The sequence below is a fragment of the Haemorhous mexicanus genome, chromosome W (assembly GCF_027477595.1).
Source record: "Haemorhous mexicanus isolate bHaeMex1 chromosome W, bHaeMex1.pri, whole genome shotgun sequence".
Lineage (NCBI taxonomy): Eukaryota > Metazoa > Chordata > Aves > Passeriformes > Fringillidae > Haemorhous > Haemorhous mexicanus.
In genome coordinates this window covers 2,123,138-2,195,226 of record NC_082380.1, presented here as the reverse complement: position 1 = coordinate 2,195,226, position 72,089 = coordinate 2,123,138, and the positions used below count along the sequence as shown (strand labels likewise).

Genomic DNA, 72,089 nt, shown 5'->3' with positions numbered 1-72,089 from the left:
AAATACCAGTATAGCTGGATGGGACGTGTCTGGGCTTGACTGGCCTCTGCTGCTTGACCAAAAGGCGGCAACTGCGGTGTTTTCACCTCAGAGACACCTTTGGCTAAGCTGGATGCTGCAGCTGGGAGCTAGAGACAAGTGCAGACATGCAGGAGCTCCGGTTTACCTCTGTTAGAGAAGCTTTAAGGCGAGGTGAAGGAAAAGGAGTCTGGTTCATCTAGAGGGTTTCGATCCAGAGCTTTATTCTGGCCCACATGACTCTGAATCCCGTAACAGCTCTAACAGAACCTCCCCAACCGCGTGGTTGCTGGCTCTTTTAACCCCAGGGAGAGAGGGAGGAAAGGGGTAGGGATCCCACCAACCAGGTGCAGGGAGGGCAGGTGCCAAGTGAAAGGGACACCTGGATGGGCCAATGGCCCACAGGGATGCAGAGCATCTTTTGAACTCTGCCAATCACTCGACGCCCTTTTGGAATGCCAGGATTGACAGCACTCAGCAGGGGTCAGGGTGGGGGGAAAGGAGAGGTGATTGGCACCTGGGAAAGGACCAGGATACCTGATACAAACCACAACATCACACCGCAACACCCCTGTCACACCAGCAATAGAAACAGATTCTGCCCCACATGTCTTGATGGGATTAATGTGCACTGTGCACCAGTGTTGACTAAAGCTTCATAATCTTGTGGTTCAGATGTGCCAGGCCAATGAATCCACACAGTCCAGAAAACACAGTTTTCCCTAGCCTCTACCTGGCTTGAGGCAGGGCCCCTCTAAGCCTGGTTATACTTTTTTCCTTGGGAATATGTCTTGGAGGTTTCTTCAAGGGGATTGAAAATATCATCATTGTCATCATATATGGCAGTTCGGTTACGGGCCACTGGAGCTGCTTCCCTTTTGGTGGAACTTCCTCTCTGAGTCTTGCCTTCCTTCAATTCATGCACCCATTGTGCCAGAGCAGCAGTTGATTTTCCATCCCATCTCTGTGTCATTTTAGATGTAGTTATCGCTGGCAGTTCATTGCCTGAACTATCACTAGGCAAAGAAGGACACAATGTTAAAGACTGCATTTGTTTAGCCAGTTCAGAAGGGAGAGGGGGGGCAGACAGTCAATGGGGGTGGAGCGGAGGCAGAAGACTTGAAGTGGGGCAAAGGAGGTGCAGACCGGCAGACGGCTCAAGGGTAGGTGGAGAGGACGCAGACGACTAAATGGCTCCAGGGAAAGCGGGGGGGGGGGGGGGGGACACGGACGACACCGGGGGACGATGGGGATGACAATGGAACCATGGGAGGGTGGGGGAGGAGCAGCCAACTCACAGGAGAGCAGAGGGGGGGGCCAACGGGCCAGGGGCAGATAGAAGGGCCAAGGACCCAGCCTGTTCTTCACTTCGCTTCTTCTGTAACTTCATTTTGGCTAATTGCTGTGCAGGCGTAAAGTACTTTGATTTAGTACTTAGTTCAAGTAAATGCTGAGCAGGCAAATATACACAGGTTTAATATAGTCTTTTGGAGATAAATACCGAGGAACAGTCTCAGCCTGCTGTTTGATTCTCACGATAGCAAACCCTGGGGAAGCCTCCACAGCAACTGCAACAGACTCCTCAGGGGGAGATACACTGACAGGCTCAGCCCCATCTTCCTCCTTTTCCTCTACTTCAGTTTCTTGCTCTAATTCCTCTTCCTCCAATTCCTTCCCTCTATCTTGTTCTGCTTTCCATCCCTTCAATGCCTCATACAACAGTCTCCAGGTAGTAGCCAAATCGACAACCTTCTTATCCCCCTTAGATATCACATCCCATAGACTCTTCCCAACATTTTTCCATGCCCCAACACTAAAGGCAGTGTCAGCATCAGCTTCAAAGTCCTGTGATTTACACCATATCAGTAAACTGCAAAGAGCATAATCAGAAACTCAAACATTTTTCCTTTTCAATAAGGCTTTCCACATGGACAAAACAGTCTTTTCCTCATGTGATAAATTATTTCCCATTATTTTACCCCAGTCACGCACCTCGAATCAGACATCTGAATTAGGTCTGGACATCTGCAGCCTCCTTGCTGCCTTCACTCATTAGGGTGCCTGCTTGTAACCTTCAACTTTTTTCTCTCTCTTTTTTTTTTTTCCCCTTTTTACAGCCTGTCCTAGGGTGATGTTATGATGCTTGTATCCCCATTCGTGTGTTCTGTTTATGCTGGATATTATGTTCTGTGCCTTCAAGACTGGCTCTGAAGAGTGAAAGTTTTGTTTTGGTTTCTTATCAGCCTGCTCCCCCACAGCTGGCAGGACACAGAGACGGGGCAGTACATAGTGCTGCTTTTGCTTTTTGCCCTGCTTTTCGCTTTGCTCTTGCTCTTGCTTCTGCTTTGCTCCTGCTTTACTCTTGCTTTTTGCTTCTGCTCATTAGTTAGTTTAGCTAAGCAGTCTGAATTTTTCCCTGGACTGTTTTTCCTTTCCCTTTTTTGGACATACTCGAACCTGCTCCCGACTGGGACCTGGGAAACACTGAGAGTTTGCACCTTGTGGCCTGCAACAGATGCCCCCAGCACCAGAGGGACTGATAACAGAGTGACCACCCCCAAGAGAGACTTTCTGAATTTGTCATCTTTTTCAGAGCGGTGAAAGAGTGTTGTCATCTGGTATTGTTCATTTTGTGTTCTGGGGCGTGTTTTGCCTGTTAAATAAACAGGTTCTTTCCACTTCTCTCTGAGGAATCTTTCCCGAACCAGTTGGGGGTAGGGGCCATATGGGTTTGCTTTCGGGAGGGGCCCTCTTTGGAGGTTTTCTCCAAAATTTGCCCTAAACCAGGACGAAATTTGGTGCCCAATGTGTGGGGCTTGAGAGAGAGTGGGGAAAACCCTGGTCTGAGTACATTTTGGTTTCCATTACTCTGTGTTATTATAAAGCAGTTATTAGCCATGCTTTTTGAATTCATAATGTCTATTGGGGTGAAGGCTTGCATACATTTCTGGTCCCTAGGTTTTTTTGAGGTCTTAATACCTCTATGGTCCCTAGGCTTATTTTCTTATCCAGAAATAGCTCTGGTATTGTCCCTAATATGTAGTTTTTACAGCAGAGGGGCAGTGACCAGAATAGCTATCCTGCTGGGCTTGGTGGTAATGATGTGTAAGAAGTTTATAAACATGCTGGGGTCTGTTCCAGGTATGAATGGTTCATGGCTATGGTTATGCACCCAGTTGGTTAGAGGAGGAGCAGGGGATGAGGCTTTTCAGCCTTTGCTTTCCTTCTTCTCCTCTGAATCTGCTACCTCCCTATTGGAGAATGTTCAGTTTCCCCTGAATGTTAAAGACACCATCTTTCCAGTATTCAATCTGGTAAGCTTCCTCTACACAGTCTGCACCTTCTCTAGAATGAGGGCTGAGATTTCTAGAGGGGCTGATGAGACCCCTGACCCAGGAGTAGACCCAGGCATGGAAAATCCTGAGTGGTGTGGGAAATGGGAGGATATGGGCCAAATCCTGAAGGAATTCTCTGACCCTATAGCCTGGGACATTCCACGTGAACAAATTCAGAACCCAGCTGAGGTGGGGAAATACCTGAAAGAGAAGTACCATGATGACCCTAAGGAGAAAAAGATCATTGCAGTAAGCTGGGCCCTGGCATATGCTTATCACACACTGCTAGATAATGTAGGGCAGCAGACAGAGGCAGGGGGGCAGGGGGATAAATAAACAGCTATCCCAGTCACCCAGGCTGCAGCAAACACCCCAGGCTCGAAGCCAGGAGCTAAAACAGATAGTGAGCCTAAGCCAGCAGCTAAACCGGACAATATGACTCAACCAATGGCTGTTGCTACCAGCACTAGAAGTGGAAAGTGCACGCACAAGACCGATAGACCAGTGGATGATGATGATGGTCATGATGCACGAGAAGGACCCTCAACACTTCGTGACAGAAAATCAGGAGTCAAAGCAGCAGGCACAAGATCAGAAGCCAATACTCAGTCCTTTTCCCTGAAGGACCTTCGTGGCCTTTGGAAGGATTACACTTGACGATCTGAGGAATCCATAATTAGTTGGTTAGTCCGTCTTTGGGATGCTGCAGGCGAGGCTTCAGTTCTGGGTGGCACTGAAGTGAGGCATTTGGGATCCCTGTCACATGGTCCTGTCATTGACCAAGGAATGATGAGGGGGGCTAACCCTCACAGCCTCTGGGCACAGATGCTAGAAAGTGTAGCACAAAGATACCTGTGTGCAGATGATCTTTATATGCAGCAAACCCAGTGGAAGACCATAGAGCAAGGGATCCAATGCCTGAGAGAAATGGCAGCGGCAGAGATTATCTTCTCAGATGACATAACAACTAGGAATCCAGACTTGGTACCATGCACACCTGTGATGTCGTGAGAACTTTGATGACTTGGGCCACACGAATATGCTTCTGCTTTAGCCATAATGAAGGGGGATGACAGGGATGAGATCGTGCTTGATATGGCAAAGAAGCTCCGAGCATATGCAGACGCTGTGCATGGCCCAACACATGCCATAATCGCAGCAGTGCAAACACGTCTGCAGAAATTAGAGGAAGATGGAGGAGAATCACAAGAAGCTCAGATAGGCGATTAAAGAAGACCTTCGTTAAATCTCAGCAGTACAGATCAAAAGTTCTAGTATCTACCACAGAAGCTCCTCAGATGGAGAGAGAAGGTACACCCCACTAGCTGAGCTGTGGTTCTGCCTGCGTGATTGTGAAGAAAACATGAGGAGACGGGATGGAAAATCTACTGCTGCTCTGGCACAGTGGGTGCGTGAATTGAAGTAAGACAGGGCTCAGAGAGGGAGTTCCACCAAAAGGAAAGCAGCTCCAGTTGCCCATAGCCGAACTGCCAGGTGTGATGATGATGATATTTTCAATCCCCTTGAAGGAACCTCCAAGACATACGTCCAAGGAAAGAAGGATAACCAGGCTTAGAGAGGCCCTGCCTCAAGCCAGGTATAGGCAAGGGAAAACTGTGTTTTCTGGACTGCGTGGATTTGTTTGCCTGGCATATCTGAACCACAAGATTATGAAGCTTAAGTCAACACTGGCGCACAGTGCACATTAATCCCATCAAGACATATGGGGACAGAATCAATTTCTATCGCTGATGTGACAGGGGGATCACAGGAGTTTAATTTGGTGGAAGCTGACTTGAGCCTGACTGGAAATGAGTGGAAAAAACACCCTATTGTGACTGGCCCAGAGGCCCCATGCATTTTGGGCATAGGTTACCTCTGAAGTGGGTATTTCAAAGACCCAAAAGGACTCAGGTGGGCATTTGGGATAGCGGCTGTAGTGACAGAGGGTGTCCAACAATTGAACACCTTGCCTCGACTGTCCAAGAATCCATCTAAAGCAGGACTTCTGAAGGGACAAGAGCAACAGGTACCAATTGCCACTTCCACAGTGCATCAACGACAGTATAGAACAACTTGAGAAGCTGTGATCCCCATCCATAAGATGATCCGAGCTGGAGAGCCAAGGGGTGGTCAGCAAAACCCACTCACCCTCCAACAGCCCCATTTGGTCTGTGTATAAATCTGAAGGAGAATGGAGATTGACGGTGGTCTACCGTGCATTGAATGTAGTGACTCCACCAGTGAGCACTGCCGTGCCAGACATATTAGAGCTCCAGTATGAGCTTGAGTCAGAGGCAGCAAAGTGGTATGCCACTATTGACATTGCCAATGCATTTTTCTCCATTCCTCTGGCAGCAGAATGCAGGCCTCAGTTTGCTTTCACCTGGAGGGGAGTGCAGTATACCTGGAACCAACTGCCCCAGGGGTGGAAGCACAGTCCTACCATCTGCCATGGACTGATCCAGACTGCACTAGAAAAGGGTGAGGCTCCAGAACATCTACGGTATATTGATGACAACATTGTGTGGGGGATCACAGCCACAGAAGTGTTTAAGAAAGGAGAGAAAATCCTCCAAATCCTCCTGGGAGCTGCTTTCGCCATCAAAAAGAGCAAAGTAAAGGAACCAGCTCGTGACATCCAGTTCCTAGGAGTAAAGTGGCAAGATGAACTCCGTCACATTCCTACAGTTGTCATCATCAAGATCACAGCAATGTCTCCACCAACCAATAAGAAGGAGACGCAAGCTTTCCTAGGTGCCATAGGCTTTTGGAAAATGCATATTCCTGAGTACTGTCAGGTTGTGAGCCCTCTTTATCTGGTCACTCGCAAGAAGAACGATTTCCACTGGGGCCCTAGGCAGCAACAAGCTTTTGCCCAGATTAAGTAGGATATCGCTCATGCGGTAGCCCTTGGCCGAGTCAGGACAGGGCCAGATGTGAAGAACATGCTCTACTCTGATTTGCGGAAGGAAACAAACTCCACAACTTTTGTGAAAGTTTTAAAGCCGGTATGTTTATTACAGCGCTGGATGCATGTAGTGATCCTTCCCCTTAAAAGGACATGCATACCTCTGGGAAATCCAGATCTCTTTTTATCTCCCTTACTAATCCATATGCATGCAAATTCACAATAGATTTATACATATTCATTCTTCTGATTTCGGTTATATTTGCCTCTAGTTTTTTATCAGAAAGAACTCCTGGGTCATCCTGCCTTGTCTCCTGCAAACTCTGTGTCTGTTTCAGAGTTCAAGGGGCCCCTTCTTATCTCTGTCCTTTGCCCAAAGCAGTTTGCTATAGCATACGTTTTCTCGAGAACAGGGAGTTAGACCAAACAGCTATGTTTGCAAGCCACAGACTTAATTCAAAGATATACATTTCACCTAAATCAAAATGGATTTCTGCTCTGGAAAATTTCTACTCTGTCTCAACTCTGCAGCCGGGAGCCATGGTTTGTCCTGGAGCCTTTGACAGAAGGTGGCTGGTGAGACTCGAGGCCGACCACCAGGATTTTGGAGTTGCAGCTACAAAGGGTCTGAAGCTAACTACACCCCAACAGAGAAAGAAATCTTGGCTGCCTATGAAGGAGTCCAAGCTGCCTCAGAGGTGATTGGTACAGAAGCACAACTCCTCCTGGCACCCTGACTACCGGTGCAGGGGTAGATGTTCAAAGGCAAGGTTCTTTCCACCCACCATGCCACCAGCGCTACATGGAGCAAGCAGATTGCTCTTATCACACAGCACGCCCATATAGGTAAACTGAATCGCCCTGGGATTTTGGAGGTAATTACAAATTGGCCCAAAGGGGAAAATTGTGGTGTCACAGATGAAGAACAAGAACCAGTGACACGGGCTGAAGAAGCTCCACCATACAACCAAACTCCAGCAGAGGAAACACGCTACACTCTTTACACTAATGGTTCCTGTTGCATCGTAGGGATGAACCAGAAGTGGAAAGCAGCCATATGGAACCCCCATGACAGGTTGCAGAGCCCACTGAAAGAGAAGGTGGATCAAGCCAACTTGCAAAACTCAGTGCCGTTCAACTGGCCCTGGACATTGCAGAAAGAGAGAAGTGGCCAAAGCTCTACCTTTACACTGATTCATGGATGGTGGCCAATGCTCTGTGGGGATAGCTGGAGAGGTGGAAAGAGGCTAACTGGCAGCATAGGGGAAAACCAATTTGGGCTGCTAAAGAGTAGAAAGACATTGCTACCAGGGTAGGGAGGCTACCTGTGAGAGTTCGTCACATAGATGCCCATGTCCCCAAGAGCAGAGCTAATGAGGAGCACCAAAACAATAAGCAAGTAGACCAGGCTGCAAAGATAGGGGTGTCAAAGATAGACCTAGATTAGGAACACAAGGGACAGTGGTTCCTAGCTCAATGGGCCCATGATGCCTCAGGCCATCAGGGTAGAGATGCCACCTTTTTGTGGGCACAAGACCGAGGGGTGGATTTAACCATGGACAGTATTTCTCAGGCTATCCATGACTGTGAGACGTGTGCTGCCATCAAACGGGCCAAGCGAGTAAAGCCCCTTTGGTATGGTGGACAGTGGTCCAAGTACAAGTAGGGGGAGACTTGGCAGATTGACTACATCACACTGCCCCAGACATGCCAAGGCAAGCACTACGTGCTCACAATGGTAGAAGCCACCACGGGATGGATGGAAACCTACCCTGTGTCTCATGCTACTGCCCATAACACTATCCTGGGCCTTGAAAAGCTGGTCCTTTGGAGGCATGGCACCCCTGAGAGGATTGAGTCAGACAATGGGACTCATTTCAAGAACAGCCTTATCAACACCTGGGCTAGGGAACATGGCATTGAGTGGGTGTACCATATCCCCTACCATGCACCAGCTGCAGGCAAAGTGGAGAGGTATAATGGACTACTAAAAACCCAGTTGAAAGCCTTGGGTGGGGGATCTTTCAAAAACTGGGAGCAGCATTCAGCAAAGGCCACCTGGTTAGTTAACAGCCGAGGTTCCACCAACCAAGCAGGTCCTGCCCACTCTGAGTCCCTGAATATAATAGATGGAGATAATGTCCCAGTGGTACATGTCAGAGGTTTGTTAAGGAAGACCGTGTGGATCAATTCTGCCTTGCATACAGACAAACCCATTTGTGGGGTTGTCTTTGCTCAGGGACCAGGTTGCACATGGTGGATAATGCAGAGAGATGGAATAACACGATGTGTACCTCAGGGAGATCTGATTGTGGCGTGAGAATGATATGGAAATATCACTGTTTGTTGGATGTTACTGCCATTGTCTTTACATTAAACCATAAAGACATGAAATAGAAGGAAATGTGTGTCTGTCTTGGTTTAAGGCAAATTTGGGAGAAAACCTCCAAAGGGGGCCCCTCCAGAAAGCAAACCCAGATGACCCCTCCCCGCCAACCGCTTCGGGAAGGATTCCTCGGAGAGAAGTGGGAAGAACCTGTTTGTTTAACAGGATGACAACATTCTTTCACCACTCTGAAAAAGATGACAAATCAGAAAGTCTGTCCTGGGAGTGGTAGCTCTGGTATCGGTCCCTCCGGAGCTGGGAATAACTGTTTCAGGCCACAGGGTGCAAAATCTTGGTGTTTCTCAGGTCCCAGTCCGGAGCAGGTTCGAGTGGTTCCAAGAAAGCAAAAGAAAAGCAATCCAGGGAAAACTCGGACTGCCTTGCTAAACTAGCAAGCAGAAGCAAAAGCAAGAGCAAAGCAGGAGCAAAGCAGAAGCAATAGCTAAGCGAAAGCACAAGCAAGAAGTAAAAGCTGCACTATGTCTCTGTGTCCCGGCGACCATTGGGGAAGGGAGCAGACTGCTAACAAAGCAAAACAAAACAAAGCTTCACTCTTCAGAGCCAGTCTTGAAGATACAGAACATAATATCCAGGATAAACAGAACAATGACTGGGGATACAAGCATCGTAACATCACCCTAGGACATTGTTGAAGATCTGAGCAAGTGAAAGATAGGGTTTTGAGTGAGTAGAATGAAAGTGGGTAATCCTGCAGCTCTGAAGTCTGGGGCCTGGATTCAGTGATTCATTGTGGGGATGTGACGGGGGCATTATGGGTATTACTTGTTATTTTTGGGGGGGAACAGATGGAAGTTTTTACATGAATAAAATGCATGAGGTTTGGTAGTAAGTTGGCGATTTGGGGATAAGGAGTGGATTGTCCTAGGGTGATGTTATGATGCATGTATCCCCAGTCGTGTGCTGTTTATGCTGGATATTATATGCTGTGCCTTCAAGACTGGCTGAGAGCGAAGGCGGGGAGAAGAAGAAGCACAGAATTTGTTATCAGGGAATGGAATCACTCCTCCACAGTCTGCTGGAACACTCTTGTTGTCTGGGCACAGACGGGGCAGAACACTGCACTCCTTTTGCTTTTTAGTTAGTTTAGCTAGGTGAGGCAGTCCGAGTTTTCCCTGGACTGTTTTTCTTTCCCTTTTCTTGGAACCATTCAAACCTGCTCCAGACCAGGACCCGGGGAAACACCGAGAGCTTGCACTTTGTAGCCTGCTGGGGGCCTACTCTGGGCAACATCCTTTCCCATTGCCAGTGGGACTGATAACAGAGCAACCACCCACCAGAGAGACCTGGATTTGTAACCGCTTCAGAGTGGTGCATGAGTTTTGTCATCTGGTATTGTTCATTTTGTGTGCTGGGGAGTGCTTGCCCTGTTAAATAAACAGGTTTTTTCCACTTCTCTCCAAGGAAAATTTTCCCGAACTGGGTGGGGGGAGGGACCGCATGGGTTGGTTTTCTAGAGGGGCCCCTTTTGGAGGTTTTCTCCCAAATTTGCCCTAAACCAGGACACCAAATCAGGCCTGACGATTGAATCCACAGAAGAGAAAAAATAGATCCTACCAATTTGGCCAAAACTCAGCCAAACCAAACCGAAGAAGGTCCCTCAATATGAGGTTTCTAGTTTGAGCACCAGTTATCTTAGTCTTCGCTTGCTGTGACCCGTAGTTCGGCTTGGCCAGGGGGAACTGGCAAAATAAGGAATGGGAACCATTGTCTTCCCTGAAAAATAAAGACTTTAATAACAAAATAACAAATGTGGAAAATCACGGAGTTTGGGGGTGTCCTGGTTTAGGGCAAATTTGGGAGAAAACCTCCAAAAAGGGCCCCTCCAGAAAGCCAACCCACATGTCCCCTCATCCCACCTGGTTTGGAAAAATTTCCTCATCAAGAAGTGGAAAGAACCTGTTTATTTAACAGGGCAAGCACTCCCCAGCACACAAAATGAACAATATCACATGACAAAACTCATTCGCTGCTCTGAAAGAGGACAAATCCAGAAAGTGTCTCCGGTGGGTGGTCGCTCTGTTATCAGTCCCTCTAGCGCTGAGAAAGGCTGCAGAGTAGGCCTCGGCAGGCTACAAAGTGCGTGCTCTTGGTATTTCCCTGGGTCCTGGTCTGGAGCAGGTTCAAACGGTTCCAAGAAAATGGAAAGAAAAACAGTCCAGGGAAAGCTCGGACTGCCTCAGCTAGCTAACTAAAAAGCAAAAGGAGTGCAGTGTTCTGCCCCATCCATGCCCAGACAACAACAGCGTTCCAGTAGACTGTGGAGGAGTGAGTCTAATTCTTGATAACAAACTCTGTGCTTCTTCTTCTCCCTGCCTTCGCTCTCAGCCAGTCTTGAAGGCACAGCATATAATATCCAGCATTAACAGAACAGACGATTGGGGATACAAGCATCATAACATCACCTTAGGACAGGGGTCAAGATCCAAAGATGGGGGGACATGGCAAACGCCACAAGGTATAGGGGTCTTCTGTGGGTAAGGGTTCAATCACGAATGCAAACTCAGAACATGACCTTATAAGTAACAGGTTCCCAACCAACTGAGAACAAGAAACAGAAACCTGACCAAATATAGGATAGTTCTATTAACATATTGACTCCCATGACCCCACTCTTCCTGCCATGACCTGGCTAAGTGTCCCTTTTTCAGTATCCTGTTCCCCACGGTCTCAGGTTAACACCTTCTGTATATGCTACTGAGGTTAAACCACCATTTATCCCAGCTAGCCAAGTTTCCACAAGCCTGAACATGATTGTGTCCTGGGTTGTAAGATAAGTGTGTATTCTATTTGCCATCTGTTAGAGGTGGGGTAGTTATTTTCTGTTAATTGGGCAGTTTTCTTTATCTCTTCCACAAACCAATCCTCTCTCTGGGAAATATCTTCTGTTAATGGGCCACTGAGTCTCACTGCATGACTGATAAAATTACATCATCCCATTGTGAGATGCTCTGCCCAGGAGGAGGAGCCAAGCATTCCTTCTTGGATATAATCTGGTATTTTGGAACATAAGAGGCAGCCTTTTCCCACTGGATTCCCAGAGGAGCAGCTGTCTTCTCCACTGGATTCCCAGAGGAAGACCAGGCCCATCTACACCACCACCATACCTTCAGAGGAAAACTACATCCTTCTACAGGATCACTGCTTAAACAGAACTATATTTGTTACTCCAGGAGGACTGCAGCAGCCACCATTTAATCAGACTACTACCACCACCCTGACCCACAGGGTGTCAGGTTGTATTCTGACTCTGTCAGTGTTGGTTTTGGTTTGTTGTTTTTTTTTTTTTTGGTACTATTGCATTTGTATTTTTAGTTTTTCTAGTAAAGAACTGTTATTCCTATTCCCATATCCTTGCCTGAGAGCCTTTTAATTTCAAAATTTTAATAATTCAGAGGGAGGGGGTTTACATCGTCCATTTCAGGGGAGGCTCTTACCTTCCTTTTAGCAGACACCTATCTTTTCAAACCAAGACAGATTGTTTTCAGACAATTGAAGAAGTCTATTCCAGCCGACCAGACCTGAAAGGCATGCCCCTGGGAAATCCAGATTGGAAGCTTTTTACAAATGGAAGCAGCTTTATGAAAAATGGCAAAAGGATTATAGGCTATACAGTGACCACACAGGATAAGATGATCGAGGCAAAGGCCCTGCCAGCAGATGTCTCATCATAGAAAGGTGAACTGATTGCACTGATGAGAGCCCTAGACCTGAGCGAAGGAAAAAAGGTAAATATGTGGACTGACTCTAAATATGCATTTAAGTGTTGTCCACGCCCATGGAACCATCTGGAAGGAGAGAGGACTTCTGAACGCTCAAGGTAATCAAATCAAACATGCTGAACAAATACTTGCTCTCTTAGAGAGCATTCAAAAACCTGCAGAATTAGCTATCATGCATTGTAGAGGTCACCAAAAAGGGAAAACCACTCCAGAATTGGGAAATTGCTTTGCTGATAAAGCAGTAAGAGGGATTGCAGAAAAAGTTATTCTTGCAGTAATTCCACAAAAAGAGATTGATTTGTCAGGGTAGACCCCAAAATATGACCAAGCAGACCACAAACTAATTGAGTTTATTAAAGCTGAGATCACAGAGAATGGATGGGCTGATACACCAGAAAACCAGGTGGTAGTCCCACCCCTGATCCTTTGGGAGCAAGCTCAGAGAGACCATGAAAACACGCATTTTGGGGTTGAAAATCTTCTGAAATATCTAAAGAAGGTAGTAATAGGAAAGGGAATGACTGATATTATACAATCAATAGTGAGCAAATGTGAAATAAGTTGTAAAACCAACCCTAACACAAGAAGTTCTGTTAAGAGCAACAAAAGCAGGGGATTTTCCTGGAAATTACGGCCAAATAGATTTTGAGGAGTTACCATGCAAAGAGGGATACTGGTACATACCGGTATTAGTTGACACCTTCCGTGAATGGCCAGAAGCTTACCCCTGTCGCACTAACACAGCCAAAAAAGAGGTGAAAGTTTTGCTCAATCATATAATTCCAAGGTTCGGGGTTCCCTTGGTGTCCTGGTTCAGGGCAAATTTGGGAGAGAACCCCCAAAGGGCCCCTCTAGGAAATCGGATTCTACCACCCCTCCCCCAACCGGTCCGGGAGAAAATACCTCCTTGGAGAAAAGTGGAAAAAAACTGTTTATTAAACAAGAAAACCTAAACAAAATCAAACAAAAAAACCCCTTGCTACTCCAAAAGAGATGACAAACCCAGAAAGTCCCCTCCCCAGATTCCAGTTCAGCTCACTCAGTCCCTTATCAGTCCCTCCGGTGCTGGAAATGCCGTGGCCCAAGCCCCGGCCCGGTGGCCACCGATGTGAGCTGCTGGTGCTCTTATAGTTGTTCAGTCCAGAGCAGGTGTTAACAGGTCCAAAGAAAGAGGAAAAAAGGAAAAAAAAAAAAAAAGCACAGTCCAGGGAACTTCTTTGCCTCAGCTAGCTAAACTAACTAAAAGCAAAAAAAATGAGAGCCCTATCCCGCCGTCTGTTCATCCGCAGACAATGCAGTCCAGGAGCAGGAATGTGTAGGAGTGAGTTCAGTGTCTGAAAACAAACTGCGCGCCTCCTCTCGCCCCCTCAATCCTTGGAGCAAGTCTTAAAGGTGCAAAACTTACTATTCAGCATAAACGGAACAAGATGATTGGGGATAAAAGCATCATATAGTCAACCTAGGACATTCCACCCCTTATCCCCATATCGTCAGCTTACCACTAAAACTAACCTATATTCTAACTCTATAAACACATACATCATACATTCAATATACAGCTATACACAGACAATGGTAGTAACTGTTAGCAAACAGTGATATTTACACGTAGGTCTCACCCAACAATGAGATCTCCCTGAGGTACACATCGTGTTCTTCCATCTCTCTGCATTATCCACCATGTGGAACCTGGTCCCTGAGCAAAGACAACCCCACAAATGGGTTTGTCTGTACTCAAGGCAGAATTGATCCCAACTGTCTTCCCTAACAAACCTCTGACATGTACCAAGGCTCAGATGGGGCAGGGCCCACTCAGTTAGTAGAGCCTCGGGTGTTAACTAGCCAGGTGGCTTTTGCCAGATGCTGCTCCCAGTTATTGAAAGATCCCCCACCCAAGGCTTTCAAAGTGGTTTTCAACAGTCCATTGTACCTCTCCATTTTGCCTGCAGCTGGTGCATGGTAGGGGATATGGTACACCCACTCAATGCCATGTTCCCTAGCCCAGGCGTTGATAAGGTTGTTCTTGAAATGAGTCCCATTGTCTGACTCAATCCTCTCAGGGGTACCATGCCTCCAAAGGACCAGCTTTTCAAGGCCCAGGATAGTGTTATGGGCAGTAGCATGAGACACAGGGTAGGTTTCCATCCATCCCGTGGTGGCTTCTACCATTGTGAGCACGTAGTGCTTGCCTTGGCATGTCTGGGGCAGTGTGATGTAGTCAATCTGCCAAGTCTCCCCCTACTTGTACTTGGACCACTGTCCACCATACCAAAGGGGCTTTACTCGCTTGGCCAGTTTGATGGCAGCACACGTCTCACAGTCATGGATAACCTGAGAAATACTGTCCATGGTTAGATCCACCCCTCGGTCTTGTGCCCACAAAAAGGTGGCATCTCTACCCTGATGGCCTGAGGCATCATGGGCACACTGAGCTAGGAATAACTCTCCCTTGTGTTCCCAATCTAGGTCTATCTTTGACACCTCTATCTTTGCAGCCCGGTCTACCTGCTCATTGTTTTGGTGCTCCTCATTAGCTCTGCTCTTGGGGACATGGGAATCTACATGGCGGACCTTCACAGGTAGCTTCCCTACCCTGGTAGCGATGTCTTTCCACTCATCGGCAGCCCAAATTGGTTTTCCCCTATGCTGCCAGTTAGCCTCTTTCCACCTCTCCAGGCATCCCCACAGAGCATTGGCCACCATCCATGAATCAGTGTAAAGGTAGAGCTTTGGCCACTTCTCTCTCTCAGCAATGTCCAGGGCCAGTTGAACGGCCTTGAGCTCTGCAAGTTGGCTTGATCCACCTTCTCCTTTGGTAGCTTGAGCGACCTGTCGTGTGGGGCTCCATACGGCTGCTTTCCACTTTCGTTTCATTCCCACAATGCGACAAGAACCGTCAGTGAAAAGAGAGTAGCGCGTTTCTTCCACTGCCAGTTCACTGTATGGTGGAGCTTCTTCAGCACGTGTCACTTCTTCTTCCTCTTCATCAGCAAGACCAAAGTTTTCACCTTCCGGCCAGTTTGTAATTATTTCCAGAATCCCAGGGTGATTCAGTTTTCCAATATGGGCGTGCTGTGTGTTCAGAGCGATCCATTTGCTCCATGTGACACTGGTGGCATGGTGCGTAGAGGGAACCTTTGCTTTGAACATCCACCCTAGTACTGGTAGTCGGGGTGCCAGGAGGAGTTATGCTTCAGTGCCTATTACCTCTGAGGCAGCTTGGACTCCTTCATAGGCTGCTAAAATTTCCTTCCCTGTTGGGGTATAGTTGGCTTCAGACCCTCTGTAGCTAGGACTCCAAAATCCAAGTGGTCGGCCTTGAGTCTCCCCAGGCACCTTCTGCCAAAGGCTCTAGGACAAGCCATGGTTCCCAGCTGCAGAGTAGAGCACATTCCTCACCTCTGGTCCTGTCCTGACTGGGCCAAGGGCAACTGCATGAGCGATCTCCTGCTTGATCTGGATGAAGGCTTGTTGCTGCTCAGGGCCCCAGTGGAAATCGTTCTTCTTATGGGTGACCAGGTAGAGAGGGCTCACAATCTGACTGTACTCAGGAATATGCATTCTCCAAAAGCCTATGGCACCCAGGAAAGCTTGCTTTTCCTTCTTGCTGGATGGTGGAGACATTGCTGTGATCTTGTTGATGACATCAGTGGGAATCTGATGCCGTCCATCTTGCCGCTTCACTCCCAGAAACTGGATCTCTTGAGCAGGTTCCTTTACTTTTCTCTTTTTGATGGTGAAGCTGGCTTTCAGGAGAATCTGGATAATTTCCTTTCCTTTCTCAAACACTTCTGCTGCCGTCTTCCCCCATACAATGATGTCATCAATGCATTGCAGATGTTCTGGAGCCTCACCCTTTTCTAGTATACTCTCGATCAGTCCATGGCAGATAGTGGGGCTGTGCTTCCACCCCTGGGGCAATCGGTTCCAGGTATACTGCACTCCCCTCCAGGTGAAAGCAAACTGAGGCCTGCAGTCTGCTGCCAGAAGAATGGAGAAAAATGCATTGGCAATGTCAATAGTGGTGTACCACTTTGCTGCCTTGGACTCCAGCTCATACTGAGCTCCAACATGCCTGGCACAGCAGCGCTCAGTGGTGGAGTCACTTCATTCAATGCACGGTAGTCCACAGTCAATCTCCATTCTCCTTCAGATTTATACACAGACCAAATGGGGCTGTTGGAGGGTGAGTGGGTCTTGCTGACCACCCCTAGGCTCTCCAGCTCTAGGATCATTTTGTGAATGGGGATCACGGCATCTCGCTTCATCCGATACTGCCGGTGGTGCACCATCGAGGTGGCAATTGGCACCTGTTGCTCTTCCACCTTCAGAAGTCCTACTGCAGATGGGTCTTCTGACAGTCCAGGCAAGGTGTTCAATTGCTTGACGCCCTCTGTCTCTACAGCAGCTATTCCAAATGCCCATCTGAATCCCTTTGGGTCCTTGAAATATCCACTTCGGAGGAAGTCTATGCCTAAAATGCATGGGGCCTCTGGGCCAGTAACAATAGGGTGTTTCTTCCACTCATTTCCTGTCAGGCTCACCTCAGCTTCCACCAAACTGAAATCTTGGGATCCCCCTGTCACACCGGCAATAGAAACAGACTCTGCCCCCACGTCTCGATGGGATTAATATACATTGCGCACCAGTGTTGACCAAAGCTTCGTATTCTTGTGGTTCAGATGTGCCAGGCCAACGAATCCACACAGTCCAAAAAACACGGTTTTCCCTAGCCTCTACCCAGCTAGTTGCAGGGCCCCTCTAAGCCTGGTTCTCCTTCTTTCCCTGGACATATGCCTTGGAGGTTCCTTCAAGGGCATCAAAAATATTGTCATTATCATCATATATGACAGTTCGGTTACTGGCTACTGGAGCTTCTTCCCTTTTGGAACTTCCTCTCTTAGTCTTCAGTTCACGCACCCGTTGTACCAGAGCAGCAGTAGGTTTTCCATCCCATCTCCTCATGTTTTCTCCACAATCACGCAGGAAGAACCACAGCTCAGCTCGTGGGGTGTACCTTCTCTCTCCATCTGGGGAGCGTCTGCGTTGGGCACCAGAACCTCTGATCTGTACTGCTGAGATTTGAAGAAGGTCTTCCTTAATCTCCTCTCTGACCTTCTTGTGATTCTCCTCTATCATATCCTCTAACTTCTGCTGACGTGTTTCCACTGCTGCGATTCTGGCATGTGTCGGGCCATGCACAGCGTCTGCATATGCTCGGAGTTTCTTTGCCATATCCAGCACGGTCTCCTTACCGTCATCTCGCTTCATTATTGCTAGAGCAGAAGCATATTCATGTGGCCCAAGTCATAAAAGTTCTCATGACATCACAGGTGTGCATGGTACCAAGTCTGGATTTACAGTGTTTACATCATCTGAGAAGACAATCTCTGCCACTGCCATTTCCCTCAAGCGTTGGATCCCTTGCTCTATGGTCTTCCACTGTGTTTGCTGCATATAGAAATCATCTGCACACAGGTATCTTTGTGCAACACTTTGCAGGAACCTGTGCCCAGAGGCTGTGAGGGTTAGCCCCCCTCATCATTCCTTGGTCAATGACAGGACCATGTGACAGGGATCCCAAATGCCTGGCTTCACTACCATCCAAAACTGTAGCCTCACCTGCAGCATCCCAGAGACGGACTAACCAACTGATTATGGATTCATCAGGCCGCCGGGTATAATCCTTCCTTAGGCCACGAAGGTCCTTCAGGGAAGAGGACTCAATATTGGCTTCTGAGGCTGTGTCAGTTTCATTAACTTTGGGCTTTTTATCAGTAATCGGTGATGAGGGTCCTTCCCCTGGATCATCATCGTCAGTCACTGACTGATTGGTTTTGCTTGTGTGCTTCTTTCATGCAGCAACTGCCAGTGGCTTAGGCTTACTGTCTGGTTCAGCTCCAGCCTGAGTAGCTGGAGTGTTGGCTGCAGCCTGAGTGACTGGGGTAGCTGTTGCTTTATCTCCCTGCCTGCCTGCCTCTGTCTGCTGCCCTACAGTATCTAGCAGGGTGCGATAAGCATAGGCCAGGGCCCAGCTTATTGCAATGAGACTTTTTTGCTTAGAGTCGCCATGGCACTTCTCTTTCAGGTATTTTCCCACCTCAGCTGGGTTCTGAATTTGTTCACATGGAAAATCCCAGTCTACAGGATCAGAAAATTCCTTCAGGGTTTGGCCCATATTTTCCCATTCTCCACACCACTCATCATTTTTCATGCCTGAGTCTACTTCTGGGTCAGGGGTCTTGTCAGCTCCTCTGGACATCTCAGCCCTCATTCTAGAGAAGCTGCAGACCATATAGAGGAAGCTTACCACATTTAATGCCAGAAACATGGTCTCCTTACCATTCAAGGGAAACTGAACATTCTCAAAAAGTGACATAACAGATTCAGAGGAGAAGAAGGAAAGGAAAGGCTGGAAAGTCTCATTCCCTGCTCCTCCTCTAACAAACTGGGTGCAATTACTAATAAATTTCCAAAACATACTACTGGAACTAGGACGCCGGGTAGGACGAAGAAACCATAAACCATACATATTGTAAGCAGACTCCAGTAACCTTGTAAATGCCCTATAAATCATTATCACCAAGGCCAGCAAAATAGCTATTCCAATCCGTGCCCCTGTACTGTGAAAATTACGTCTTAGGGACAATAATCCTAGTGACCAGAAAGGTATTGAAACTTCAAAAACGCTTATAGACTAGAACCACATGAAGGCCTCCACCCCAAGAGACATTACGAAATCGAGAAACATGGCTACTGACTGCTTTAACTCAGTACAGAGCAAGCACAACCAACATGCAATCAATAATGCTTTTTTCCACTTTCTCGAGCCACGCGTTGGGCACCAATTGATGTATTTGTCCTGGTTCAGGGCAAATTTGGGAGAGAACCCCCAAAGGGCCCCTCTAGGAAATCGGATTCTACCACCCCTCCCCCAACCGGTCCGGGAGAAAATACCTCCTTGGAGAAAAGTGGAAAAAAACTGTTTATTAAACAAGAAAACCTAAACAATATTAAACAATAAAATCCCTTGCTACTCAAAAAGAGATGACAAACCCAGAAAGTCCCCTCCCCAGATTCCCGTTCAGCTCACTCAGTCCCTTATCAGTCCCTCAGGCACTGGAAATGCCGTGGCCCAAGCCCCGGTCCGGTGGCCACCGATGTGAGCTGCTGGTGCTCTTATGGTTGTTCAGTCCAGAGCAGGTGTGAACAGGTCCAAAGAAAGGGGAAAAAAGGGAAAAAAAAAAGCACAGTCCAGGGAACTTCTTTGCCTCAGCTAGCTAAACTAGTTAAAAGCAAAAAAAAAGAGACCCCTGTCCCACCGTCTGTTCATCCGCAGACAACGCAGTCCAGGAGCAGGAATGTGTAGGAGTGAGTTCAGTGTCTGAAAACAAACTGCGTGCCTCCTCTCGCCCCTTCAATCCTTGGAGGAAGTCTTAAAGGTGCAAAACTTACTATTCAGCATAAACAGAACAAGACAATTGGGGATAAAAGCATCATATAGTCAACCTAGGACACTTGGGGATGTCATCAGATAGGGGACCACACTTTGTTGCAACAGTGGTTAAAGAAATTAGTTGGGTTTTAGGAATTACTTGGGATCTGCATACATCTTATAGACCCCAAGCAAATGGTAAAGTTGAACATATGAACGGGACTCTCAAAACACAAATTAGCAAAATTTGTCGGGAAACATCCATGATATGAGTTCAGGCCTTGCCTATAGTTTAACTGAGAATCCGCATACAACTAAGGCAAGAGGGATAACATCAGTCCGTATGAAATACTGTAAGGCAGGCCATATCAGATTCCGCATGTTCCAGGTGAAATTCACATGAAGGGAAAACTTGATTTGCAGAAATATCTAATGGCTTTAGGTTCCACTTTGCAAAAGCTCCAGAATTACATCGTGCTATCCAGACCCATAGGACTTAACGCACCTGCACACCTATTTAAACCTGGAGACTGGGTCTATGTTAGGTGGTGGGACAGTGATCCTCTACAAGCCAATTGGAGAGGACCATTCCAGGTTCTGCTGACCATCCTCACTGCAGTCAAAGTCACTGGCAAAGGACCCTGGATTCACGACTCCAGAGTTAAGAAGGCTTCTGTTCCTGAAACAACTGTAAAAAACAGAGACTGATGCAGATAAAAACATGTTTTAAATGATTCCTCTTATGTGTCTAAAGAACTGTTCACAAGAGTCATTATTCTTCTTTGCATGATACCCGACTGTGCAAAGCATTACTGTTGTTAGATGTTTATTTCAGTTTATTACTGGTTATTATTATTAATATTGTTAGGTATTTATCTATTATTAGATATTTACTGTTAGATATTTACTCTTATTAGATATATAGCTACTATTGGGTATTTATTTACTATTAGATATTTATCTGTTGCTAGATGTTTATATTGATAGTTGTTTACTATTTGTTAGATACTTATCTGTTATTAAATGCCTTTTATTAGTAGATATTTAGAATAGAGACTCGACAAGGTAAAGGCCTTGATGAGCCTCTAAAGGGGAGAAATGATGCCTTAGGTTTTAGCTTTTATATTTTTCAGATTCTGTACTGCTTTAATGTGTAGTTCTGAGCTTCATATTAAGGGATAGTAAGCTCTCTTCACAGAGTAGCTAGACAAAACAATTCCTTCTCTAGCTGGGGACCAAGGGCAACCGATCCAAATTTCAGGCCCAAGAGCATAAACAACATGGACTGAAGAGAGAAAACAAGAAGGATGGGACTTTATAAACTAAAGCTATGTTCTGGATTGCAAGGCAGGATGTATTCTATTACCATCTGTATGGCAGTTGTCTAGGTGTTAAGTGGGCAATTTCCCCTTATCTCTCTCCCTGAGAGATCACAATCACTCCTCCCTCAGCAGGGGGCATCCCGTGATAAGAGGCTATTGAATGTCACTGCATGGCTGATAAGAACTGTAACATCCCATTGTGAGATGCTCCGCCCAGAGGGAGGAGCCGAGCATTGCTATCCAGATATAATCAGGAGATTCTGACACACCAACACAGCTTCTCCACTGGATTCACCAGAGGAACAGCAGCTGCTTCTACTTCCACGGATCTGTGGAGGAAGAATCACCCTTTTTCTACAGGACCCCCTGCTCCAACAGAACCACACCTGACACCTCAGGAGGACTGCAGCCACTTTTCCAACTGGACTGCTGCCAGCACCCTGACCAACAGGGTGTCAGGTTGAGTTCTGACTCTGTCATTTTAGTGTACTGCATTGTTTTTATTTTATCATTTTATGTTTTTTCCCCCCTTCCCTATTAAAGAACTGTTATTTCCTGCTCCCGTATTTCTTTTGCCTGAGAGCCCCTTAATTTAAAATTCATAGCAATTTGGAGGGGTGGGGAGGGTTTGCATTCTCCATTTCAGGGGAAGCTCCTGCCTTCTTTAGCAGGCACCTGTCTTATCCAAACCAAGACAAGCTATAATTGGACAATTAACTCCAATATGCTAATGGACCACAACCTATAAAAGCGAGAGACCTTGTGACCGGTCATCCATTATGTGACCATTTTGGGTTCATCTTGGGTGTAGCCCTGGCTGGGCTCTTGTACTGCCCAAGGTGTATCCATTGAGGCCTTTTATTAAATACCTACTTTATTCTTTAATTCCATCTAGCCTCTGTTTTAGGTCAGCCTCAGTTCTATTTTGGGCCTATTCTGTGGAGACTGCATTTTCCAATAAAAATGAGGATATGAGAGGTGCTTGCCATGGGTAAATCCTGAGCAAGCTTTATTCTACTATCTCTTTGGATTCTGGCTTCACATTTGCCAGTATAGCCCTATTATATCTATATATTTATTTTTGTCCTTTTCGCCTCGATGCAGCAAACTATGGAACAGCACATTATTTCTGAGTCTGACATACCATTGTTCTTGTTATGGAGACCAGATTTAGAGGTCACAGACTGTAACTCACTGTGTGTCCTCGACTGCTAATACGAAGGAACAGAGGGCTTTCAAACCTGATTTGAACTAAATAAAAAGGAATGCATCTTGTGGTATTTGTATCAAATGTGCAATACTATTCACTGCAAGGAAAAATTCAACTTGCTAATTTTTTTTTTCACACAAAAGCTCTGACAAATTAAACCTGGATAGGGAGTGAGGAAGATGGAGTGATCAACTAAGAGCTTCTAAGCATTACATCTTTGGAGTCCTGTATTCAAACCGAACTAAATATACTGGATCGAGACCACAAGAAGCATTCAGCAAAACTTTTGTAAATGTGTGTATCAATAGCTGCCTGCTAACACTTTCTGTTTCAGCTTCATTAGCTGCCTGGGGGGAGGGGGGGGGGGGAGATCGTTTGAAGTGGCAGGTCCACTTAGCTTTTGAGTCAGTGATGTCATGAAAACATCACACGCTTGTCTTTTTATGAGAACAAGGGTATGCAAAGAAAAAATCAATTTCACTTAGAGAAAACAGAACCTTGAAAAAGTTAACAAATGGAAGAAAAATCCTTTGGTACATCACTGCAGAAAATCCCCTTGTAAAATCTCAAAAAGATTTCCATAAATTACTTCCAATTACTTAATTACTTGTGAGAGTGTGGAAAAATGAAATACACATCTGGCATGAAGGATTCATATTCATAGGTCCAAACCTTTGATCGAACGTAACGGTTCTTGTCTGCAGGTTCAGGGTAATGGAAAGCCATGTTGTTTGCATACAAAAATTCCATAACCTGAAAAGTTAAATCACCATGCAGTTTGCGCCTTTTAATACAGTCGCATAATACCTATGCTTCCATTGCAATATATTTAGGACTGACAAACTGGAGAAAGACAAACACTAAAGTACTTTTACAATTCCTGGATGCCTTATCAGGGATCTGAAAACCTAATTTCAGAAATCAAAGGAGGATAATTTTGGCCCATCATCACTGTCAAACTGAAGCATCCAACAAACTCAAAATTTTTATGATTGTCTCCTATTAAAGGCACAAAGAGCTGTGTTTTTTGTGCCCGAGCACCTAGTGTTCAAGGGTCATATTGTATAATTCATCAGGTTAATGTACACATAAACCACTTTTAGTACAATCCACTTTTATGCTTCATACTCACCTTGACAGCGATATAAATAGAAACTTCCCTAATATTAGACAGTGGAGGATAAAGTCTTCTGTGTGCAAGTTCTTCATCAGTCAACTTTTCTGTCAATGCCTGAGTAAGAAAAACAAAGAAGTTTTATTTAATGCATCCCTAATGGGATCAATAACATGCTAAAACACCCTAGAGAAATAAATTGCAATGTTTTTAATACTAGAGTGCTCTCAGAGAAGTAGTATAAGGTAGTCAAAATCTCAAATTTCTGAATGATCAACTTTTCAACCTGTGCTCATATCAGTGAATTCTGCTTGCAATCATTTAGTAAAAAAAGGTCCTTTTTTTGGAGGCTGAACTCCCCATAACCGTGGGAGTTTATAAGAGTGCAGCAATGCCTGCAGGGCTGCTGAATTGCATCTGGCTGAACTGGAGTTCATTTCCCATAGCAGCCCTCACATTGCTGTGCTTTGCACTGGTAGCTAGAAAGGTGTTGATAACACACCAGTGTTTTGGCTACTGCTGAGCAGCGCTGGCACAGCATCAGTGCTATCTTTCAACATACCCTCCATTAGGGTCTGGGAGTGGGCAAGATCGTGGCAGGGGATACAACTAGGCCAGCCGATCCAAACTGATGAAAGGGATATTCCATACCATATGACATCAGCTCAGATATCAAAGCTAAGGGAAGGAGGACGAACAGAGGGCATTCACCATTTACAATGTTTGCCTTCTGGAGTGTCCTGGGTAACCCAAAATATTATTGTATTCCATATCTATCTGTGCTCAAAATTGTTATTGTCTCTTTAAGACCCTCTGGTCAGAAACAAAACCACGGGGCCTGCAGGTGCATGTCTTTTTAAAGTTGGGGTCACTCAGGTTGAGCTCTCTTGCCCTTTCCCTTTCATTCATGCAGGGAGAGAGCTGAGGCAGTGCCAGCAATGCCTCCCTTTTGATTTCCTTTTGTTTGCTTTTTTCCTTGAGGGGATTGCTTCAGGTGGGTTTTCCAAGAGTCTATGTTTTGCAGTCCTGCACTAGCCTCAAGGCAAATTCCATGGCATTGTGCTGTTATAAATGGGTACTATGATGATTGGCTCTCGCAATTAAGAGATGTTATGTTAGAAAGGTATGCTGTATTAATTTTCTTAAGTAGTGTGTGAAATATAATTTTAGGTTATAACATAATGTTAAAATAGAAACTATACTATGTAAGATACTTTTTTTAACAAGCTCAAGAAAGGGATGAGATAATCAAGAAATTCTTCATACAGAGATAACAGCAACAAGACACTAAAATCCCAAAGAGAAGAACTATTGCCTCCTTATCGTGAAGAACTAGTCTCCTTGCAGACTTCATGGAGTCTGACCATGATTTACAAGATGAAGGGGGGAAGTTGACAATAACCAGAAAACACCCTTTGTTTGAAAAGAATTTTTGAATCATGTATGAGATGTATGAATATGCCACAGGTTATTGCTTTTAAGGGTTAATCCTTTGTTAGTGAGCTATGCTTTCAAAAAGAAAGCGTCCAAACATTCATAATTCTTTGCTTTTATTGTCCTTTGTTCTAACTCTGATTGTCCAAATTCTTATTGCTCTAATTTGTATTACTATTTTTATAACCATTTCATTACTATTAAACCTTTAAAATTTTAAAACAAGTGATTGACGTTTTTCACATTATTAACACCCAATCTGAGTGGAAAGGACCCTCACCATCTACTAGGGTGCTTCAGGGGAAAAACCTGGGACCCAGACCCCCTCCCCCTTCCCAGAGGGGCATCTCCCTGTCTGCATGCGGCAGCTGCTACACAGAAGTCCGGCTGCCATCTGCCTTGGGCTTTTTCGCTACACTCTAACTGTTATAGATATGTATTATAATATTGGCTTTTTGCAAATAATAAAGTGGATGCTATATGTATAATGTTAAAGTAGCTTTGGTGTAAAGATACAGTTTTTATTTTTGTCAGACGTAGTAGTAAAATAGCTGATGTAAGCATGCTTGTGTTAAAATGCCTGCTTGGTTGGGATAACATTCAATGAACATATGATGAGGACCCCTACTACTGATATGCCAGCTATCAACACTTACCATAGGTAGAAAGTATGGACCAAAGCCCAAAAACTGGAGGTGATCATAAGAATGGACTAAAACCACAGCCAAGAAATGCACATGCTCTTAAAAGGTGGACATGAAGAGGAGACATGCTAAGCAATTCTTGGAACATGTAAACTAGTTTGGGGAAAAGTCTTAATATGCATAATTGTTTATGAATATATAACAGGCTGATGCAATAGAAATGGTATATAAAGGGTGTTCCTGAAATAGCAGGTGTGCTCTTGGTGGAATGCCAAGAGTCACCTGGTCGTAAATCTTTGCTTTACTGTCTTTGTCTCCTATTGTCCTGTATTAAACTTTTAAATTTTACCAGGAGAGTGAACCTTGTTTTTCAGATAGCCCAGCACCCTGTGTCTGCCTAATCCCCACGGCTCCTGCTAAGGCTGCAGAGTTTTCTGTTACACTTTGCCATCTGGGGTGTGCCTGCCTCTGCCATTGCAGCCACTGCTCAGTGGTTCCAGCTACAGCCCATTCTGCCATCCAGAGGGGCACTGAGACTGGCTGCTCCTGTGAGTTTGTAAAGGAAGCTCCTTTCTCATCTCTTCTGCCATCACGCCTGCCATTACCCACTTACAGAGAGGCGGCCGAGCTCGCACCACAGTGCCCCCTTCAGCCACGGGGGAATCATTGCACCTGCCCTGCCTGGCCAGGAGCCAACAGTGCCCTTGCCAGCTGTGACCATAACTACGCCAAAAGGGAAAGGGCTTGACAGCTGAGAGAAGGCTGTTATGGGTTTCTGGTTTTGTTTGTTGTTGTCGTGGTTGTTTGTTTGCCTTGTTATACATATATACTATAAAGAACTATATATACTAGTAAAGAACTGTTATTCCTTTTCCCATATCTTTGTCTGAAAGTCCCATAATTTCAGAGTTATAATAATTTGGAGGGAAGGGGGGGGGGGGGTCATATTTTCCATTCCAAGGGAGCTTCCCGCCTTCCTTGGCAGACACTTGTCTTTCAAACCAGGACAGGGAGGTAATTCATTTTGGAGTGTTCAGCCTTTAACTTGTCTTTAACCAAGACACAGAGCAACTGCTACACTTGCTGAAGCCCTGCTTCCTGGAAAGTGGCCAGACATCACTCATTGATGAAAAGTAGAGAACAAACGTATTTTTTTTTCTTTCTTTATGTGCACACAAACTTTTGCTTTTTCCTTTAGTAAACTGCTTTATCTCAACTTACAAGTTGTTTTCCATCTTATTTTCTCTCCCCTGTCCAGCTGGGGAGTGATAGAGGACTTGGTGTGCACCTGACATCCAGCCAAGGTCAACCCATGACAAATGCCCAAGCATTTGGCCAGTTGATTCATTGGCTACTCTGATGTGGTAGGTGCTCCTGCTCTAGAGTGGAAAGGCAGGAGAGGACAGAAGCCTGGGGCTCACCTGCATCCCTGACTGCACTGCCAGCTGCAGAACCCAGAGCAGGGCAGGAGGAGGAGGCAGGCCTGCTGTCAGAGCTACAAGGCTGGGAGGCAATTTACAGCTGGACAGATTTTATATTTTTGTGTTTGGTTTCCGCATAAAAACATTAAAATTGCAATGGAAGCTGATACTTGTCACAATTTTCTTTGATCAAAATTAACTTTTTCTGTAGGGGAGGGATAAAATCAACAAAAATCAAACAGGAAACCACAGAGTTTCAGCAAGATTTGAGAAGTTGCCCACTATGTCATCCACCTGTGAAAAACAAGGTTCACTCTCCTGGAAAAATTTAAAAGTTTAATAAAGGACAATAGGAGACAAAGACAATAAAGCAGAGATATAGGGGTCAGGTGCTTGGCATTCTGCCAAAAGCACACCTGCTATTTCAGAGATGCTCTTTAAATACCCTTTCTATTGCATCAGTCTACTGCATATTCATTAACAATTATACGTATTAAAATTTTTCCCCAAACTAGTTTACGTGTTCCAAGAATTGTTTAGCATGTCTCCTCCTCGGGTCCACCTTTTTAGAGCATGCACATTTTTTGGCTGTGGTTTTAGTCCATTCTTGTTATCATCTCCAGTTTGGGATTTGGCCCAGACGGTAAGTACTGATAGTTTGGCAAAGGTCTTCATCCTATGTTCATTGAATGCTATCCCAACCATCAGGCAGTTTAACACAAGCATACTATATCAGCATACACTACTATGTCTAAGTTTATTTAACGACAGAAATAAAAAAAATATAGCAAAGTTACTTTAACATTATACATATAGAATCCATTTTAATATTTGTGAAAAGCCAATATCAAAATATGTATTTATAATACACCATTATGTCAGGAGTCATAGCCTACTCTGCTTCCACACTTACCTTAGCAGCCTCTAGGAAAACCTTATCACTAATATGTCGAACACTGCTGAGGACCACAGCAAGAGGCACACCTACAATAAAATGATTTCTAATTAGGGCCACATAATTTTTAAATACACAGCCTGCAGCTGAGAAGCTGTGCATCATCTAGAATGTTATTTTAAAAATCGTCCCATAGCTTTTTACATGTTTGGAAAACTATTACCATGTGTGCTAGTCATTTACCTTAATAGGTGGCTTTTGACAAGGGGTTGTGATGCCAAGATATTTTTTTGCCTTTTCTTTTATATACCTTTTATATACCTTTTATGTATCCTCTGTACTCTTAGCATGCATACTTGTAATTCCTAAAGTCTGATAATTTAGCATAGTCCTAGTATTCTGTTAGGCCAGGAGACCAAACATTCTAGATGCCTTGCAGTTGGAGGCCAGAAAGCTCTACACTATCTTGAGAAACAAAGGTTCTCTATAGAAGACATCCTGTAAACTAAAGATTTCGCCCATCCAGGGGGGAATTCCTCAGGATGGGAGGATATCACGCTATTCATTCAAGCCTCTCATTGGGGCATCTTTGTTAGATATGCTGATTTCTAAAGTCTATAAAACTGTATATGCCATCTATTGTGTGTATGTGCATTTCAGTGCATTCCACCTCAGCGAAATGGTGCACCATAAGGATCCTTATTAAATACCAAGGTAAAAACCTTTTATCCCTTAACCATCTCTGGCTCTTAATTTTTAGGACCAGGGAAAAGGCATCAGTTGGAGCTTAGCAGCTCAGGGAGGAAAGGGAGAGAAAAGGGATGGCAGAGAAATATCTCTAGTGCTTTTTTTCTACCCTCGCTTGTGCGGACATAACATCAAGAAGTGCACATTAACACTTATTATCTCCTTCCTTGCAAAAATAAGCAGAGGAACCCATAATGCAGCAGCTCTCAAAGCCTTTAATAACATTCTTTTGTTTTCTTAGAAATATCCAGCTGAGTGAGCTCACTGTGCACGTCACATATGTAGCACATGCCTAACATCCATCCTTAACCGATTTTGCTTTCATTCATGCTTCTGATTTGAGTTCTTGTGGTAGATTGTTTTTCTGTTGTAATCTTAAGGTGTTGCTTATTGTGAGTTTATAATGGTTTGTTCCATGTACCCTGTTCGGTTTCCCTAATGGTTTTGCCCTGAAGTTGTTTACTACTATTTTCCCGCCTAATCTTATGTCAGTCCCCATGTCAATCTCCCTTGCACCTCCCTGATTTCCAGACCCTTCCCTGCCAATCCTGGAAGTACTGCCCTCTTCCCTTGTTCATCAAATGTAACCCCACCCCTTTCTGTAGAACCTTCTTTGTCTATCACCCTTCCCTCAAAGTTCCATTGGTGTGCCAAGCCTGATCCCCTCCCATGTTATCCCCTATTGGTTACCTAGAATCTGATCCCCACCGTACGTTCCTCCCCTGCTGTTCTACTATTGGGTATTCTCCCCTAGTACCCTCCCCTTTTCTTAAGTTGCTGTTACCCTGTTGGAGCTCTGTGACTAGTTCCTGGACCCTCTTGGAGATTAAACCTTCTTGAGAACTTATACAAGTGGCCCCTCTCATCTCCTTGGTTCTGGCTTCCTCAACTCGGGATTCCTATCAGCAGCCACACAGAGCAGCTTTGCTTCCTCGGGGAATTAGGCAGCCCTGCTCTACTGCCACCCAGACCGGCTCAAGGGGCGGATAGGGGGCAGCCACTCTTGGCACAGGCCAGGAGGTGAGGGCTAGCCGGAGGATCACCAAGCGACCGCCTGTATCAAGTTCTCAGCTTTAAATGCTGGAATACCTCTTTATGCTGCTTCACTAACTGTGCCTCTGTGTAGCAAGGGAACATGAGAAGATGTGCTAATAGCTTAGCCTTAAAGCTTAAAAGAAGACAATTTTATTTTTTATTTGGAAAAATATAAGCATTGTTTCCTTGGCCTGGTTTCAAGGTTTTTTCATCTTTCAGAGTCACCAGCTCAAAGGGACTGCTACTGGCAAACAAGCAACAGCCCTGTTAAACAGGAGTAATCAGTCAGTCAGTTTCTAAAGAGCCAACAGTATGGAGCGATACAGTCATCATGAAATATAGGGACACCAGAGTCCTACAGCTCCCAGTCAGCTCTAGGACTGCATCAAAAGGCACTCGAGCACACAGCCAAATGTAAGAAGGCAAATGGCTCTACCAAATGCAACTGCATTCAAGCACATACTTAAATCCCTTGCTGACTCAATTTCTATAATCCTAGAAAAACAACAACCAAACCCACTCTTTCCAGTAGGACCTGGAAGAGATCATAGAATCAGTAAGGATCTGCATGAATCTGCAACTGCAGAACATGGAATATTTTTGCAGCAAGCATCTGGAAAGCAAAAGGGGCAAGCATACATGTTGAATTGTGCAGCTTTCTAATTCATGGAAGTAATCTATTTATCATTGTTCTTTAAGATAGCAATGACTTAGAGGAACTACTCACACACAAAATAAAGTACTTGTGTGTAGACCATTATTATAACCATAACAATGTATCAGGAACCATGGCCACAAGCCAGGACCCACCATCACAGGGACTATTCAACAATGTCTGAGTGATGGCTACTACCAAAAGGTGACTGAAATAAAAGTCCAGTAAAAAAAGGTCACTTGGTCACTGATGGATGAAAAGAGGGACTACTGAATTTCAGGAAAAAAAACAAGCTCCACAACTTTTGTGAAAGTTGTAAGGCTGGTATGTTTATTACAGCGCTGCACGCATGTGGGCATCGCTCCCCTCAAAAAGACATGCATGCGTCTGGGAACTCCAGATCTCTTTTTATATTCCTTACTAATCCATATGCATGGAATTTCACAACAGGTTCATAAATATTCATTTTACTGATTTTGCATTACACTTGCAGCTAGTTTTTTCAGTCAGAAAGTACAGAAAGAACTCCTGGGTCATCCTGCCCTGTCTCCTGCAGCCTCTCCATTTGTTTTAGAGTTCAAGGGGTCCTTCCTAATCTCCGTCTTTTGGCTGAAGCAGTTTCTTAGAGCATAGGTTTCTTGCGAGAACAGGCAGTCAGACCAAACAGCTATGTTTGCAAGCTACAGACTTAATTCAAAGATGTACATTTCACCTACATCAAGATGGATTTCTACTCTGGAAAATTCCCCACTCTGTCTCACTACTGTATCATATTTTTATTGCTGATTGCTCTAAGTGAATAATACAGTTTGATTATCCTTCCTTTGGAAAGGATTTTAATTGACACAAACTATTACAACTAATCCAGAATCTGGAGTGTGAACAATACTCTCCAGATAAATGACCCTTTCCTCAAGCAGTAAAACCCCTGTAAGCAAAAAATCTTGACTTTCTTCTGAGTAACAGGTTTAATAACATTATTTTAAAATATTTAGGGCTCCTCAGGACTATTCCATTTGAGAACAAATTTCCAAAGAAGCTAAAGACTCAGGCACTATGTCTGAATGTTAGGGCATATCCATGACAAAAGTCTTTTTGTGTAGGGAGCAAAACATATGGATGCATTTGAGGACAGGACCCAAAGATGATGCAAATTAAAACACAACAAAAGCCCACAGACTACATATTGGCAGAGGGCACTAAAGCATCGTCAGGCTTTTACAAGTACCATGTAGTGGAAAAAGAAATAAAAGGTTAGCAATATCTTAGTTTCCTCACTGACTGCCTAGTTTAGCCTAAAATTTCACACCAGCAAGGGTTAGGCTGTTCCCAAACCCAGGAGACACATCGGGTTGATGGCTCTGATCCCTAACTGCCTGACAAACTTTGTTAGCTAAATGACAAATAAAGTTGAGATTATTTTCTAGGTAATTACTGTATCTTGAAAGGAAAAATAAGGAAAAACATATTTTGAATGGCATACCTTGGGTAAACTGAGTACATTTCAGAGAACTAAAGAGCATTATGAAAACAAACACTGTAATTGAAGAACAATAGGATCCTAGAATAGTTTGTGTAGGAAGGGACCTTAGATCATCTAGTTCTAACTCTTTGAACTTTTCCAGGGTTGGGGCATCAGTAAATGTATATAAAATACAACCAAGGACAGGTTGGATAAGGCTCTGAGCAACCTGGTCTAGTGGAAGGTGTCCCTGCCCCTGGCAGTGGGGTTTGGAACAAGATGATTTTTAAGATCCCTTCTAACCCAAGCCATTCTAGGATTCTATGATACTGAAACACTGTTCAACTCACTACTCTAGCAAATGCAAGATATCTGAGAGATACTAAACCATCTTAATTTAAAAGTGCGTCCAAATAAGGGCAGTAAAGCTGGTGAAGGTGTTCTAGAGCACAAGTCATATGAGGAGCAGCTGAGGGTGCTGGGGATGTTTAACCTGGAGAAAAGGAGGCTCAAGGGAGACCTTCTCCCTCTCTGCAACTACCTGAAAGGAGGTTGTAGACAGGTGAGGGTCAGTCTCTTTTCCCAAGTAACAAGTGACAGGACAAGAGGAAACAGCCTTGAGCTGTGTCATGGAAGGTTTAGATTGGATATTAGGAAAAATTTCTTCACAGAAAGGGTCATCAAGCCCTGGAACAGGCTGTCCCAGGCAGTGGTGAAGTCATCATCCCTGGAGGGATTTAAAAGGGTGGGATGTGTAGATGTGGCACTTGGGGAATGTTTGAGTGGTGGGCTTGGCAGTGCTGGGTTAATGGTTGGGCTTGATGATCTTAGAGGACTTTTCCAACCTAAATATTCTATGATTCTACTGTTAAAAATACAATCTAGATTTTGTCCAAAGGCTTTTATTCCTGCCTAGGGCTCGCTCTGGATCTGCAAATATCTGTAGCAAGAGTTCCCTCTGAGCTGATAGGCCCAGTAACATGAAAGAGATTCTGGGTGCCAACTGTACATGATGGAATTATATCCTTCCCAGTGTGAGGCTAACATTGCTGAGATTGTAATGCTGGAAACTGAACCATGCTAAAAGTGGAAGGAAAGAGTTTATAAGTTCTGCATCAAGAAACAAGGAAAGATCTCCACCCACCCATTTTCACATGAGTCACTTGATTTGGGGTTGTGTTAAAAAAAAAAAAAATTTAAAAAAAGAAGTCCTGTGGACAGGGGAGAGATCAGAGCCAGCTGGAGTCTATAATGTAAAGGAAGGCACTACCAGCAATTTCAAAGTGTTAAAGCTAATGCTCTATCTGCCTGATGTTTCCTTGCCCCCATCTCCTTCCCTTCAGGCTCTCTTCAAAGATGATTAGTTTTATATAGAAAAGTTGTGCAAAAGGATAAAATACTTGCTTCATTAAAGGCAAAACCAAGGTCTGGGTGCCCTGGTAATAGTGTTATTAATAAAAGACCAAACAAAAACAATCCCAGAACCCCAATCTCTGCTAAGAGCCCCACAGAGTAATGGTCTTGAGGTAACAGTGCAGAAGGAAGTGTGTTTAGTCTTGGTTCACACATTTCAATGCTTGGTGTTGCTAGCATATAAGACACAGACACTGCAAGAGGGGAACATAAGGACAGAGGAGCACCACCTGCGCTGCAAGCACAAGTCTTCACGGGTCACTGTTAATGATATGGGTTCCGACCTGCATGACCTGAGTACAAAGTAGAATTCCTGGACTGATGCAAAGACATTACCTACTTTAAGGAATTAACCATTACATTTTAAAGGTGGCGCCTAGTCTCTATTATGATGCTAACATAAGATGTTTCCTTAAAACTCAAATTTATTTAAAACATGTTTAAAAACTGTTTAAAACAGTTAATTGATCAAGGCTATGATACAGTATCTAGTGGTTATTCTTTTAAAAAGTAATAAAAATATTTAAGGCATTTTAAGCTTTGCAAAATGTCATTATTTAAAAATCAAGACTTCTTTTCAAATCACCTCCATTTAGTTTTGCCAGAAAACAAGAAAGATCTGTATTATTATGTCAGTAAGCCCACATAATAGTGAGTTCTTGACTTCTCACACTCAGTAAATAGAGTTCTATCACCCAATGGGTCAATATTTCTAAAGATTACTTACCTCTGTTAACATATATGCTTCCTCTGCTGTGCATTCAGCTTTTATTGTAGGATTACTTAGTGCAAATATTATGGATCGCTCATTGATAGAGGCCATTGCTTTGAGCACATTCTGAGAGAAGAGCTGCCCAGCTCCTGCAACTCCCGAAGTAAATGGAAACACATAAAAATAGAATCAATACTTGACTGCCTCAGGGCAGATGACAGCAACTGTACATTAAGTTCATGTAACCCCTAAAGCCTTCCACTCAGAGCAAAACATCATAGGCTTTTCTAGCAGCAGGAGATGGAAACCAGGCACTACTCCTGGCTACATAAAATTCTTATTTTCACAGGAATATCTAATTAATGTGTTCCAAAAGGCTTTTTTACATCATTTTTTTTGTATTGGTCTGTGCAAAAAATGCTGCCCTGGATAAGCAAGTGGGAACTCAAGGTTCTTCACAGATTATTCATCCTAGCTGGATGTTAGATGTGCAATGCACATTCCATTGAGACCACACCCAAATACAGAGGTGCAAATACATAAAAGTAGTGTACATTTGTACACGGACTACAAACTTCAGGATAGTTACTCTGCCAAAAAAACTTTTTTTTTCAAATAAATCATGTGCAAAGGAAATTTCAGAGGTGTACCAGGAAATACCTATAATCCTATCTGACCTCTGCAGACAGCCACAGTTATAAATAAATACCTATATGCATGAGTGACCTAACAGGTATTGGTGATCTGCAGCATGGAATAGCTCCTTCAAACCATGCTGTTGTCAGATTTTGACCAGAGAAGCTGACTGGGGAAAGGAAGGTCAGAAAAACCCCAAACCCTCAAGTTAGGAAACTCCTGTAAAGCAAAAAATGCAGTATTCATGACTACTCTCTCCCTTGCTGCTGGTATAGGGAATGTGTCTGGGATAAAGGTTATATTTTTGTCTTCCTGAATTTTAGTGCCCTTCATTAGAGTTTCAGTTTATTGTAGCCATGCAGTACCTGAGAACATGCTCAAACTTTTCCAAGAAAGGTTCATCATCAGCTGGACAAGGACTAGAGGAAGCAGTTAACAAGGACACAAGATATGGAAGGAGCATGACAGCTGCAATAAAGGAAGCACTGGGAGCTAACCTACAGCTCAGTATATTTTCAAGAAGAAAATTGACCTCACATTTTCATATTATTTACACCAGCAGAAATGTAGACCACTGTCACCAACCTCATTGGAGACATGTTAGCAAAGTACACACAGCAATTACCAAACTATGGAAACACAGAAACAAAAATAACCTTATTTACCAATGATAGCTGAAGGTCGAAGTACATTCACTGCCTCTACAAAAGTCTTTGGTATCTGCTCTGAAGCCTGATGTGTAAATGGTTCTTGATTGGAATCTACCTTTTGCTCTCGGCCCTATAGATAAAACATTGATTCTTTTTGTGAGAAGTACACAGAAAGGACCAGCCATCTATACTGTGGTATTTTAAGGCATGGTGCACCCCTATCTGAACCAGTAAACCACATTTGTCAAACATCCATATTCTCCTATAGGCTTCTAACGCAGCAACACCACTTTCCATCAGAGCCATAACAATGAGGTTGGCAATTCCCAGGGCAGCCTTGTGGATAAAAGGACTAGCCACAAAAGAAGTCTGTCATCACAAACAACATGCTGTTCAACAGCCCCACAAAAAACATTTAATAACTCAGCTCTGAAACACAAGCAATGTGTGCCTAGATGAGGGCAGACTCCTGGGATCAACAGTGTCATGCCTTCAAGCAAAAGAGAGAGGCAGCTCTTCTGGGTACTATGCCCCCATGCCTGTAGCAGCTCAGCAGCTACAATAAATCAGAGCAACCAGACAGTAAGAAAAAGTTAGTACTGCAACCCTTCTGTCAAGAAAGCACAGCATAGTACTCTGTGCTCAACTGCTTTCCAAATCTCTCTCTGCTCCTGTTCCCTGTGATTTATTTGCCCTTGTAGACAGAGGGCAGAAAGTAGATACTGGTAGTGATTCCCTCCATGTCCCTTCTCTTGGCTCATTGCATATGCTGTGAAGGCTGGCAGAAGAAATAAGGTAGAGGGAGATGCAGAGCAGGGCTCAGTGCTCAGGCAACAACATAACACTGGCCAATGACTGCAATCAGGACCTTCCCCAGATGTAGAATTTTTAGTCAATTAAGTTGTCAGCAGCACCACAGAAACAATTTTGCTGATATACCAAGAAGCACAGTGCTGGTCATGACACTGCTGGCCCAGTAACTAACTAGTATCTGCTGCAAACAGCCACTGATTTAAATTAATAAGAAAACCACTGTGTACTTCTCTCCAATGCTATAAAAATTAACAAGATGTTCTTGCCCTCTTTTTACTAAATCATAATTTTATGGTAAATTCCCCTTCAACTACACACAAGTCCCTGATGATTTTTTCAAGTTCATGCAAGAAAGTGAAAACTGTCGCTATAGAGCACGACATGGCGCAAAGCACCAAGACTCCATCAGAAGGTTGTATAAGAGAGATTTATTATAGCAACATGTTGCCTTTACAGTTTTTCAAGATATTTACATTTACTTAACAGACACAAACACCGCCCATTGGTCATAAGAAAGAAACAAAGTTCTCAATAGGTGAACAAGGAGCCACAACATTCTGTGAGCCAATGAAAGTCTGTATCTTTTAACTTTCTCTCTTTCATCACGTTGTCATGGTGATAGCCTTGGTGTCTTCCTTGAGAGAGATACAGTGCTTTCCTTATCTTCAGGAAACCTTCACTGGCTCACAAGAACAGCACAAATAGTCTTTCCTACAGAAAATCTTGAGTCCTTGCAAATGTTAAACACCTTTTACATCATTATCTTTAAGCAGGTAGTTAAGTCTGTTTATCCATTTTAGCTGCCCTTATATAAAAAGTTCTGAAATTGAACGCAGAAAATGTGAGTCTCTGCAAGTCCTACAGAATGAGAAAATATACAGTTAAATCTCTTGTTGCTCTAGAGCACTTAGGAGAACTCACCTCTCCTGCTCCAAGGAACAGCACTTTCTGCTCTGCAAGTGGTTTACCAGTGCTCCCTGCAGTCCTACCAAGGCCACTGAATCTGTCCCTACAAAAGCAGTACAAATCTAAGGTGAGTTGAACATATCTACATGGCAGATCATGGTTTTAGGCAAAACTTCTGCAAATACGTTAAGGATCATAAACAAAGGGTATACCATGAATATCATCATTGAAGGTACAATATTTCTCTCTGTGTTTTCTTAAAAACCAAAAAGCACTGTGGTTTCCAAAGTCTTTAAATTGGATAAGTGTGTTCTGGCCATACTGAGACAGTGGAAATTTTCCAGAGTAGAAATCCATCTTGATGTAGGTGAAATGTACATCTTTGAATTAAGTCTGTAGCTTGCAAACATAGCTGTTTGGTCTGACTGCCTGTTCTCGCAAGAAACCTATGCTCTAAGAAACTGCTTCAGCCAAAAGACGGAGATTAGGAAGGACCCCTTGAACTCTAAAACAAATGGAGAGGCTGCAGGAGACAGGGCAGGATGACCCAGGAGTTCTTTCTGTACTTTCTGACTGAAAAAACTAGCTGCAAGTGTAATGCAAAATCAGTAAAATGAATATTTATGAACCTGTTGTGAAATTCCATGCATATGGATTAGTAAGGAATATAAAAAGAGATCTGGAGTTCCCAGACGCATGCATGTCTTTTTGAGGGGAGCGATGCCCACATGCGTGCAGCGCTGTAATAAACATACCAGCCTTACAACTTTCACAAAAGTTGTGGAGTTTGTTGGTTTCTTTCTGCAATTCATTAGACTTACTGTCCTCGCAGGGGCAGGGGGAAAAAAGTACCCCTTGGCGTGCCCCAGGGATGTTCCCTGGAGGGGCTCAGCTCATCGGGCTTGCCTCCTGCGGAGACAGACAAGGACCTGCTGGTGTGCGGATAAACGGTATGTATTAAGGGGCCCTGGGGGAGAGAGAGAGAGAGATAGGACTGCTGAGTAAGTCACTCAGAGACCTCTGACTGTGCAGCCTCGTTCCTGTGCCTGCAGGCAGCCCGGCCAATAGAGCAGCTGGACTAGAAACGGGGGTTCATTGTTCGATAGGGCGACTGCTAGCGACTCCAGCGGTGAGTCGAGTGAACCCGTGTGTGTTTGTGGTGTCTGGACATGTGTTTGTAATCATGTGAGTGTGCGGTGTATGAAAGAGTGTGAACAAGTGAGTGGGGAGGAGATCTACCCACGTCTGAAGCGGCTAGGTGAGGCCTGAGGCACCGGCTGGGGCAGGCTGTGGGGGCAGGGAGTACCCTGCAGAAAAGTGGAACAAGTGGAGAAACGGGGGTGAGGACGTTTATTGTGTTTAAAAGTGGTGATTTGTGTAGATTGGGCACATTTTAACCATGGCTAGACGAACTTAGGAGGTTCCTCTGCCCCAGCGGTTTGGACTTGATCCCTGGAATTTTACTGTGTGCTGTTATTTTGATTGTGTCCAGAATGTGTGAAGACCAGAGGAAGCTGATGTGGGTAAATGCTGAAGTATTGTATGCTGTGTTGTGTTGAAAAAAGTGGGCACTTTGAGAGATACTCCCTTTCCCGGTGAGTTTGTGTGCTTCCTCCCCTGCACTGTGGTAATTTGATTCTCTGGATTGTATGGTTGCATTTGTGGAGATTTTAGGATTTTGTTTGCAATAAGTGCAGCATTTTATGCAGAACTACAGTATGGTGATTTATGTTTAACTGTGATAAAACCAATTAAAGGAATTCCAGGAATTCCCCTCCCACAGCAACTTAAGCCTTGAGTCTCGTGAATTTGAGATGTGGGGTGTTGGGGGGGGGCGTCTGTGTTTGTGGGCATATCAGAGTTTTTGCTGTAACAGGCACAGCCTTTTGCAAGCCAGTAAAGTGAGTGTCTGTAGAAACAATGCTTTAATTAGATTGTGCGGGAAGAGAACTGGAAAAGACTGAGATTTTGTAATACAGAGTTTAGATAGAGGAGACAAATGAGTTTATATAAAGGGGCTTTATCGGACTTCAGCTGGTAATATAGTAAGTTTGTGTGGGAGCTCAGCACATCACTCCTGATGTCCAGAGCTACCGAGAGAACCCTTGGGGGGCTCGGGAGTCCTGGAATGTTGCCAAAAGCACTTGGTGGCTTGATTTTGATCCATCTAGAGATGTGCCACCGATGTATGAGGAAATGGAACCTGCGAGAATCACTCGGGTGTAAATGGTGAAGGGAAGATATCATTATAGGGTGAATCACAAATTTTGGGGTTTCGGTACAGGGGGGTTGTAGAGACAAGATGGAGGAATCAGGGTGTGCCACCAGGCTCTTCCTTCTTCTTCCTGTCTTCCATCTTCTGGGGTGGTGTTGGCACTTGTGGATTGGTCTGGGGTGAGGGTGTACTTGGTGACGAAGATGATAGGTATTGGGGACAAAAGGTAAATATGATATACGTAGTTTTTGTTATAAAAGATGCGGCCGCCTTGGGGGTGGGCAGAGTGCCTTTGGCTGCCGTGCTGGTCAGATCCTTCAGGCAGAGAAAGGACTTTATAGATAAGAGATAATAAACAATACTGAAGACCGAAAAAACCTAGCGTCCAGTCTCATCCTTTGAAGTCCAGCGTGCAAGAACCATCCTGAGCGTGTCTGGGGGCAGAGACAGACAGCCGACCCCAGAAGTCTGGACTGAAAACAACCTGCTGTAGAGGTTAAGTGATAAACGCCGAAGTGATAAACGGAATAGCCTGCAGGCAATTCCCAGGAGTTTTTGGTGCATTGAGAGGCTGGCACCTTGTGTGCAATGCAGAGTTTGTGAGAGGCGCTGGTATTGCTGTTCCATGCCCCAAGTGAAAATTGAAGATATCTGATCAAGCCAATTCAGAACCTGAGATCTTAAAGCTTATGTGTGGAGGATTGCATCTGATACCTGCCACCTGGAGGTCTGTGTGTGAGAAAAACTGAGTAAATACACTGTGAGGCTTGGGTGGAAACAAGATAGTATAAGGAGAAGGAGATAATAAGAACTAACCAGAGGAAAAAGGTTCCCAAACGAACTCCTTTGGGAGGGGCTCACTGGGAGAAAGCCACCAGTAGGGGCAGCTCAGAAAATAAAAAGATTTATAACACCTTCCTGCAGTTAATGCTGTTTTAAGATGGGAAAGCAAATAAGATGAGGTCTTGTATGCCAATATGTTTTTCACCTTTAAGAATCACCCAGAATGGCAGAGTAACTGTGGGTTCAGAGCTCCCTCTGATCCACTGGTGTTAGCTCTTGAAAAAGAAAACAAAGCAAAGAGAAGGCAAATCAAACGTGTTCAGCATGCAGTGTAAGACAGCAATGTATGAAATAAGACAAAGTTTATCATGCTGAAATTTAAACCCAAGTTCATATGATTTGCTAAAGGCTCTTCTTAAGGTAAGGAAGGATAAGGAGGACCTCCCCAAAAGGGAAGAGGACTCAGGCTCCAAAGGTATACACACTCACACCCAACCCCCTCTTGGCAGTCCAATTTCATTCAGAACTAGGATGTAACAGACCCCTCTGTGAGAGGCAGTGAGACCAGAAGAAAGGAAAAGGGTGGAATTTTGGTTGATACAGGGGCCATATATTCAGTTTTAAATAAAGCTTTAGCACCTGTGGAAAATTATTATGTTGTAGTGTGGGGAACAACTGGCAAGTCTGTGAGAAGGCATACTTCTGCAAACCTTTAAAGTAACAATGGGGTATTTACAAGTTTTTGTATATGACCGATTTGCTAAACATTCTAAAATGGGGAGGTTACTCTGGAGGTAAATGATCAAAAGTATATAAAGGTGTTAGGCTTAACATTACCAACTACTGAAATTGAGAAGGAAATAAGTAAAGAGATACTGGGACAAGTATGTTCAGAGGTATGGGCCTCTGGTGTACCAGGGAGGGTGAAGAATGCCCCCCCCCCCCCATAGTAATCAAACTTAAGGAAGGGACACAACCAGTGAGAATTAAGCAGTACCCCCTGAAAAAGAAGATAGGGAAGAAATCAGCCCAATAATTGCTAGTACAGGATTGAGGGCTGTCAAAAAGATAACAAAGAATTTATATCCTGTGGTAGCAAATCCATATACTTTACTAACTTGTTTAACACCTGAACTAACCTGGATTACTCTTTTAGACCTGAAAGATGCCTTCTTTTGCCTCGCTATCCATGAAGCCAGGCAGAAAAATTTTGCATTTTAATGGGAAAGCCCTAAAAGTGGTCTCAAAACCCAGCTCACATGGTCCATGTGCCTCAAGGCTTCAAAAATTCCCCCACTCTGATTGGAGAACAACTTGCAAAGATCCAGAGTCCTGGGAAGCTCCACAGGAAAAAGGAAGAAGCCTTTTGAATTTCCTAGAACTCCAAGGATACAGAGTACTAAAGAAAAAAGCACAGGTAGTGAAACAGAAGGTAATCTACCTAGGGTACAAGGTTACTGCTGGGAAACGGACTTTAGGGCAGGCTTGCAAGGAAACAATATAAAAGAACTCCAAATCTTCTTAGGCATGGCAGGGTGGTGCCAGCTGTGGGTTCATAATTATGGACTGTTTGTCAGATAGAAATCTCCACTAGACAAAGGAAGCCACATGGGCGTTTACCAGCTAAAGAGTACACTCATGTCAGCTCCAGCTTTGGGACTTCCAGATGTAAGTAAACCATTCTTTCTATTTTCCCATGAAAAACAGGGAATTGCCCTGGGAATATTGGCTCAGGACTTGGGTCTATACCAGAGGGCAGTTGCTTACTTCTCCAAGCAACTAGATGCAACGGCCAAAGGATGGCCAGGTTGCCTCAGAGCTGTAGCCGCAGTCGTGCTGAATATGCAAGAAGCACGCAAGTTTACCCTGGGACAGAAAATGACGGTGCTAGTGTCCCACACAGTGTCTGCAGTACTGGAAGTAAAGGGCGGCCACTGGCTTTCACCACAGAGGTTCCTGAAATACCAGGCCATCATGGTAGAGCAAGATGATGTAGAGATAGTGGCAACTAATATTGTCAACCCAGCTTCTTTTCTCAGTGGAAATCAAGGAGAAGCAGTATACCGCGATTGCCTGGAGACCATTGAAACTACTTACTCCAGCCACCCAGACTTGAAAGACACTCATTTGGACAATGCAGAGATGGGAGTAGCTATGTTGCCAGAAGAAAGCGACATGCTGGGTATGCAGTGATTAAATGCAGAGAAGTAATAGAATCCAGACCCCTACCAACAGGCACCTCTGCACAGAAGGCCGAGATAATTGCACTGACCCGTGCCTTGGAAATGGCAAAATGAAAGAGAATAAACATCTATACAGACTCAAGGTATGCATTCAGAGTCGTGCATGCACATGGAGCCATCTGGAGAGAGAGGGGACTGCTGACCTCACAAGGAAAGAACATTAAACATGCGCAAGAGATAATCCGGCTGCTGGGAGCAGTTCAGCTGCTTGAAAAGGTAGCAATTATGCATATTAAGGCACACCAGAGAGTGAGCTCAGAATTGGAGGAAGGAAATGAGCTGGTGCATGGAGAGGCAAAGGAAGCAGCAAAAGGTGAGGTAATTATGGACAGATTTCCCTTGAAGGTAAGCCAAAATATAATAATAATATTAATCAAAAGGGACCTCTGAAAGGGAGCTGGTAATCACTTCCCATTTGTGTGGCCACTAGTAAGGGAGGAACACCAGAAAACACATTACTTAAAAGCTTTTCTAAAGTGTGGCTCTTTTCCCAGAATGACCAAGGCTGCCAGTGTTACAGAGGGCATCAAAATGAAGTGTTGACTTTTAAGTAGTAGTTTCCACAGGCTTTCTAGAACACATATCTGATTGAAAGAATCGTTGCCAGGAATTTATATGCCACTATTACTCAGTTGAACTGACAGTGTGATCCTTGCCTCCAGACTAACCCCAAGAATACCCCCAGACCAAAACTAGGTCAGATAGGGAAGGGTCATGGACCGGGACAGCAGTGGTAAATTGACTTTTCAGAACTCCCATGGAAAGGGGGGTGTCAGTATTTATGAGTATTAACAAATACATTTTCAGGGTGGCCAGAAGCGTTCCCCACCAGAACTGTCAAAGCTTGAGAGGTGACCAGAGTAAACAATACCGCTTTCGGAGGTCCAGCCACAATACCTGTATGGTGGCTTTAAGTAGACAGCTCAGAGAAAATTAAAAACATGTGGCTGGAACTCAGAGTAGGGAGCTAAGTGAACCAGTACATAACATACAGCCTGGGGATTATGTATACGTTAAGTCTCTTACAGAAAAAACTTTGGAACCACAGTAAGAAAGACCATTCCATGTGCTTCTCACCACAATAAAGATTAAGAGGCAGAATGCCCGGATCCACCACACTCGAATGAAGCAGGCCCCAGAAGCCCCTTGGAAATTGACACCATGAGACAATGAACTGGGACTGAAACTTATTTGGGCAAAATAAGTGTATTGCGGGGGCGGGGCAGGGGGCATATTTTGTAATTTTATTTATAGAATTGTTTTGTATATAATGGTAATAGAAGTCCTGGAGTACCTCTATCCACAGCAATGCTGAATGGCCTTGGTCCCAGGTTTTAATCAGTATACTGGATCTATGAGAGAGCGGGCCGCTGCAGCAGGTGGCCTAGCAAAATTGAAACAGCCTTTACAGTCATCTCTATTGGCATTAGGAACTAGCCAGTGGCAGATTTCAAAAGTACTGCCAAAGTGAGAAAAGGCCAGGGACCAAGACCACAGGTTAAAAATAGAAGCACTTAGTAGGGTTCAAGATAATGCGTCTTTAGCTTTCAGTTGTATAAAAGCACAGTTAAGGATGAAGGCAACAGCAGCTTTTATCATACGGGAAGAGGGTGAAAGTACTTTTCCAGCTGAAATTCGGAAGATTGTCTGGGATAATGCGATTGATTTTGAAAGGAAGTTTCAGTCCTGGTAGACTATGGTAAATTTCACCTATGATCCTGCTTCTAATGTGGCCACTGCCTTTGTGCTTACTATATGTAATGCCAGTGTTTATGTTATCCACCCCATCATTGCACTAGGATTAAATAATGAAAAAAATGGTGCTCTACCCTTCAGAACATAGGGTGTGGGCATGAAAGGTGAATGAAAAGTGGCAAACAGTAAACTTAGAATCTTGTGTTATTAGGGAACAACTAGGAAGCAATATTATTAACGCTCAAGATGTGTATCTTGACACTGAAAAAAGTATTTGCCACTTCGAGATTCATCCAGGCACTAATCAGAAAACTGTGCTTGTATATACTGGTAGAGGTTGTGTATGCTTGAGAAACTTCCTTATAAAATGTAGAGGGTAAAGCATTAAGGCACGCTTATTGTCGTAGGGATTTGCGTTAAGTAAAAGAATTTACTTATTCCTTTTAGGAAAGGGGGGAATGAGAGCGGAAATTTTCCAGAGTAGAAATCTGTTGTCATCATATTGCAAAGCTCTCATACCTTCTCAGTGATTTCTCATGGGCAGCTCCTCACAGCACTGACTCCTTCACAGCCAACAACTCCATCTCTCTCCACAGCACAGCCAACAAACCCCAACTCTCTCCTCAACCAGCTAACCCACTCTTTTGTAGCATGCTTCTTTTTGGACACAGCTGTGGCCTATTAAGGGCAGGCCTGTTCCTAATCTTTGGTGATTAGTACAGCTGCAACTCCTCAGGTGTGAGATTACCTTCTGCACTATCTTTATTTTCTTACATTCTATCCCTCCACAGAAATCCACTTTGATTTAGGTGAAATGTACATCTTTGAATTAAGTCTGTAGCTTGCAAACATAGCTGTTTGGTCTGACTGCCTGTTCTCGCAAGAAACCTATGCTCTAAGAAACTGCTTCGGCCAAAAGACGGAGATTAGGAAGGACCCCTTGAACTCTGAAACAAATGGAGAAGCTGCAGGAGACAGGGCAGGATGACCCAGGAGTTCTTTCTGTACTTTCTGACTGAAAAAACTAGCTGTAAGTGTAATGCGAAATCAGTAAAATGAATATTTATGAACCTGTTGTGAAATTCCATGCATATGGATTAGTAAGGAAGATAAAAAGAGATCTGGAGTTCCCAGACACATGCATGTCCTTTTAAGGGGAATGATCCTTACATGCGTCCAGTGATGTAATAAACATACCAGCTTTACAACTTTCACAAAAGTTGCGGAGTTTATTTCTTTTTCTGCAATTCAATACCTACAGAACATGGCAAATATTCCTATCACTAGACATAAAGAAATATATGTAGCAGACACAGGGCCGGCTACGGCTCCGTGGAGGTATGTTTAGAGATAGGTATTTGCTGAGTCATAGGAATTGAACCAGGAGTCCTCACTCTGGTCCTCCAGGCCTGCTTATCTCTCTGTGACCCCATAGGCTAGTTTCCCTAACCCTTACAATTGGTCAGTTTCCAATCCTCCTTAACCCTATAAAAGGGGCTGTCTTGGCCCATTCCTTTAGAAGAGCTGCTTTCGGACCCTTCGCGAAACCCTCAGAATAAACCATCGTGGAACTTTCTGAACCCAGCCTTCTCCTCTCTCTTCTCTGTCTCCCTTCCAGAAGCCAAGGGCAGCCACAGCCCCTACGAGCAAGCTAAGAGCTGAAACCATAAAAGAGCTGATATCACTAAGAGCTGACAATCACTAAGCTTGCTAGGGGCCACGGCTGTGCCGCAGTCTGGCCTAGGGCACCCCAGCCCCCGGAGGGCTGAGGTATCCGGCCTTGAGACTGCTTGCCTGGGGTGCTTTAACTCTATGGTGAACCAGCTATCCGGCTAAGAAGTTAGGCCCTGTGGCTTCATTATTTTACAAATATAATCATTTTAAAACAAATTCTGCATGTAATTAATTATCTTTGGAAACAGGATGTCTTCAGGCCTTTCACTGCTTAAAACAGTTCCATTTCCATTCTGTGCATATTTAACAAATAACTACAACCAGCATGTTCTAAATCACAGAGAAAATCACTACAGAGACAAAAATGCACTCATGTATTTTGACTTTTAGTTCTATCTTTATTCCTTAAATGACTGTTTCCAGGACAGTGTGTTAGGGGGGTTTTGTGCCAGCAGTTTTGACATACTTCCATGCAGAATATTCACTGTCATATCTGTCTGTAATGGCTTACATAAATTCCTCAATTAGGTCATCATAGACCTGTGAGCGATCCCTTTTTTTGTATAGGCCTATATAAAATGGATCTTTTAAGAGTGTCTGAAAATGAATAAATCAAAGAGAGCGGCAGGATGAATCACTTCCTCAGTATATGTTTTCCAGAATTCACAGTAACACATTTCACACCAAAAGATACTGCTTTTATATAGCCACTGTAACTGCCTCTAGTATATGTCAATGTTCAGTAATTTCAGCTAGAACTTGAGGTTGGTGATGAGGTCTTTCAAAACAGAACAAATCAATACTATGAAGAAACTGCTTTAATAAATCTGATTCACATTTCCAGCTTCTTAAAGTCAGGTCAACCTGACTGTCCATTTTAGTGTCCCAGCATTCAAATTACTTCCGAATGCACCATTTCACTGCCAAATTAACTGGTGTTTTTCAATCACTGATATGTAACTGTACAGTGGATTCCAAATCATTTACCCTTACAAAAATAGTTGGTTTTATATTGAATAAAAGTGCTCAAATAAAAATTTTCTCTTATAGTAGTAAATACTCTTAAATACTTTTCGTAGGGATAACTTATGGCAAGCCAAGTTCAGTAAAACTCACTGTATTATCAGTTCCAGTGTCGATGCATACAGGCAAGCATTTATCTGGATGTATTCCTGCACAGGCTGTATACAAAAACAGTTTTCCTACTGGAATTCCCATCCCATACACACCTAGGTCTCCAAGACCCAATATTCTTTCTCCATCAGTGATGACAACAGCCTGAAAACAAAAGCAGGTAAAACTATAATCATTGTAATTTATAAAGTTTAGAGCAATACCAGTTTAGGGGTTTTTACTGGGAAAAAAATCAGGTATGCTTGCACAGTCAAACAAAGAATAGATTACAAAGAATATTTCAGTTGAAGCAATAATGCTTAAATGATAGAATCTGCTATGCTCCTTTTTCTTTGCTGAAATCAACTACCCAAATCGTTGAAAGCTAAGTGAGAAGGATCCATGCTGCTGTGTGGACCTGCAGCTTGTAACTTGGGTTTATGATTTCCACTTGTAAATCCAGACATCAAAAATTTTTATAATTCTATGATGATATAAAGTATCAACCACCTCATCTCCGCTTGTGGTTCTCAATCCCACTGGGTGATACAGGATTTAACAGGAAAATTTGTGCTTTCCACCTACTAATGTGTCCTAATCCAAAGACAAGATCACCTTTCCTACTGCTATTCAACACAGTAAGCAAGACCCAGAGTACATCCCCCAACTTTAGGAAGTAAAATAAAAAGTTTGGCAAGTCTAGTTCTCATCATCATTGTTTACTCAATCCATAAACCTCATATTCAGGATAAAATGTTGCTCTTTAAGATATGCATTATCTTCATTAGCTATATTTTGCCATCATGGTCAAACAGCCAAGGATGCATTATTAAGTATTTACATTTCCATCAAATACTAATAAATCTTGAGAAGCTCGACTGGGATTAAATAACAACTAGAAAAATAATTATATAGTGGTAGTATATTATCATCATTTTCTGGCCAGTTGTTCACAATTGACCTTACATGGCCTCTGTCTGAGATAGAGATAAATAAGCCTCTGAAAGAAAAAAAAAGTAGAAAATTTTATAGGTGGCAATTAGAAATTCCCCCTTGCTTTGCAAAGCTAAATGTAAAACAGGATGATTTTCTTAAAATTGAAAGCATTGTAATAATGGATATAAATTACTCAAAGGAGAATTTCTAATACAAGTGCCTATTTGGCTACTTTGACACTCTAAAATAAGAACACAGAGAAAATACTTTTCATTATGCTACCTGAATTTTACACTATTTCAGATATTCACCTTTAGAACTCCTCTAGGGCAAAACACCTCTGCTGTTATCATCAGACCTGATATGAAAAGGGAACATGATCCTAAAGTGCGGCTTTACCTTAATGAATCTCTGTTCATTACATTACAAAAGATGAGGGGAGAGAAAAGAAAGACAGGGACTGACCATACTGTCTTCTCCAAGACCAAGAGAACAGTGCTTCCCACTGCTGAGTGCTCCTCCATAGGAACATGGGAGGAGAGGCAAAGAAGCAGAAAGGAGCAGAGGTGAAGTGTCTGTATTTCTTCTGCTCGAGCAAGCCCTCTTGCTAGGAGAAAAGGCGGCATGAAAAGCTCAGCAGAGGTGGTAACTGATAAATTACCAACACTTGGAAAGTGCTGGTTCTTGGAAAGAAAGGAAGTTGAGTACCATCCCTAGTTCCAATCCATGCTGCTGTTTCTTGTACAGACAACTTCTAGAGGGGGATGGTTTTCAAACTGGTCTTTAATAGACACAGAGACATGGAAGAGGAAAGGAAGTATGTGAGAACTACGAGTACATCTTTCACATCCCCTGCCCCCCATCAGGAACAAAACCATGCATTTCTTACTGTTTTTATCATAGCAGCCATGTCCTCATGGCAGCAAAGGATTACCCCTTCTTCCACACAGCATCCAAACTCTCAAGCAAAAGGACTCTAGAAATATACTTTGAATTGCGGTGAGAATATCATGGAAATGAGCTGAAATGACTGCCAGTCTGAACTGGTTTCCTCAACAGAGATAATAACCTGAAGAGATGTTTTAAAGTCACAGCTGAACCCAGACCAGATCCCAGCCAAGCCATATTTACTGTGTCAGAATAACTGAAAGCTGACTCCCAGTAGCACAGCTTTAATACAGGGGCTATCTGCATCCAATGGAATCTGCTGAGCTACCATGAGTCAAGCCTGTCCCTTCCTGCTTTGCCAACATGTCCTCACCCATGGCTCGCTGGCCTCTGCTCCTGCATTTAAGATGTCATGCCGTGCTGCTCTGCAGAGTACTGTGAAAATTTCTCCAGCACTGGGCCCCTTTGCTACCAGCACCAAAACATTGGTCACAGCTCCAATCCTGCCAGAACCATGATTAGCCTGAGTTTCCTCCAGCAAATGTGGTGTACAGGGATGCAGGCACTCATGTTTCTGCCTGTGTGCAGGGTTGCACAGGGGAATATACTTAATGAATCTACCTGAAGTTACCCTTCTTGAACAGAGGGTGAGATCAGATGAGCTCCAGAAATCCCTTTCAATCTACACTTTCCTCCAAATGTTCTTTCCTGACATAGATCCTCAGACTCACAGATGTGATTTGGAGTTGGAGAAAGCCACAGCACTCTCCTCAGAATTAAAGAGCTGTACTGCATCTAGGAAGAGCTGGAAATGGGGCTGATGCCCTGCACTTGTAGTATTTAGTGACACATTATCACTTCTGTTTTCAAATGTTCTGTTTTCCAATATAAACTGGGTCTTGAGATATTTTTTAATCAAGTTTTACTGCCCTGAATTGGCACAAATCTTGTGTAGTTGAATCCAAAGAAAAATGAAATTTCCAAACTTCAGGCAAGTATACAGAGAAAATGATAACAAAAGTAGCAGCAATATAGATCTATTGTTCTTACTTTGGTCTCCTGAAGATGTGTCCATACTGGGAGCAGGCAAGGCCTACTGTTGGTATGTATACAATTGGCATTAACCATTCAATATAATCTTGTAATACTCTACAGAATAACTTTTAATATCTCTCTTGGATTCCCATTATGTAGATATACCTAAACTTAAGCAGAAAAAAAAAACAAAACCAACCCAAACATTTATTGTTTCACATTTATGCTTATAAAACAATGTGAAAAATGCCAAAGCAAAATCCATACTTGCTTCATATTATTTCTTCATGGAATTCCTGCTTCCACTCAAGTCGGGCTTTAAGCACTAAGCAAAAGTTGGAAAAGAGAGAGTAGCAGTACTTAACAGCTGAAATAAAAATACTGGACGTGACATAACATGCATGCTAACAAGTTAATGTGTAAACATGCATTATGATAAAAGATAATTCATGGATTTGTTACAGGATACAGCTGGGAGTCTCATTACTGTTAAAAAAAAATTAAAAATGAAAGTCTTTTACACCCCAAAAATGAAAGGTCCTAACAGGTCTTGTTAATCCTAACATTAAAACAGTTATAAAACAAATTAACTTCTAACAAAAAGTTAATATTGAAGGATTTACCTAGGTGTTTAAATTAAATCTGCGTTTTTGCAAATTTACCTACCAGTCTACATGTACCAAATCATATTCAGTCTTGCTGACCCGACAACAAAGATAATGAATTAGCGATTCTTAGGTTACAGCAACCAGGCACTTTCCCAATACGGATTACATGACTGTTTCAGATCAGCAAGTGATATGATGTAGATTTAAGTAATCTTTCAGTTTTCATGAGAACAAAAGCTTATCGATGTGGTCCAGTAAGCCTCAAACCATTCCAGTGTTCCTCTTGCCTTTAGGAGACTGCCTAAGATTACATGCAGATATGCAAAGGAGTATATGGAAACAGCAACAGGATGCTAAAAACATGACATTCTAAAAAAAAAGAAAGAAAACTCAAAACAAATCAAAATCCTTCACATTGTTTTTATTTTTAACCAAAGTAGTGGATTAAAGAAAAAAAGGACTAGTATAGAAAAAATTGCACATTATGAGACTCAAAATTCTAACCCTGTAATTCCTTTCTAGCATTAACTGTTATTTATGATAAGCACTGTTTTTCATAACTATTAAACCCTTGATTTACCTTCTGTCATGGTTTGAGCCTGGCGCAATGCCAGTGCCCCCATGAAAATACTTCTTCCCTGGTATCTACTGTGAGATGTGATCAGAAACAGAGCAGAGCAGGCTCCAGCTTAACAATGAAAGGAAAAAAAAACTTTATTAACCTAGGACTATAAGAGAAACACACAGAACACAAGATGAAAACCTTCCAAATATCCTCCTCCTCCCCCCCCCCCCCCCAGATTTTCAACACATCACAGTAAGACAAAACCTTGGATTTTCAATTCAATTACCACCCCTCAGATCACTAACTCTCGGTCCATGACCACCCTTCAGATAATCAATTCTCAGTTCCTCAAGAAGAGAGGAGTCCCTCTTGTACCACAGACTTCCCCAGGAAACAGTTGAAACCTCTTGTGTTTCCATGTCACACGTGGCACCACCCGGAGAACATTTGCCATCTTGGCATCTTCCTTCCATGTCCAGTGCTCTCACCACTGCACATGGACAAGAGCTGCTTCTAGGGTTTTCTTTTTAAGGGTGCTTTGTCCAGTTCCAAAAAGAGCACAGTCTCTCACCTTTGGCACACCTGTCCCCCCCAAATTTCACCCCCTGGGCCCGAGGGGTCTTGAGAACAGAGATCATCTTCCTCTTCTTCTTCCCTGAAGATCGAGGGCACCACCACCCTCCTCACTCGTCGTCTCTGTTCACATGCTCCTTCACATCACTGCACTCTCTTGGCTCTGAGCCACTGCCTCCCCCTAGATGCAGTCTCTGTGTCACAGGAACACAAGTGGTTCTGCCCATGGCTATAGAAGAAAAGCCCAGCCAAAGGCCACTCCATCATCTTCTCCCACCTAGGATTCTTCTCAGCTTCTCTCAAACCTCTTTCACTTGCACCAACTTGCACCACACTTGCCCATTTCCTGTTATCCTGCTATCCCATCTCTATCTCTCTCCTCATTCAACTCCAGGAGGATCAGCATTTGCAAGGTTTCCATCATCCACAAGAAGAGTTAAAAGTCCTAAGCCCTGCCTGTCCATGAACTCCCATGGCTGGCTGCACCCCCCCCCCCCCCCCCCCGCACTCTTCTCCTTCACGCCGGCCGTGCTATCAATTTTCAAGGTAGCACCAGCACAAGCACAGGTTCTCTCCCTCTCTCTCTCTCTCCGGGGGGGGATGGTGGGGAATGGAGGGTGGCTACCTGGAGCCTCGCAGTGCTCCTCCACCCTTCTATCTTGCAGGGGCCTTCACCACCCTTTCTCTGCCCAAGGCCTGGCCTGGCGGCCTACCTCCTTCAGCCGCATGGCTCCCCTCCCCCGTCCAGCTCGGAGCTGGGCAGGGGAGGCCTGTTCTATTCACAAACTGGAACCCAAGAGACTTTCCCCCCGGTAGTTCACAGCTTTTAACCCCCTGTGTTCTCAGAGGCGTATCCATATCCTCAGTGGCCATACCAGGTGCCAATATTCAATTCTGAGCACCTATTGGTTTGACCACAGCATCCCAAAAAACTCACTTCTTTTCAAACCATGACACCTTCATTCTCACATATTTTACCAATATGGGCTAGCTGTTCCCTCCTTTCCCCCAATAGTTCTATGCTCTAACAACCTGCCAAACAAATTTTATATATTCTAGAAATACATATTACAGATTACAGCAAGATCTGCGTCTTTGTTACTGGCTAATTTGCACACATTCTTTTTCATTACCTTATGACTATGGAATATGAGAAAAAAGCTCCCCAACCACATTTAGCCACATGATGAATGCATGATTGATGAAAGCAGTTTTCTGGGCAAAAGTGAAAACTAACCTCTGACAAAAACCCAGTGGAGGCACAAAAACTTTGGTTATCCCCATACAATATTTTTCAGCAATTCCCATTTACATGCATGACAAAACAAGGCCAGAGGAGTGCTTACTTTTCCAAGGGGTCAGTCAGTTTTGCCAAATTCTTATGGAAAAGTAAGGCTTGAATGTCTTGTGTCTCTATTTCAGGAGGCAGAAGTCTTTGCAACCCAAACATTTGTCGTTCATGTAATGTAAAGGTCATACCCTGCAAACAAGAGAGGTGAGAAGTAGCAGTTTTTCCTCTAGCATTTCTCTGTGTAGTGTATTTCAATTTGACATTTCTGACTATCCACTGCATCCTTTTCTCATGGCAGGTGCCACAGCAAGCAGAGTTTAGTCAGGAAAATTAATCCACAAACATTAGAAGTTTATGTCCAAAAAGGAGACAGAGGAGTCCTTTTACTTTATTCGAATAAAGGGAGAGGCCATAGGGTGCATTCTCCTGGGGTCTCTCAAATTTTTGGAAGATGCAGCCTCCTTTTTATCCTAATTTCCCTGCCACATTTTCCTTCTCTCTTTCCCCATTGGCTGAGGTACTTGAGAGGTACAGACTTTCCGGAACACCTGATACCAAAGATTTCCCTCTAATGTAAAACCCTCCCTTTTAATTTTTATTTCTTATGGAATTTAGGGGTTTTCCCCATTGTTTCTTTCATCTTTCAATATCCAATTTCATTTATCAGCAAACCTACCATTTATTTGTAAAAGCAAATATCTTTTCCCATTCACCAATCAGTGGAATCCTTCCCATTGTTTCTTTTATCTCCCAGTGCTAGTTTTATCTACCAGCAGACCCCCAGCTTGTTTGTAAAGACAAATCCATCATTCCTCTCAGTTTGGATATATTTGCCTCTGCTGGGGTTCTCCTCATCTTCTTTCAGTATCCCTTTTGACCATACCTTATGCCCTTTGCCAGATTTCATTTCCCTCTGTGAAACTGGAGAACAACTAAGCAATCCCACTGCAGACAAAGGTTTAAAAGGAAAATAACAGCAGCTGCTTGAATTGTTTCATAGGAACATAAGGTTGACCAAACACATGTGGACCACCCAGTCTGGTCCATACAGTCATGGACAATAATATTTAGTTCACAAAGGTTTATATGAATGCCTCTGTTGGCTGCTTTTTTCTACATATTTTCAGTAATCCAAACAGATCCCAAAGTTACTGAACTGTCCTAATACTTCTATTGAGATCACAATTCAACCAAAATCCTTCATTTTAACTTAGGGCTAGAACTAATCTATTTATCTGCTACCAAAAAGCCTCATTTGTAATAAATGAAGTTTCTGAACAGTTAAACCACAAAAATATCCCATCATTTCCATTTTTCATTGTTTAAAGGTAAATGAAGAGTTTAACTTTATTGTTATTTAAATTTTTTGAATATTTAACAATGACATTCAATAAAACTGGCTTTTCACTTAGAACACAAAAAAGCCTGCCGTGAGCTACCTGCTAAGTGGAGACTGACAGGCATCTTCATGGAGCAGTTAACTCCTAGGTGTAACTTTGCAAAATGTTAACTGATTCAAGTCCAGATTCACAGCCAACCTATCTCAAAGTGCTGACCCCATTTCCAACAACAATTAAACCCACTTTAAGTTTGCCACTTCAAAAGAGCAATGATAAACTTTCCTTATGTCACGCCATCCAACTGGGGCAGTTCAGTGAATGATTAATATTTGTGATGCAGGAGCCAAAAACTCAGAAAAGCCTTTGCTGTGTCAAGGCTGTGTATCGATCTGTGAGCAAAAGGAGAATTCCAATTCCAAAAAAGCAACAGTCTCTCACTTTCGGGACACCTGTCCCCCCCAAATTCACCCCCTGGGGCCAAGGGGTCTTGAGAACAGAGATCTTCTTCACTGAAGATTGAGGGCACCACCACCCTCCTCACCCGTTGTCTCTGTTCATGCCACTCCTTCACATAACATCACTACACTCTCTTGGCTCCAAGCCATTGCCTCCCCCAAATGCAGTCTCTGTTACAGGAAAAAAAGCTTCTGTCCATGGCTATACAAGAAAAGTCCAGCCAAAGGCCACTCCATCATCTCCTCCCACCTAGGATTCTTCTCAACTCTTCTGACATCTTTCACTTGCTCAAACCTTCACCACACTTGCCCATTTCCTTCCATTTTATGTTTGTCTCTTTCCTAGGAGGGTTTAATGTTCTGCCAAGTTTTCATTGTCCAAGAAAAGGGTTGAAATCTCAAGCTCTGCCTGCCCTGAATTCTCACGGCTGCCCTGCTGGGCACCTTCTCACCGCACCCCCTCTTTCTCCTTCTCAGCCACAGTGCTGCCAGCACATGATATCAAATTTCAAGGTGGCACAAGCACAGGCACAGGCTCTCTCCCTCTCTCTCCTGGGGGAGGGGGGCGGGGGCTGCCAGATGCCTCTCAGTGTTCCTCCACCTTTCCATCTTGCAGGGGCTTTCACCTCCCTTCTCTGTCCAAGGCTCTGGCCTACCTCAACCCCGGTAGCATGGCTTCCCCACCCAGCCGCAGCTGGGCAGGGGAGGTCTGACCTCTTTCACAGAGAGCGCTCCCCTGGGAGTTCTCTGTTTTTAACCCCCTGTGTTCTCAGAGGTGTAGCCATGTCCTCAGTGGCATCACCAAGGGCCAATATTAAAATCTGAGCACTGATTGTTTTGACCACAACCTCCCAAAAAACTCACTTCCTTATCAAACCAGAACAGCCTTGCAATTACATTTCAAATTCCTCCTGCAATCAGAAAAGTTACAAGAAAAAGATTAGTATTACCTCACTGTAGAATAAAAGATAAATCCATATTTTCATCTCTGCTTATGTTTGAATAGACTTTCACTGGTATTTGTAGAAAGCATACCCATTAACAAAAAAACTGTTAATTTAGAGTCTACACTGTGTAATTCAGCACACCTGAATGGTTTCTAACCAATATAATTACTCATTAGGAAAAACATAATTAAGAAAATTAGTATTTTTACATAATTTTTCTAATTGCATATTTAAATCCCATTTAATATCTATTGATTATACTGATTTAAGAAGTCCACTTGCTTTTCTGTACTAATTCTATACTATGCTCTAAAGTAATAAAATTTGAAGAGCTAGAAAGCAAGAAAAAGAAGACAAAAAACCTGTGTTTTGAAAAAAAAATTGTAAATAATTTCTTGCAAAAAGCTAAGAATTTAACCTTAAATTAGAATTGTTTTTATTTCTATTTTTGCATTTCTGACAACCTTTCACATAAGAAATTAGACATTAAATACTGTACTCAATTTATCATTTTTCTGCTAGTAGTTGCGAGTCATTCACAAACCATTGTTTTCTTTCCTCATTTAAGTGATATTCTCAAGTATTCTTACAATAATGTCAGTAAATAAATTTCAGGTGACAGTTTATTCTTGAACTTTTTACCATTGCTGCTCTTTATTTTTTTCCTGTGTGTAACACCCACTTTAGCCACATGATTCTTTTTTCTGAAACCAATTTGAATAATCAAAAATTTCCATGGACAACACCACCAAGTAACAGGACCAGCTGAAAAAAAACCCAAAACCAAACAGTAAATGCTATTTCCCCCGCTATATTGCAAAGGACCTACTTTAGTTTCACTGCTGCATACTTCACAAGAAATATTGATTCTCTGGCAATATAAATGCATCTTCCAAAGTTGCATAGAAGTGAACCATGGAAACACACATCTTAACTATCTTCCCCCTTCCCTTAACTACCCACTAATTTCTTAAAATCTGAAGTTTATGTCTTTTTAAAACAACCATTTCTCAACACATACTATACTTGCAGTGCAAGCGATTTAGGAAACAAATCTGAGTACAGGTGGTAAACAACCATAATATTTTGATGGATACTTTAGGTACTACAAAACCAAAAATGATGCCAAAAGATTTGACATATTAAGAAGGTAAAAAGCTTAGTCTCTTTTCAGAGAAGAAGACAAATAAACACTGCTCAGTAAACCACCAATGTTACTAGCTTAAGGTATGTCAAAGACTAGAATCCCTTCAGTGCTACCATACTGGCTCCACTGAAATTTTACTCTAAACTAGCTGAAATATTTCACTTGCAAAACCTTTATACTCACCACTAGAAATTTTCAAGTCCCTTAAAAATAAAATCTACCCAATTTCTAATTTCCACTATTAGCATGACACTGGGACATGGCTTTTCCTTAACTTCCCTGTACAGTGAAACCAGTGTCCTTAAAGTATCTGGGTCCTTAATATCCAAAGAGCTCTGATGTGGAAGGGGCTCACAGCTGGTCTGTGAGTCAGAAAGAGTTAGTTGAAGAAGAAAAGCTGATAAGAGTTGCCTTTGCCCCTGAAAGGAGCTCTATCAAGGCTGTCGGCATGGAAACGGAGGAGAAGAAGAGATAAACGAGGGGCCTGCAGTTAGATTTTGGCGGAAAACGGTGGAGATCGCCTTGCTCCAATGAACATTATGTTGATTTATTGTGGCCAATGAATAGGCATAAACTTTGTGAGAAGGTATAAAAAGACAGCATTCTGCAAAAATAAAGGAGAGAGAAGCCTTCTCAAATACATGGTGTTCTTCTGTTTGTTATGACCATCTCAACAGCGGCACCCTGAGGTTAATACTAAGCAGAACAGCTACCCATCTTTATTCAGTCTATTAATATTTTCTTTTTCCTTTTCTTTAGAACACCTGGATTTGGGATAATGTTTTTGAACTGAAAGAGGGTAGATTAAGACTAGACGTGAGAAAGAACTTTTTTATTATGAGGGTGATGAAACACTGGCACAGGTTTCCCAGAGAGCTGGTAGATGCCCAATTCCTGCAAACATTCAAGGTCAGGTTGGATGGGACTCTGAGCAACCTGGTCTAGTGGAAGGTGTGCCTGGCTCATGGCAGGGAGGAATGGGTTAGATGACCTTTAAAGGCCCTTTCCAACCAAAACCATTCTATAATTATCAGTGTATCTGGAGTTACAATAACATGAAACATGGTGAATTTGAAAGTGGTACTAAGTAATTCCAGATGTTTTTTTACATTAAAATTACATCTTACCACATTAAGATGCTTTAGTTTCTGCCCAGGCCTAACTCAGACATCTGAGTGCCATCAGCCTCCATTTAATCCTTGTTCCAGCTAGAACAGAACTATAAAAAGACCCCAACACTTGATGTATTCCAATTCATTATCTTTGTCCACAACCAACAGCTGCCTCTTGTTTTGGATTTGAGATTGCAGCTTCATACAGCACCTCACATGATGGAGATTTTCCTTAAACTAGTGTGCCTTAAAACTGCAGTATTACAAATTTCCTAGCCTTTTCCCTAATTTTATAAATCATAGTGCAGTTTGACAGAACCAGTGAGCAAGTCCCAGTAAATCAGGAGACACTCAGAAATTCTTATCAGTGGGATGGATGTTCTCAAAGGTACTTAAAAGTCTTGATGACCCACTGGTAGGGGACATGATGTTCATTGTAAATTCTCATTAGGTTGAACAAAGAAACCAGACACATGTCAGGGAACTCTTATCTCTTTATTGTACAGTCACCATAATTCCAGCAAACAGCCCACTGCTTAGACTCAAAATATGTTGGACAACAAGCCCTTAATTTTGTACAGTACACTTCAATAAGTTCTCAACTCCCACAACAAACTCCTCAAAAGTGCTGGCTCACAAGCCACAACACACTTCCACAATCTCCCCACTCCCACAACAAACTTCAGTGTGGAGTATGGGGTAGAATATGCAAGCCATGCTTTACTCAGGCAAAGCAAGGGGGAGAGAAATATAGACAGAAAAGGGAGAAAGAGAACAAAAAATATCACTAGTCCTTAGATCCCACATTGGTCCTGCCACATGGATGGTCCAGAGCTGGGGTTGTGAGACAAAGAAGGCAAGAGAGGAAAAGGATGGTGAGGGGACACAATCCACTTCCTTTTACAGTTAACCTGGTGCACACCTGTTGTGGTTTAGGAATTGTCTTCCCCATTTTAGTACTAAAAAGAAAACCACAAGCCACTTCCCTGTCCCCTCAGGTGGGAGACCCAAAAGGCAGAGATCCTGGGGTTGAGATAAGAACAATTTACTGGAAACAGCAATGAGATAAGAAAACAAACAGTAACAGCAACAATACTAATAACCAAAGTATGCAAAGAGATTTACATGCAAAATGCTCACCAATCCTGGGACAATGAAACAATGATGGATGGCTTCCCTCCACCCACCATGCTTTCTCCACCAGAAAAGGAACACCTTTCTTCTTGGAAGCAGTCCCTCCCCCCCCCTTCGATATAACATAAGGTGGTATCAAATAACCATGTCTTGGCCACACTCCCTCCCATTGATCTGGGCTGGAACCAGGACAATGCCTCTTATGTAAACAAGGCTCTGTTTTGTTCACACCTGCACAGCCAGCCCTTTTGAGTCCTTCTCCAGGAAGTGAGTCCCAGGGAGGACTGAGCATGAGTCTCAAGGCAGAGCAGGAAGTTGTCTTAGAATAGCGCTGCCCCATGTCCACAAGACCTTCTCTTCCAATCACGTCTTTCGTGTCATAACAGTCAGAATGTTTGAGACAAAACACACATCTTCTACAAGATCCCAGCACTTATTTAAGGGCCAAATTCCCTCTGGTTTCCACTAGGATTAAATGACTAGAAGCATACTGTAATAAATTGTGTTTAAGTCACATGAATTACTTTTTGGTTTTCTTTGACCTACTGTGCTAGGCATTCTTTTTCTGAGTGTTATGTACTGACTTTCACTTAGATTAGTTTCCTTAATCCTTTATACAGCTCAGAAAAACCACCAAGTGCCCTCTCTAAGATAGTACAGACAAAGTAGGAAGCACATTTAGGAGAAAACCCAGCTCACTTCAAACATCACAAATGAATTCATTAATCCACATGGACAAATTTATTGCAACAAAACCTATGTACTGCTGTGGGGAAGAAAATAAAGACGAGTAAAATTAAGTGTTGACAGTTTTTTTAGATAAGACAAGCTCACATTGAATTACCACATACTGTGCCTTTAATCCACAAACTATCTGGCACTGGGAACTCAATAACAACAACAACACAAAGCAAGTGGGGCTATAAATACCAGCAGATAAAAACTCTAGTTACCTATTTTGCGTGAAGGTAAACAGGAAATCTGAATCCTGCAAGCATGATCTTTACAGCACCACAGAATAATACTGAGAGGTTTCTAAGTACAGAAGTACTAGTGGTGATAATTTTTTCCCCACCTACAAAGTCTTGCAGGCATATATGAGGGGATACTTTTAACTGATAGCATTAATGCTCTCAAGCATTCTGAAAACCTGTACACTTTATAACAAAAACCCAATTCGAAGCCCCTGATAAAGATCTAAATACAGAATATGTTCAACCATGCCACTGTTTGGAAAATGAGTTAGCCTACTTCACAGAGAAAATTTAATAAATGGTTTTCATGTAGCTTCTAATTATTGTTAGAACGTATTCAGCAGTATATCATAGCCTTTGAAGTAGCATCATAAACATCTTGAAAATAAAGGAGATTTTACATTGGATTGTGGTCTGCTTCTCAACTCTGCTTCCTTTTGCTAAATCAAAGTTCACTATTGTACAAGATGTCTCCACTGCAAATTAATAAAGCTCACTCATATGAATCAAAGGTGTCTTTGCTATCGCAGACATAGATTCAAAGTTTCTCTGTGTTTATGAGAGCAGTGTAGAAAATGGAAATCTCCCTTGATTTCTTTCATCCTTCATTTTTTAAAGCTCAATTTTATATCTTAATTCTTCCAGAAACAGCATAATATATATATTAGAGTGTATGGCTGACACAGCACAGCAATCTACTCCCTGCTGAACTGTGAAATGACCCAGACCTTCACCAGGTTACTCAGCCTTTAAAGGCCACCATCTCTCCACAGGCAAAGATACCACCACTTCTTGTACCACCTCTGTATATGTGGAACCAGATGTAAACCACTTTGGCTGCTGAACCAGATTTAGCTAACCCAGAGTAGCTCTCATTTACTAATTTTTTCCTGAAAAAAAAATGGGAAAAAGAAACAGAAAGCAATGACACACTAGCAACAAAAGTCATCCAGCCTCTCTAGGGTTTGTTTCCAAGCATCAATGGTTATGGTAAAGCTGTACATTGCAAATCATGTGCATCATAACTGTAATGGTTCAGCTACACCATACAGCATCCCTGAATATCTTAGAGCCATTTCACTAAACTGCTATTTTTCTAATTGAGCAGATGCCATTGCTTTTGTTCTCCTTTAATGGCATTAATCCTACAATTTAAAAAGAAACAAAAAATAAATAAAGACAGCTTCCTTCCATTTTGCACCCATCATGCCAACAGCCCATGGGTTCTGAGCAGAACAGCAGATCTAATTTAAATGAGGTGCAATACTACCTACCAGCTTTGGCATTTACAGTGTTTTTTCAACAGATGGTAAAAGCTAGTTACATATTAAACAGCTTCATCTTTCTACATTTAATTCCCTTTAAAAGCATGCAGATCTCAAAGAAGTTGATAAAAGCTGCAGATGCACAGGCATGCAACCTCCAGCCAAGAAGCCCTCCATCTCCAAACCAGTTCGGCAGGACACAAAATCTGTGGTGGGACTTTTGGGCTGGGTGTGTGCACGTTTGTACACATTGTTTCCATCAGTTTCCTGCCTTCTAGGATCTTTCTTCAAGACTGATCAGAAACTGCTGGTAGTACATCTCAAGCACTGCATTTCTTAGTGATATGACAATTACCTTGTGCATTACATCTCCACATCCTGTTTATCTTGGTTTGCCCAAGAAGGCAGACGGGCATTGTGTACTCTACACCCTGGCTGCTTAATCAAATTGACACAATCTAAAAAGTATTAAAATAAAGGAAATCAAATGTGTCAAAAACTAGCATGGTGAGAAAGGGCAGAGGAAGGGGAAAATAATATCTGCTTTTAAATCTTCAAGTTCATACAATCTTTTCTTCACATTCTCTTCTCCTATCCTATTGATTTTGTCCAACTAGCTTTAACTTTAGGTTAGTTTTTTTCATTAGGTTTGTTTATTCCAAGCTGGAAACACACCGTTTGGTCATTTGCCAGAACATTAATTTGAGAGGCATAGTCAGTACAGGAGTATGATATTAAAGAATTAAATAACCAAATAATATTGAGGAACAGAGTTATGGAAAAAAGGGTAATGGAATCAACTGTACAAAATACAGTCAGGTACTTAGTAACAGGAACTGATGCCACAAGGTAGAAAAATCACCAACTAAAACGCAGAAAGCATCACAAATTATTAATTCACAAATTTTCTGCAAGCACACAGAAAGCAAACATAAAAATAATGTTACAGGTCACATATTTCCAGTGAAGATAAAGACATACGGATACCACTCTACATGGCAGAATGGACATTGCCATAATCAGGGATCATCTACTCATGCATCACCTCTTCTGTGTTGGAAGAAATCCTGGCCCTTCAGAGAGAATCTGAAGCATTACCACAATATAAATAGCAATTTAATTGCCAGTACTAAACAAAGTAGATTGTCCTAACAGTATTCTAAGCACCCAACAAGCTTAAAATGCTGCCTTGGCACAGCAGAGATCTCCAGAAGAATAAAAGGTCCTGAAGCCAATTAACTGAAATTTGAATCCCTGTCACAGAACTGAAATCAAACATAATGGAAGACTGTAAACATACATGGATGCCGGCAGTACAGTTACAGTTGGTTCTGCAATTGTTTGGCTGCAACAGCAAGGGCATTACTGATATAGCTCATGACTTTTTCTGAGCTACCCTGACAATAAACACTTGAAAGCTGACCTTCAAACATAAAACCCCAAATCAGTTGATGGAGGCACAGTGTGCACCTACAAAAGGCAGGTAAGGATGGGAAAGAAAATAAAAAAACAAAGTGTAAGAGAAAAACCTACTCCAGTGGCAAAGAATGAGAGGAGATTAATTTCCACAAGGAGAACGCGTGATTTGTTAGTGATGCTGCCATCTTGCAGTTATTTTAGGGCCCACACATATTAAAGGAGACCAAATGTTCTGTAGAGTTGATAGGGTCTTTAAAAACAAAACATAAACAAATAAAACACGAGTAATAAAATTATGATCTCAGCAAGCTGCCAGCAAGAAATAAAACCCTTTATCTGTGCTGGTATGTAGATTATATATATATATATACATATATATATATATATATATACGCACGAGACACGGTGGGTAAGAAAAGCACAAGGGGTAAAGTATTTTGTGTTTAATCATGCATTTATTTCTCTGCTGAATTTCCAAAATACATTTCTATACAGATACTGCATCCAGTATCAAGCAGTACTAATACGTTAGGTCGTTGGTTGGAGACAGGTACAACAGAAATTACCAATGACCATGGGACAAACAGCTTGGTTTATTGTTCGGCACCCCTTTTATAGGGGGGTTCAAAATTCCCATGCTTGGACAATGGATTGGTCGGGGTCTCAGCACTGCCCAGCTCCCTGGCCAATGCATTCAGGATTGAATGAGATTGGCTGAGGTCCCCTGGTTGAGTTCAAATCCATTCTATCATTGTTCACCCAGGGACTTGTTTATTTCTTTTGTATAACGAACTAGGCTTAGCCAAATTGGGTTTCTGTTTATGGCCAGATTTATCTGTCCAGCTACAGACCAGCTGTGCTGTGACACAGTACCACTTCACAAGCTTACAAATCCATTTAAGCAGACATCAGCCTTAATAACAGACTGATACAACTGAGATGAACAAATGTGTAAAGGTTTTTCCTCTCACAAGTATAATTTCTTGGAGACATTAAAAATAAAAAAATCAACTGCTATTACAAGCAAATGATAAGAAATGACCTGTTGTTTTTGTTTCTGAATATGGTTGCATAATCAGCACTTGGAAAAGCTTACAGGGCATGAAATAATTTCCAATGGCATGTCAAAGTGTTTATAGCTCTGATCTTGACAAATCACGCCAATCTACTCTTTTCTCCTTACCTGGCACGGCAATCCAAATTTTACTTTTGCAGTCAGCCAGTCTCCAACTTCTACAGTTCTCTCTCTCTCTCTAGCAACCTGCATTCATGCAATATCAAAGCATCTCACTATCCTACACCGTATAAGAAACAGCAAGAAACATGACTGTGGGTCTATAGTTTGTCTTCTTCCCTTTCTTTTCAGGACAATTCGGTGTCATGCTTGCCAAAAAGACTCACTGGAACAATTCTCCCCATAGTCACAGGCAGAACTTTCAATTTTGAAAATAAAGGGGGGAACAGAAAAGTTTTTCTGTGCAGAGGAACGAGTCCAGCTTCCATAGTTCAATTGTTCAGGAAACGCCCTGTCAGAGGCAGCTAGATTTGTCACCTTTCTTGGCCATTTTAGACATCTTGGATCAGCTACCAAAAGCCCTCATCTCATTCCTTACTGGTTTTAATTTACACATTAATTGTTTCAAGATTCCTGAAGGCTACTACTACTCTGGAAAAAAAAAGAGATTGGGGATGGGGGTTGTGGAAACAGGAACATTTTTTGTGAAGGGAAAAAAAAAGAAGCTAATTTCTTAGGAGAAATTCATCCCAATGCATGGAATTAACATGCTAACTCTACCTCCCAGCTAGCTCCACTCAAGGCTTAAGTTTAGATAGCTTTCTGACAACAAAATATTGTGGCGTGAACAACAGAAAATAAAGAAACTATGTCTATTAGCATATTAAAACTGGATTAGAAAAAAATGTCAAATTAAAATGGCAAAAAAACCCCAAAAACCCCCAAAACCACTGAACTTTAGATTCCGGGCTTAGATTTTTACAATTCCAAACCTAAAAAAAACCAAGGTTATTTTCAGAGAGAGTATATCTTTTTAAACAAAGGATGTTTCCCTAACAAAATAATTGTTAGCACCACTTAAATGCTCAGTTCTTAATTTCACCAGGTGATAACTCTCAAAACAATTTTACTTAACTATTAATTACAAAGTCATTGGAGCAGAAATTATAATTTTTTACATGCTTGTATAAAAGAGTAGCACAAGGAATGTGTACGGGACTCATCTCTCAACATTATTTCACGAAAACAGAGAGACAATAGCAATCACAGCAAGACCTTGCATAGGACCACGGTCTGTATGAAGACACATTAAAATGGCAGGCCAGAAAGGACAGATGTACACAGCTTGTATGTAATATCATGCAGAATTCTGACACAAGGAGAAGAAGAAAACCAGATCCCTTTAGCAAAAGGCCTATACAATCAGTGGAGGAAGGCAGAGATCCCAGATCAGCATGGCAGGGAACTCCTTTCCCTCTCAGCTGGTGTGGGTGGGGAACCACTGCATCTACTGCTCCATCATCTCCCAGCCCAGCTATATGTTCACATCCAAGACATACACAAGGACAGGAAAGCAGGTATGATACATTTTTAATGAATGAGACAGTACATGGTTTGAATTTCTAATTTTTTCCAGATGGAAGTAAAAATTGGCTTAAGGAACTGTCTTGGTTTGAAAAGACAGGTGTCTGCTAAGGAAAGCAGGAGCCTCTCTTGAAATGGAAAATGTAAACCCCCTCTCTCCAAATTATTGTAATTGTGAAATTAAGGGGCTCTCAGGCAAAGATATTGGGAGTAGGAATAACAGATTTTTATTAGGAAAAATAAAAATAAAAATGCAGTAATACAAAACAACACTGACCGAGTTAGAATACAACCTGACACCCTGTTGGTCAGGGTGTTGGTAACAGTCTGATTAAATGGTGGCTGCTGCAGTCCTCCTGGAGTGACAAATATAGTTCTGTTTAAGCAGTGATCCTGTAGAAGGGTGTAGTTTTCCTCTGAAGGTCTGGTGGTGGTATAGATGGGCCTGGTCTTTCTCTGGGAATCCAATGAAGACAGCTGCTCCTCTGGGAATCCAGTGGGAAAAGGGTGCCCTGGTGGCCCAAAAGCTCAGGTTATATCCAGGTGGGAATGCTTGGCTCCTCCCCCTGGGCGAGGCATCTCACAATGGGATGATGTAATTTTATCAGTCATGCAGTGAGACTCAATGGCCCATTAACAGAAGATATTTCCCAGAGAGAGGATTGGTTTGTGGAAGAGATAAGGAAAACTGCCCCACCTGGTTTTAACAGGTGGCCCAATTAACAGAAGATAACTGCTCCACCTCTAACAGATGGAAATAGAATACACACACCCAGCTACATCTTGTAACCTAAGAGAGGAACAAAACTCTTTATCTTAAATATAGCCTGAATACTTTATAATACCTTTCTCTAATCAAATTTACACATAATTAGCTTTTAAGATGGCAGATTGTTACAAGTTACAATTTGAGGATTTTCTTCCAAGCATTAAAAATATGCAAACATTTAATATTTTTCATCATTTCTTATACCTGAGTTTCTCTTCTACCCCATTATAAAGCATACAAGGAAGCAGGTCCGACATTCATCAGGATTCCTTTCTCTCATGCTTTATTTATTTGTTTAGACTTAGAAATTTGAAAAAGTTCCACTTAAAACCTACGTGTTTAGTTGTTTGGTGGTAAGTAACAAATTTACTGTGTGGAAACAGGAGAAATGGAAACTTTGCCAGCACTACAAATATTGCCTTTTAGATGGTAATTCCTATGTAAACCAGAAAGCAGTGGACTAAGCACAGATGGTCTGGCAGAACTCAGGGCAGCTGAAAATCAAGATAAGATAAGGAAAATTAATTTTGAGCAGCAAAACAACCAGCCTTCAGGAATGGAAAATTCAGTCTTAACTGTTTTTAATTCTGATTGCTCATTGGCCATTGTTACATGGTTGCAGATCCGTTGCTCATGCTCATGAGGCTTAAAATGGTCTGTGATTAGTGTCACAGCAAACCTCTGCTCACATCCCATCAGTCTAGTGTTAGGGTGGCTTCAATCTGTCATGAACAAATACCTTAAAGAATTAAAAAGTAGGACAAACACCAAACCTTATCTTAAATAAATTTAAAATACTTCATTGCAATTAGTGAGCATTTAGAAGCAAACAAGATTGTGGCCCAGATTTCTCTTAACTTGATCAGTTAAGTCTCTAATTAATGAGTCAGAGAAAAGAAAAGACTTTTCAGGGGTGATTCAAACTTTACTTTCTTCTCTCCTCTGAAGTGCCACACCAGCACCTAAAATTATTCTCTTGGTGGATGTATCTCAGGTGCATAAAGCGAGGAGAATCAGGCTTCATTTTCCACTCAGTCCCTCTGTTTAGATCTAAGCGGTATGATCCAGGTTATTTATAACCAGCATAAAACCTGACTGGTTACTCAGTCCTGAGCTCTCCTTCCTCTGCTCTTCTAATTGTTTCTTATTACAACTGAGTTTTCGGTGCCTGTCCATCCTTGGCTGCTATAGGTGTCCCAGATAGCGATGTCCCGCTAAGCACAACCTCTTCAGGTGCCCCAGACAGGCTTCCAGCTGCGGGCAAACTTAACAAGCAGCTCAGCTCTTTAAGTGCGATCAGCTCTTTGGTGAATTCAGCTCTTTAGCGATTTCAGCTCTTTGCTTGCTAAATGCCTCAGCAGACACAGGGATGAGAGAGGAGAAGAGCTGTGTGAGGTTCCAGAGATGTGTCTTTATTGGCAGCCTCGGCAAAGGGTGACAGTGACAGCTCTTCTGCTGAGCTGGGCAGAGGCAGGCATTTATATAGGGTATGTGTGTGGAAGGGGCTAACAGCGGGCCTATTAGCTAAAGGAGTGAGAAGCAAGAAGAAGCTCATAAGGATCTCTCTCCAAGGCTGTCACCAAGTAGACCAAGAGAAGAGAGGAACTGAAGAAAGATAAGAACTTTGCAGCTGGATGAAGTATTTTTAGAAAGTTAGTTAAGTCACCGTAATTTCTCACCAATAGAATTATGTTGAATTATTGTGGCCAATAGTTAAGGTAGAAGAAGCATAAACAATTGGAAAGTGTATAAAAGATCAGCCATGTTCAAGAATAAAGAGTTGCCGACTGAGACTGCTTGTGGTCTCTGCTTTGTGTCGTGACCGCCTCAACAGCGACCTATGTGGGTTTTGGGAAACAGTCCAATAGTAAGGGTCAAGGTGGATATGATCTATGGTCTTACAGAGAGATAATGAGGGTCTGAAGCGGAAGAGGGGTCTCTTGGTCCAGTCATAATGACTAGGCATTTCTTAGGCAACTGACTGCCAGGGAGGCCTTGCAGGCTCTGTGCCTGCTACAACTCCACTTTCTGTATTTAGAAAAAAGGCGTTCCCTATAGTTCTTTTAAAGCAATGAAAAAGGCATGAGAACATAGCTAATACAATGACAATTACAAGGAAAATCCACAAAATTCCCTTAACCAAAGATACAACCCATCCTGTTAATCCCCATTGACCAAAAAGGTCATTGACCCAGTCTCGGTTGTTTTCTAATTTTAAGTCCTTTACAAGTTCCTTCATTTCCTGGATGTTTGTGTGCATGGATTCTGAGTATGAAGAGAAATTGAAGCAGCACATCTTTGAAGAAATTCCCGAAGGTGAAGATCATTCATTATATGGATGATTTGCTCATTGCAGCGTCAACACAACAGGAGCTGCAAAAGGCTCGTGAGTGCGTGATTGCAGAAGTGCAGAAGGCAGGTCTGGAAATTAGTGTTTCGAAGATCCAAGAGGTCGCACCTTGGAAGTATCTAGGGTGGAAGATCTCAGAGAGAACAATAAGACCCCAGAAAATGGAGGTCAGCACAAGAGTCAACAATCTACACGATTTACAACAACTTCTAGGAGAAATCAACTGGATGAGACCAATTCTAGGAATCACAAACAGCGACATCCCAGCTTTGCTCGGTCTCCTGAGAGGAGACACGGACATTCGATCTCCCAGGACACTCACACGAGAGGCCAAAAGGGAGTTGGAGAAAATCACAGATGCCATTCAGAAGAGACAAGCACATCGATTCGTTGAATCGTTGCCTTTTGAGTTAGCAGTGCTGGGAAAGGAGACACAGTTCCATGGTTTAATCTTCCAATGGGATGCATCGCAGAAAGACTCTTTGATAATCATAGAATGGATTTTTCTACCTCACAGGCCTTCAAAAACAATCCTCACAGACTTAGAAATGGCAGCACAGATCATCATGAAGGGAAGAACAAGGTTGCTGACGATAGCAGGAAGGGAATTTTCAATCATCCATCTACCTCTGAAGAAAAATTACTTTGAGTGGGCGATGCAGAAATCAAAAGACTTGTTAATTGCATTGTTAGCCTTTCCAGGGATTTGCACAATTCATTTTCCACAACACAGGGTGTTGCAGTCGCAAATATGCTACAGAGCGAAGCCAAGAGTAAGCAAAGAACCTCTGGACGGGATCACGGTGTTCACAGATGGCTCAGGAAAGACACACAAGTCAGTGATCACGTGGATGAACTCAGAGACAGGGGACTGGGACTCAAATGTGAAGATGGTTCAGGGCTCTCCACAAATTGTGGAATTGGCAGCAGTCGTTCGAGCGTTTCAGTTGTTCAAGCAACCCCTCAACTTGGTCACAGATTCCGCATATATCGCGGGTGTGGTCAGGCGATTGGAGGGTTCGCTTTTGAAAGAAGCCAACAATGAAGTTTTATATTCATACCTAGCAAGCATGAAAATATTGCTAGAGAGCAGGGAACACAAATATTTCATCACTCACATCAGGGCTCACACAACACTCCCGGGATTTCTAGCGGAAGGGAACGCTCGAGCACACAGGTTGACAATGCCCATTTCACAGACACTCCCAGACATTTTTGAGCAGGCAAAATTAAGTCATGCATTTTTTCATCAGAATGCACAGGCGCTGATGGAATCCTTCCGTCTCACAAAAACTCAGGCAGGGGAGATCATCAGTGCTTGTCCAGACTGTCAACTTGTGCAGCCACCGGCTTCAACAGGGGCAGTCAATCCACGAGGGCTGCAAAGTCTTCAACTATGGCAGGCAGACGTCACAAAGTATCCATCATTTGGGAGGCTCAAAAATGTTCACGTTTCAGTAGATACATTCTCAGGAGCAGTTTTCGCTTCAGCACATGCAGGGGAAACAGCAGATCATGCTTGTCGGCATTTCTTGCAAGCATTTGCATCATTAGGCGTGCCTCAGGAGATAAAAACAGATAATGGTCCAACACATACAGGCAGGGTGCTTGACAGGTTCCTGAAGAGGTGGGGTGTCAAACACACGTTCGGCATTCCACATTCACCTACAGGTCAGGCAATCATTGAAAGGACACATCATACCCTGAAATCCCTTCTGGACAGGCAGAAAAGGGGTGAGCCAGAGGCAACGACTCACATGAAATTGAACAAAGCATTGTATGTGTTGAACTTTCTCAATAGTTCATCTTCAGAGCCCAATCCACCAATCTTGAGACATTTTTCAAACAGCTCTCAGGCAAGATTAAGGGAGAATCCTTTAGTCTTGATCAGAAACCACGTGTCAGGACAAATAGAGGGTCCTTTCAGACTAATCACTTGGGGCAAGGTTTTTGCTTGTGTTTCCACAGGGCGAGGTCCGAAGTGGGTGTCAGCGCGGCACGTGAAACCGTTCCGGATGCAAGAACGGGAGAGCACCGATCCCAGAAACAGAGAGGCGGGTACCCAGACAGAAGAGGAGGTTGAAGTTACGAATGGCAGTTCAGAGAAGACAAATGCTTCAAATGACAAAGCAAATTTACCAGTTAAACAGCCAAAGAAAAATGTTTGGGAAGCTTTAGCTCAGGCAGCAAATTTAGACAGCATTTGTCTGACACATTCCAGACCAGGGAGTCCATTTTCGGCATGCATGATTGGGATGCCGGTGGACGAATGGCCAATTCCAGAGCACGCTCCAGTCAAAATCTCGCAGGTTGTTAAAGATCCTGTGACGGAGTGGCGTGCTTGGACGCATCTTCTTCCTGTGGATTCTATTGAACCTCAGGAATTGGAGATTTTTGGGTCCATGACAATGGAGTTGTGCATGCAATTCGACATCTTAAATGTGGCAAAAAATAAGACCATTGATGTCACACCGAATCATGAATATTATAAAAATGCATCAGCTTGGTGCAAAAACACAATAACAACTACAGGGTCACTCCAAGTTCCAGTGCAATTGCCAAAGGGGTTGTTTTTGATTTGCGGGGACAGAATTTGGTATAGTGTTCCTGCGAATGCAATGGGAGGTCCATGCAGCATCGGAAAGATTTCAATGTTGTCACCAGATTCAAAAATGCTAAAAAAGCCAAAACGCAAAGAAAAAGAACATTACAACATTACAGCACAAATTGTGATGATACAGTGTATACTTGGGACAAGGCAAGGAGAATTGCGACAGCAATTTTCTCACCTCAGACAGCGTCGGGGGTGGCCTTGACTCAATTGGACCACATGGGTTGTTGGTTGAGTAAACATGCTCAATCAGTCTCTCTTGCACTGAGTGACATGTTGAAAGACGTGAGCAGTGTAAGACAGGCAACTCTGCAAAACAGGGCAGCGGTCGATTATCTGTTGCTTGCCCATGGACATGGATGCGAAGAATTTGCGGGGATGTGTTGCATGAATCTCTCAGACCATTCACAATCAATTACAGAAAATATCAAAAAGATAAAAGACAGCATAGAAAAACTTGGTGAGATCACTGGATCATGGATTGATGATGTAGTGAAGTATTTTGATCTTTCTCCCATATGGAGAGAGCTCTTGAAGGAAGAGTTTTACATTTTATTAATCCTTGTAGTTCTCATGGTTTTCATACCATGCATCCTTTTGAGTGTACGGCACATTGTACGTTCAGTTACAAAGGAGGTGCTTTTTATGCAAACAGAAGGGGGAGATGTGGGAGCTCAGCACATCACTCCTGATGTCCAGAGCTACCGAGAGAACCCTTGGGGGGGCTCGGGAGTCTTGGAATGTTGCCAAAAGCACTTGGTGTCTTGATTTTGATCCATCTAGGGATGTGCCACTGATGTATGAGGAGATGGAACCTGTGAGAATCACTCGGGTGTGAATGGTGAAGGGAAGATATTATAGGGCAAATCACAGACTATGGGGTTTTGGTACAGGGGGGTAATGGAGACAAGATGGAGAAATCAGGGCGTGTCACTAGGCTCTTCTTTCTTCTTCCTGTCTTCCATTTTCTGTTGTGGTGTTGGCATTTGTGGATTGGTCTAGGGTGAGGGTGTACTTGGTGACGAGGGTGATAGGTATTGGGGATAAAAGGTAAATATGATATACGTAGCTTTGTTATAAAAGATGCGACCGCCTTGGGGGTGGGCAGAGTGCCTTTGGCTGCCGTGCTGGTCAGATCCTTTGGGCAGAGAAGGGACTTTTTAGATAAGAAATAATAAACAATTCTGAAGACCAAAAAAACCTAGCGTCCAGACTCATTGTCATGGTCTGAGCCTGGCGAAATGCCAGTGCTTCCATGAGAAAACCTCTCTTCCTGGTATCTACTGTGAGATGTGATCAGAGACAGAGCAGAGCAGGCTCCAACTTATGATTGAAAGGAAAAAACTTTATTAACATAAAACTACAGGGAAAAAAAACACACAGACCACAGGATGAAAACCTTACAAATTTCCTCCTCCTCCCCCCACCAAATTTCCTAATTCCGTTACCACCCT

General features: G+C 43.0%; 1 pseudogene; it reads right to left on the bottom strand.

The window, feature by feature from the left end:
* Positions 1-22,658: 22,658 nt before the first annotated feature.
* Positions 22,659-53,420, bottom strand: LOC132341406 (NAD-dependent malic enzyme, mitochondrial-like; annotated as a pseudogene).
* Positions 53,421-72,089: the final 18,669 nt, after the last annotated feature.